Here is a 72089-nt window from a genome sequence, read left to right as displayed (position 1 = left end):
GAACAAGAAGACGTGAGTATTGAAATGAGATTAGTACAAAGTAAATGTTGCAGCATCTGGAACATGCCAATGAATATCGTGAAAATGACAGAAGTCAATCTCTCACCAGGAGGTAGAAGAACTGAGAAATTGTTTCCATAATAAGGCCTAACAAAGGCTGGAGAGGACAAGGCCTTTATTTGGGAACTTTAACATTGTCCAGGTTATCAGGAATGTAAACACATTTAACTCTTAATGTCATTGATGTCCCCAGAAAATATAGTTAAGCTACTTAATGTCATCTGATTTTTGTAAAATATCCTTTTATATGTATAAGCTGTGTTTAGTAGAGATCTCTATATTTCTGTTACTAGCAAACATAAATTAAACCTACCTGTGTCTGTAGACCTTAAACTGACTAAAAACTTCTGACTCTGGCAGTTTTTCTTGATAGTTATCAGGCACATTTGCCTAAGAATCTTTCATTTGTAGCTTCCAGTCTTTATTCTAGTGGGATAACACATGTACATCTTAAGTTATTTTTAACTATTATTTCTTTTAAATGCCCAAGAATGGTTATAGTTTGGTTTTAACAGTTTTGCTAGGTGTCTAAGGTCAAGCTGGTCAAATTGACCTGTTCCTGTCTTGTTAAACAGTCAGCTGAGTCCCCACAGGGGTCACATGTAGAGAACTTAAGAGCAGCTTCTTAGCTCCATTAGTGCTCTTGGTTAGGCAGGGTCTCCTCAATGAGGTGGCTTCCCTTGGAAGCATTAGGGGTGTCTCCCTTTTTTGATGACCCTCCTCTGCAGCAGGTGCACTGATTGACTTTTGATCCTCTAATGGCCTCATCAATCTCCTTGATCAGGAGGTTGTGTGACCCACCCAGAGTTGCAAAGCTCCTTAGAGAATTCCTCTTGTTCCCTGGATTCAGTCTGACTGAGGGCAAAAGAGCCAAAAACTGGTCTATCTTGCCCTCTGTATTTAATCTCAATCTCTAAGTTTGATTTTAACCATCCAGCAAGCCGGTCTCTCCAGTCATAAAGTAAGAGCACTGGGTTTTAACTTTAATGTTTGTAACTTTATAGTTATATACCTCTTTTATCTAACTGGAGTCTTATTAGTATTGGAAGTTACCACTACCTGTTCTATAGGTGATGGCTTATTATCACAAGTTACCTAGGTTGTGTGTTCTGGAAGAGGCTATTTCTGCAAAACAGTAACAGGTAAAAGTTTTACAAAATTAAATTAGCAAGAGTAAAAATATATTTGGCTTTTATAATAGCTATCTTAAATTTTGTCTCAGCTATACATTTTATCCCCTGTTTGAGATCACAGTCTTTTACAACAAGAACCAGTCTTTTGACTATAACTTTAAATAAGCTGAAGTCTTATTTATTTATTTTGGAACTGTTCTACATGCAGTGAGGTGGGAGGCAGAGCCTTATCTCAGGTAAGGCGTGGCTCTTTACAAATCTTAAGTGTTCTAATTCTGATGTTGATTGTTAGGTCTGAATTTAGGTGACTGTAGGGGGCAAAGCTGAGCAGCCAGAACAAAGACCAGCCCACCAAAGGTGACCACAAAGTTCGCAGCATGGTGGATGGAAAGTTCCACCGACCCTTCACACCCACCTGTCACTCAACAGGACCCCCTCCCATCCCAGTCTACAAAAACCCTGGGCAGTCAGGGCCACGGGTGATTTTCTCTGGGTCCCTGTATCCCCGGGGGTCTGGCAATTTCACCCAAGAGCCAAATTCCAATAAAGCTTGCTTTGGTCACTTTCTGTCCCATTTTATTTGGCCGCTAACTGTGCCCACCTGAGCTTACATTTGGTCCCACTGCTGAGACCTGCCAAGCTTACATTGATCTTTGCTTCTTTCTTCAATGTCATTTTAAGAAGTTTAAATATATTGATTCTTGAGTCTATATGAACACTAGTTAACACAATTTAACATTATATCTAAAACATGAATTAAAGAAAGCCTGAGAGAGTTTTTAACCTTCCTTTTGTGTGGCAAAGTGGCAAAATGTTTTCATGTTTCACAATATTAACCTTTAAACAAATCAAGCTCTTACTTTTAGAAATACATTTACATTTAAAATTCTTTATCTCAGTGTAAAAAGTAAAAAATTTTACATATACCCTATTGATAACAGGTCCTATAATAGAACATTAAATGATAGAAATTAATCCCCAATAAAATTACTCTTTATAAGTTTAAAATTACCATTACAGACAAGTTTAATTTAGAGAATAGCAGCTTGATAAATTCCCTGCTTTAAAAACTTGTATACCTGGAAAATATGAATGCATTTAATATACAAAGAGTGACCATTTCACCTTGACACTTTGATATTACCAAATTTAGTTTTTAAGGAAAAATTTAGACTCTGTAAGGTAGTACAATACTCTAACAGTTGTTTAACCATATTTGTATAAACCAATTCTTAAGACTAATTGTTCTAAAGAATAAAACTTAAGACACAAAGTTAAGAGTAAATTAGTGTTTCTAAGAAATCCTTGTCATTTTACCATATAGATTAAACTTTGGTTTATATCAGAACATTAGTATTTCACCTTAGGATCAACCTTAAATAGATGTAAATGTCTCACATATATACAACCAACTCAGTTACATGCAAACTTGTTGAAATTTGCCCTTTACTCACACAGACTTTCTTAGCACTTACTTTAACCCTCATGTATTTCATCACACAAGCACTTTCTTACCCAGAAGCATTTCTTTTTCCCTTTTACTAAATATATTTCCATACCCAGAACCTTTTATTTTCTCTTTCCTATCTGTTGACCCCTTTTTGTTCACGTTCTGAAATAATTCTTATGAAATTTCCAAATTTAGATAAATTACTCTATTTTAATAAGATTAAATATTTTGTTATTTATAGTACTCTAATTGAAACACAGTTGAAACTTTTGGAACCCTTTGTATATAGAATGGTACCTGTTAGGAAATAACTCTTAGTAAACTTGTTTTTAGTTTAGTGATGACACAAAGCAATTTTAAACCCTTTTTTTTTACCAATCTATGAAAACACCAATAATGTTTAAGTAGGTTACCCCATGGAATTTAAGGAGTTAAAAGTACTCGATGTTATTTAACAATTAGCATTTTAACTTTGTAAATTCATCAGCTGTCTCTACAAACACATTTGAGTAATCCCATATATGTCAACTCTAATTCACTTATTTTCTTAAAAAAATCAAGACATTAGACAAGTGTCCTTAACAGTATTTGCCATCTCTTTCTTGTTGAAGAAAAGTCCTAGAAACAATTGATATTAGACATTTTATTTTTTTATTTTTTATTTATTTATTTTTTTGCAGTACTGGGGATCGAACTCAGGGCCTTGTGCTTGCGAGGTGAGCACTCTACCAGCTGAGCTGTCTCCCCAGCCCTAGACATTTTATTAACATCAACATTTTATTAGTTTGACCACCTGGAGACTTGCGAGTTATTTTCAAAGACATTTTGCTTTTATTAGTTTACCCAATTTGAATTGAACCTTTTTAAATCATGTGAATTAAAAGTATCTAGATCCATTTTTAAATTTTAATTTTAGGAGCGCTCAGTTTTGATACAGACAAAACATGACATCAGACAGCATGACATCCAAATAACACAAAATCAAAGGCCTTGTAAATTTATAGGTAAATCTCCATTGCAATTTGACAGATGTTCAAAAACTCTAGTTGAATAAAAAAATAGAACTGATCAAAAAGTTGTGAGCTCAAAAAAAAAAATGTAGAATTCAAAAAAAAAACAAGAGTCCTGGAAGAAAAATGATACAGCCGTTAATTACTTTAGTAAAGCACCATAAAATTTACTTTTGCTGGAGTTTAGGTAAGACTCTTTTTACCTTTTTTTTTTCTTCCTTGGGTTTGAGACTGGTCTCCTACTGAGCATTTAGGCTTCCTCTATTTACATTTCAATGTAAGCCTTGACTGACATCTGGAAGGAGCTAACAGGTTTTAGCAGAAATTTTGTGCCTAGGGCATTTTAGCCATTTCTATGTGAACAGGCTTGAATGTCAAAGAAAATTATGAGACCTTACTTCCCATTACTTTTGAGAATGAAGCTACTATGCTAAGCTCCTCACTGAGATATGCCATTGGTTACTGAGCTGCCTATAACTGCCTATCCGGGATTTATTTTCCTCTCAGTGACAAACAGGTTAAATCTTGCTTCACAGGTAAGCTGAAGACAGGAGCTTGAAGTAAGGCCCCTTTTGATATTCCTGGGGCAGAGTATTGTCCTATGGTGGCTATTTCCTGTAGTATTGAACCTGTTGGTGACATAATTAAGCTTTATTTTTTGAGATCTTATAATTCCTATCAGTTAAGAAGTTTAGGAGTTCTGCAATGGCCTTTTTACATTCCTCCTGGGTGAGGCACATAAAGGATGTCATTTACATACTGGAGAACAATTACAGATGTTTTATCTCTGAATTTTGTTAAGTCCTTAGCTAACCTTTGTTCAAACAGGTGAGGGCCATCTCTAAATCCTGAGGCAACACTGTCTAGGTTAGTTGAGATACAGTATCTGGTTCCTCAAAGGCAAACAGAAATTGCTATTCAGAGTCTAGCATATACAGGAAAAGCCATCTTTTAAATCTAACATAGTAAACAAAGCAGCAGCTGGAATTTCAGATAACAGAATGAGAACTACAGGGTGGGGGGAAATTACTGCTTCATTATTCTAAGGTTTTGGACTAAGCAGTTTGCTTTTTAGCTCCTAAAATGGGTGAATTGCATGGGCTATTGCAAGGCATTAAAAGTTTCTATCAGTTTGAATGATCTTTAATAAGTCCTTTTTCTTGCCTATATGTTCCCTTTTCTTTCTTTTTGACATCTATTAAAAATGGAAGATGCAAGCTGGAGAAGATCATCTGAGGATTGATCAGGGCCACGTGCCAATTTTGTAATTTCCTCTAAATATTTGGGGCTGACTAAATGATAAATTTATACTTTAAAAGTAGGTGGCCCTTTATGGATTCAGGATTCAGAGTGGTATGTTTTCTTATTGCTTTCCTAAGTCTCTCCATGAAAATAGCAGGACTTTCCTGAACGCTGCATAATAGTTTTTTTTAGGCATCCTACTCATTATTCAAATCCCAGTTAGGATGGTTTCTGTGAACTGCCTGTTCTCTAAATGGTTAATAGCATAATTTTCCAGGTGAAGTCAAATACCTGGCATAAGTTTTGAAACATCTCAATATTTATTAGGATCCTCCAAAAGCCTCCTTAAATTTATTTTTGTCTGTCTTAAGTTGGGAGGGTTCCCTTGATTTTCCTCCCTTAGTGGGCAATTCCTCAAGATTTTCTCCTCTCATGGTAGAGATTATTGATGTCAAGCATGGTAACATATGAAAGGCACTTTTCTTGATCATTTGCAATTTAGCAGTATGCAGGCTAGTGATGAACCTGGCGATACTGCTGAGAGAGAAGCTCCCTTCAGAGTTAGAAGTATTAGGGATGTCTCCCTAACTTTGAGCTTCCTTACGGTCCAGAAAAACCCGTCTCTCTCTACCTGGCTTTGCCAAAGTTATTTCTGGCCTTCTTTGGCAAAGTGCTAGGGTCCTAGTTTGCCCTGTGCTAGAGACCCTGGGAGGATTCAGACTTAAGGGCATTACTGCTTTCCTCCTGCCACTATAAACTCCTAATTACAAAAAACGATGACAAAAGTAAAAAGTGGGCCTGGGCTACTGAGGGTTATTGAGGAGAAATGGTTTAGAGAAGTGTCGCGAGCTGGGCGGGAGGACCCTGACCCTCCCTCTCCCTCCGATGTCCCCAGGCTGGATGCACGCCGGGTACCCCATCATGTGCCACCTGGAGTCGGTGCAGGAGCTCATCAACGAGAAGCTCATCAGAACCAAGGGCCTGTGGGGCCCGGTGCACGAGCTGGGCCGCAACCAGCAGCAGCAGGAGTGGGAGTTCCCGCCGCACACCACTGAGGCCACCTGCAACCTCTGGTGCGTTTAGGTGCACGAAACCATCCTGGGCATTCTGCGGGGCCGCGCCAACATCGCCCTGTGGCCCCCAGTTCAGGAGAAGCGAGTCCGGATCTACCTGGGCAAGGGGCCCAATGTGAAAAACTGGAACGCGTGGACTGCGCTGGAGACCTACTTACAGCTCCAGGAAGCCTTTGGCTGGGAGCCATTCATCCGTCTCTTCACAGAGTACAGGAACCAGACCAACTTGCCCACAGACAATGTCGACAAAATGAATCTGTGGGTCAAGATGTTCTCCCACCAAGTGCAGAAGAACCTGGCTCCATTCTTTGAGGCCTGGGCCTGGCCCATCCAGAAGGAAGTGGCTACCAGCCTGGCGTATCTGCCTGAATGGAAGGAAAATATTATGAAATTATACCTCCTCACACAGATGTAAGGAGTGCCCATCGAGGTGGCAGGCCCCACTGAAATTGAAGCCAAGAGACAGGAAGAGAATCGGCACATCTCGGCAAAGACAAAGGCAATTTGGTGATATGTGAAGATGATCTCAACACCTTTCTGGAAGAGGAGAAATGGAAGCAGCTTGGTCAGAGTGAAGGTACCTTTCAGACAGAATAGAAGCTGATCTGAGCAACATGACCCCAAAGAGACTCAGCATCAAAGGAGTCCATCAACTAAAGAACCGTACCTGTTGTGTAATAGCCCCATCCTCCCCGCCCCCTGTGCGCAGAGCACGGCAGCCTGTGCCGGTGCCAGTTAAAGATTCCACGTTGTTGTTGTTGTTGTCATTGTCGTTTGTATAAAGAAATTGAATAAACTGCCTGAGAAGAGGTAAGAGTTGGTGCTCCAAATAAAATTACCCTTTTTGTGGAAAGAAGTGCCCCCCCCATCCTATCAGCTAGTTCTCTTCCGAGAGTTGAGACCCCTACTCAAGAGCCCAGGGCTTCCATGCAGAGAAGAGGCTTGCAGAGCTGTCCACGTGACAGCAGAGGAAACCCACGCCAGTGCCCATCAGAGTCAGTAGTTAACACTGATTGTCAAATGTGAGCTTTGAGCTAGGAATTCCCAGACATAGAGAGCAGGAGGCCAGAGCAGGGAGGAAGCGTAAGAAGAATAACCACGAAGAATTAGGGGTGTTGAACACGCCCGTGGACTCTGGAGGAAACAAAGGCAGGGCGGAAAGAATAACTGAAAATTCTAACAATCCCTTCAGAGAGATTTGAGGTGTACTAGTAAACTGGTAATGGAATACTAGGAAGAAAAGCTCTGAGGATAGCAAGAGCCCCCGCAAAACAAAATCGGACTCAAAAGTACTCAGTGGACAGGCTGGAACATGAGGTTGAGAGTCTCCCCAGATGTAGAGTAAAAAGGAGAAAATATGAAGGAAGGAAGCAGACCTAGACAATCAATAGTAACTACTAGGCAGTCCCAGAAAGGAGAATGTAGAAATAAAAAGAATTGAAGAGCAGAAAGAACAGGTTGAGGAACCCCAGTGCTACCTATACCTAGACAACCTTCTGAAATTTTGGAATATTAAGAAACATGTCCAAGGAGAAAAAAAATTTAGTTCAACTAAAAAAAAAAAAAAAAAAAAAAAAAAAGGATGAGAAATAAGCAGATCTTTCATCAGCAACCCTGAATGTAAGAAATAAAGGGAGCAATGTCTTCACAGAGCTTCTGGAAAACTTTGGTTTTGAGAATTCCAAAGAAGGCAGGCTGTCAAGAGTAACATCAAAACAGAAGACAGGTTCAGGCACTTAAGTTTTCAAAGTCTACCTTCTTTACCCCTGTTGAGGAAGTACCTTGAGGAAGTTTCTGGCCAGAAAAATGATGAAACCCAGAAAAGAGAATGAAATAGGATCCAGAAAACAATGGACCTCCCCCAAGATGTCCCACTCTAGAGTGATGGTCATCTGGAAGGACATCTCTCTAGAGGGATGGTTGTCCAGCAGACCCTTTTTAGAGGAGAGTACAGTGTCTTGGGCTCTAGAAAGGATGTGCATTCAGAGCCATAGATAGTATCGTTAAGAAGCTCGAATGTTTGAGAAGCAACATAGTCTTCAGTCGACAAAAGAGAAAGATGAATAAAAAAAAAAGTCAAAAAATTCAGGTCCACTCATGAAGCAAAATAAAATGGGGCATGATTTTGGTTACTTGGAGTGTAAGAAGACTTGGGTTGACATTGGCAGTAGGTATGCTTCCAGTGATCCATGATGTTAAGGATGTGGGCGAAAAGACAGCCTGGCTCCTCCTTAGCTCTCAGTAAAAAGTATTTTTGAACCCAAATCATGTAGATGCCATTCATTGTTCTTTGGTGTTCTGATCAACTAATTGGCAAAGTAAAAAAGGGTTAAGTTTTATATTCAGAACTAAAGTTAAATATAATGCTGACAAGTTGAGGAAAAAGAAACCAGAAGGAGGTCGAGAATTAGCTGAGGTAAGAGAAGTAGAAGGATGTTTAGGGCTTAGACATGTTCAGAGTGGGGATGAAAAGATAAGGTATTCAGTTAATAGAAGAAGAAGTAGACAATTAGTGCATTGATCACAGCTACAAATTACCAAATTGATTACCAAATCTGCCTGCCTTTATCAAGGACTGCAAGCAAGGAGCTGCTAATTAATGCCCCCTGGGCCCTTGCCTGCCTGAATCACCTTGGCCCTCCCCCTGCCCATGGCTTCTCACTTATGCAAAACTAGGCCTAGTCACGTAGGCAGGAAAGAGAGAGAGATAAGGGGGGAGAAAACTGGAGAACAAAAGAGACTTTAACCTATAAAAGATGTAGGGTGCGCTCACTTCTGGGGACTTTAGAACATCAGCCATGGCCCCCTTCTTCCTGCTGGGAGAAGTCTGTATTATTACCTTTAAATAAAACCTGCTTAATATGCTTGCCTTGGCGTGCTTCTCTAGTGTTCAATCTTCAACATTAGAAGGAGCAGAACTCGTCACCGGCAAACGGCGGTATCATCCACACTGAGGTTATGAGCGTGAGCCCACACATCCTTAAAAAGATCAGTCAAGGGGCTGGGGAGATAGCTCAGTCAGTAGAGTGCTTGCCTTGTAAGCACAAGGCCCTGGGTTCGATCCCCAGCACCCAAAAAAAAAAAAAATATATCAGTCACCAGAGTCAAGGGAGCCATCTGAGTTTGTCCCATGTCATCAGTCACAAATATAGTCACAAACAAAAGACTTAAGAAAACAAACAGACAAAAGAAGAAGAGAAAAATGCCAGAGGTCGACCTAAAACAGAACCAAAAGTAAACTGACAGCCTCATGCTGTAATGCGGGAGCAACCCACGACTGGTTTCAAATCCTACAGGAACTTGACTGACTTCAAGTTCTTCAGGGGGACTTACATTCCCTTCAGGAGGGCCTGGAACGTCTTCCAAGACCCTCCGTTGGTGACCCTCCAGCGCATCCACCTAGGTCCTCTGCCAACTCTAATACAAAGGGTTCCTCTACAGGAACCTGACCAGTTTCAAGTTCTTAGGGGAAAAAGGCGCCACACAGACAAAGACACAGACACACTTACCGAACGGTGATTGACACCCCGGTTTGGGAGTCCCGGGGGTCTTGGGGCATCCCGGACGAGCCCCCACTGTTGTGCCCAGATCACGAATCCCCAAACACCACCAGGGAGCCATCTCTGATATAAAAGCAAAATGGTCTTTATTGCAAGCTCGAGCTCGGACTCACAGCGTTCACTGACACAGCAGGTACTGGCTGAGAGTCCCGGGTCTCGATTCAGTGGGATTTTTATGAGCTTCACAGTACAGTGGGAAATTTGAACAAAGCAGAGTACACAATTGGCTGATCTTTCAGCATGTGTGGTTTGGAATGTTTCTGTTGGCTTAGGGTATCCAGGTCTTAACATTTTGATGTATATGATTTGGAATGCTAGGCATTGGCTTGTTAGCTCCCAATTGGTTGTTTGCCAAAGGCCAGTCCTAATCTAGTAGCCTTCCTGGAATCAGCTATCTAGGTCTGAAATCTTTCATGCCCTAAATGCAGCCTGCCATGGTCCCGGATTAGCTCCCTTTTCAAGTGCTTCCTGGTTCACCACTCATTCCTCACTTAAACAAATTCTGTGAAATTGACTTCATCTAAAATCGTTCTCTTAACACATGTGTAATAGTATTGTCAAAGCTTTCAAGGCTCTGGCTTGGACCAGATCAAGACTGGCTGGAACCATAAACTCTAGGTGGCACTAAAACAGTAGAAGCACAAGCAGTCATAGAATGAAATAGATAAACTGGACTTTGTCAGCACTTGAAAGGTTTATACTTCAAAGGATACTATCAAGGAAATGAAAAGACAAACCAACTTGTCAATTACTCTCTGATAAGAGACTGGTATTCTGAATATACAGAGTACTTTTAAAACTCAGAAATATGACCCAAAGTCTTCATCCTCCAAAGATATACAAATGCCAAAAAGAACAGTAAAATATTCTCAAGTCCTCTGTCATGAGGAAAATATAAATCAATCCTACAATGAGATACCCTTTACACCTGCTAGGACTTCTATACTAAAAAAGATGAACAGTAGCAGAGTGAGCAAGAATGCCAAGAAATAGGAACCCTCACACATGGCTATGAGGAATGCAAATTGGTGTAGCTCCTTTGGAAGGATTTATCAGTTCTTCAAACAACAAAGCATAGAATTACCTTATGAACTGAGCCTGGTGGCAAGTGCCTGTCATTTTAGCAGCTCAGGAGGCTGAGGATGCAGGATCTCCAGTTCAAACCCAGCCTCAGCAACTTAGTGAGGCCCTGAGCAACTTAGCAAGACCTTGTCTCTAATAAAATATGTATATAAAAAAAAAAGGCTAGGGATGTGGTTCTGTGTTCTTAAGTGAACCCGGGTTCAATCCCTGCTAAAACAATAACAAAAAAAAAAGAATTACCTTATAACTCAGCAATTCTCCTAGGTACCAAGAGAAATGAAAGCATGTCAACACAAAAACGTTTCAGAAATGTCTGTAACATCTTTATTCAGTGTAGCTCTAAAGTGGAAATGACTCAAATGTCCAGCAAATGAAAAGGCAATACTATGTGAAAAGGCCAAACAATGAAATATTATTTGGCAATCAAAAGGAATGAAGTGTTGATTCATGCTACAACATGGATGAATCTTAGAAACATGCTAAGTCAAAGAAACCAGACACAAATCAAAGGTTTCATTTCTATGAAATGCTCAGAATCAGCAACTCTATTGAAACAGAAAGAGATTAATGGATGCCAGTAGCTGAGGAAGGGGTGAATGGGGAATGACAGGTCCTGGGCTTTTTTTTTTTTTTTTTTTTGCAGTGCTGGGTATTGAACCCAGGGCCTTTTGCTTGTGAGGCAAGCACTCTACCAACTGAGCCATATCCCCAGCCTGGTGCTGTGCTCCTTTGGTGGGATGATAAAAGTGTTCTGGAAATAGAACCAAGTGCCCTGGCTCATGCCTGTAATCCCAACAACTCAGGATATTGAGCAACTCAGAAGGATCACAAGTCCGAGGTCATTCTGGGCAACTTAGGGAAACCCTGTCTCAAAAAATAAAAAGAAATGGGAATATAACTCAGTTTTAGAGCACTTCTGGGTTCAATCCCTAGTAAGCCCACACAAATTCCAGAATTAGATGCCAATGGTGTTTTCCCAACTTTTTGAATATACCACAAAATCACTGAGTGGTACATTTTAAAAGGGTGATTTCTTTTTTTTTTTTTTTTTTTATTGTAAAAAAATGGGATACATGTTGTTATAAAAGGGTGATTTCTATGGTATAAGAATTATGTCTTGATGATGCTGATTTTTAAATAAATCATGAGCATATATGGGAGGTAGGGTGCCCTCACTCCAGCATTCACACAAGAATCTTCACACAACTGGCAAACAATCCTCAAAGGAAACAAAAATAAAGGTCAACCAGTGCGCCATTCCCCAGCAACACCAGTGAATTACTAGTGAGCAGTGTTAGTCTGCATTCTGGTAAGTGTTCTGAGCAACCTCAGACATACCCATGAGTCTGACACCAACCAGTTGACAGCCCCCTGATGTCAGGAAATCAATGTGTGGGTTAGCGCTAGGAACAGAGATGAGTGATTGATTTTATTATCTACATTGTAAACTCTTGAATATTTTTGACAGGGAATTGCCAAACCCAAACTACCAGAAAAACAAGAAGTACAGAGATATAGAAAAGTATTTGTGATGTGCCAAGCAGAAGAAAGAACAGGTAAGTATGTTCAGAGTATATCTTTGGAAGTGTAAGCCAGGTAGACTGTCCAGCAATAAAGAGCAGAAATATGGTGACTTGAAAAACAGTTGTAAGAAAAATGTAAATGTCAGATGTGGACACAGCTTAGCGGTAAAGCTCATGCTTTACATTCACAGGGACCAGGGTTTACATAGGTACACGCACACACTCAAAACCTCACTTACAATATTCAAATGGCCAGGTACTGTGGTACACTACTCTAAAACCAGCTACTTGGGAGGTTAAGGCAAGAGGATAGCAAGTTTGAAGTCAGTCTTGACAACTTAGTAAAACCCTGTTGAAAATAAAAAAGATGGGATATCTTTCAGTGGGAGAGCCCCCTGTGGGTTCAATCACTAGTACCACAACAAAAATTTTATTTCTAAATTGTGAATGTTGTCATTTACAACCTGACAATGTCTGAGTCCCATGCTCATGGAAAAGGGCAATAAGGAAGATGTTCACCATCCTTCTGTCTTCTGACCAACTTTTCTGTCCTGGGAAAAGAGCTAACCTTCATTATAAAATAAAAACAAAACAAAACAAAACAAAAAAACTCCTTCTGTGTGACTTAGATGAGACTTGCTGCCCAGTTTTTTCCCTGATGCTGTGGGCCTTGTGATTGGCTCTCTGGCCTACCCACTTCAATCGACAAAGTCCTCTTCCTTTACCTTGAGGAACCCCTCATTCGTGAATGCTCTTTCTCTTGCAACACTTTGAATAATGGCTCCTTAATTTTCCAGTGCATTTTTGTCTTTCAGAGGCACATAATAAATCCTTTATTTTTAATGTACAGAAAGAGGTGTACATATTTATTAGCAGACAATCTGTTCTTTCTACCCCAACTAAGAAAATGCTGAAAAAATATTTAAAGAATGATGGTTTCAGGGGTGTCAAATGATTTGCCATTGATGGGGGCTCAAAATTAGTGTTGTCTTGACCAAGTGCCTGAGAAAAGGACTGTGGAGCTGACATTTATTTATTTATTATTTATTTATTTATTTTTGGTACCAGGGATTGAACCTGGGGCACTTAACAACTCAGCCACATCCCCAGCCCCTTTTTTTTATCTTTTATTTAGAAACAGGGTGTTGCTGAGTTGCTTAGGGCCTTGCTAAGTTGCTGAGGTTATCTTTGAACTCTTGATCCTCCTACCTCAGCCTCCTGAGTTGCTGGGGTTAGAGGTGTGCACTACTGTACCCAGCTGGATTTGACATTTTTGAAGAAAAATTCACCTTAGTATGCTGACAAATCAAGGAGTGTCTAATTTTGGGGGACAAAACCTCTTCAAATGAGGAATAAATTTAATTTCTAGAGTTATGGTTCATATTCCAATGTCTAGGATCATTTCTCCATTCCCAGAGATCTCCAAATGCCAGGTATCTAGCTTTGTCTAGATATATCTCTTATTTCTAACTTCATTTTATGACCTGATCAATATATCCACATTATCATGCTTCCATCTTATAAATCACTGTGGCGGGCAAGACCCGGGGCCCAGGGTTACGCCACATGCATCTAAGATGGCGACTGGCAGAGAGCCCAAGGGCGTGCTGAATGCGTCTTGAGAAAAACAGGAAGCGTTTACCATTGGCTGTATGATAATTAGTTCAGTCGCCTAGCGCGTGGACAGATATATCTTACATGTATGCTTGAGCTCGTGATCGCTTGACTTTTAATAGGATTGGATGGACGTACCTGATTACAATTGCTTATGCATGAGACTGCTTATATATTGACGGTGTTATCTGAATAAAGCGGAAGCTGCTTCATGAACTTCTGAAGAGTATGTGTCATTTGTCCCACGGGTGGACAGCAAGCTGCAAATCACAGATGGCAAATAAAATGAAAATACTCTACAATGTCATGATTTAACAGCTCATTGAGCTTACTCAGCAGTGACATTGTGAATAGACACCTTCTTACCTGTTAACGTGGTATATCATTGAATCATCTGGATCCTTCCATCAGTTCCTGGAAACCTCTAGTCATCTAGTGGGAAACTCAGGGGCTGAACTATCAGCATTTGCTGGAATCATCTTTATTTCCCCTATATTGAACCATGGGGGTTTCAGGAGTACAAAATTGGGCAATACTACACATATATGGTAATGACTTCTATGACAAAGTGGTCTTGGCCTGGGGCAAAGTGATTGGGAGGTGTGTTGCTTTATCGAAGAATCTGGAAAGTCAGGGTTGAGGAAAGGGTGTGATCTATCTTGGACATTGCCTGGGATTCCCCATCTCAGCAGGTACACAATACAATTTCAGGCCTGTTCTTCTGGCCGGAGTAAAAAGAACACTGCTTGCCACAGTCTGTCAGTGGGTGTTCCTGTTTTGCTGGTGCTTTGGTGGCAGGAAAGCCAAATCCTCACATGCTTGTCCTGGTGTATGTGTGTCATCTGTAGCAGGAAAAAAGAGAATGAGAAACCCCCACCAATGACTCTCCTATAAGTATTAGGACTAAGGGATTAGGTGGCTAGATGAGAAGATATCTGAGCTGGGAGACCTTAGCTGGAGTCTGCAACTGTCACTTGTGGGCTGGGAGATGCTTGACAAGTCATTTCCCTGCTTTGAGCCTGTTTTTCTTCATTTATAAAATAAAGGGACCAGCCAGGTGTGATGGTGCACACCTGTAATCCAAAGCAATGGGAAAGCCTGAGGCAAGAAGATCATAAGTTCAAGGCCAGCCTCAGCAACTTGCAAGAACCTGTCTCAAAATAAAAAAAAGAAAAAGACTTGGGATGTAACCCAGTGGTAAAGTGGCTCTGAGTTCAATCTCCAGTACCAAATATTTAAAGGGATCTGGTCAAATGAATCCCTTTTAAAATCTTTGGTTTCTCAATTCCATTGAAAGTGATATAAAAGGTTTGATATTGACCTAACTGGGTTCTTTTGAATACCGTAGTCCCCCCTTATTTGGGGGGGACACGTTACAAGACACACCCCCCATAATGCCTGAAACTGCAGGTAGAGCCACCCTGATCTATACACACTGTCATTTTCTATATGTGTATACATACCTATGATAAAGTTTTCATTTGTGAAGTAGCTACAGTGAAGAGACTAACTACAATGATTAATAAGAAAATGAAATCATTATAACAATATACTCTAATTTACTTTAAATTTATGAGTTGTTTACCTCTGGAATTTTCCATTTAATATATTTGGACCATGGGTAACTGAAACCATGGAAAGTAAAGCTATAGATAATGGAGCACTGCTAGAATGAGCTTCATAACAGTGGGTTTGGGTGTTTCAGGCAAGACTGCTCATCATTCTCCTAAGACACATTAGCAAAGCACCTACAAGGCACTTGGTAAGGCAGTGAAAAAGCACAGATCCCCACCCTGCCTGGAACGCACATCCTAGCCAAAAGATGCAGACCCTCGATGATAAACAGAGCAAAAGCAAACATATAATGAGCAATGAATAATTTATTTGGATAATTCCAAAGAAGTACTTATCCAGATACCACAAACCAACCTACTACTGAGGTTGGTTTGAATGCTTTGAATATTTTGATGCTGATTTTAGCCAACTAACAGATGAACCAGTTGTAGAAAGAGGAGCGGGGTGACCAAGAAACCTGGATCCTTCCCAAGAGTTTTGTTTACAAGTAACGTGGCTCCTTGGTAACTTCCCTAACTAGTTCTCCCAGGCACCTGTAACAAGCTCACAAACATTGTGGACAATTTCTCAGATTCTCATTTTTTGTAGATGCAAAATTGCTAAGAAGAAAACACAAGATTTGAATTCCCCCTCCCTTCTCCTGGTGCCTGTTTCTTCAGGGAGGATAGCCTGGTCCATGTGGAGCTGTACAGGCTCAGAGAAGGGAATTTCTTTCTTTTGTTTTTTTCTCCTCTCCTTTTGCAATACTTGGAACAGAACCAAAGGGTGCTCTACCACTGAACTACATTCCCAATCACCCAACCTTTTGTTTTCTTTTGTTTTGAGGCCCTCTTGCTAAGTTTCTGAGGCTGGCTTGAACTAGTGATCCTCCTGGTTCAGCCTTCCAAGTCACTAGAATTAGAGGTGTGTGCTTGGGAGGGGGATTTCTGAGGAGTTGAATATCAGCTGTATTTTTGTTGGATACTTGGAAATCATTAACCTTTTGATGTAAGTCCAGAGATAAGAAAATGCAGACAGAGGTCAGATAAATTGCCTTAGCTCATAGAGGATCAGAAGAGCATCCCTCCAAGAGAGGATGCCAGGGGACCTGCCTGCTATATCCACCCCTGGTGATGGTACTTTTAAGGACTGAGTTAACTAAGCCACAGACATAGAGGGCCCCAGTGCCTTATGTAAGGAAGAAAACGCTTGCTGTGTTGACTGTAATTTGCCTTCAAATTCTTTACCTGCAGGATATAAGGTGACATATGTATCTGATAGCTTGTTTTAAACATAGAGACAGATGTTTAAACATAGGGCCAGATTCTGTAATCCTAATCATGAATACACACTCTAGGGCTGGCTAGGGCACATAAAATCACCTGTTCTCCAGTTGCCTTTCTTTTTGCCTACAAAAAAATTTTGTTAGTAAGACTAATGGATATTTGAAGAGCAAATTGTGTGTGTATGTGTGTGTGTGTGTGTGATACTGGTGATCAAACCCAGGGCCTTGTGCATGTTAGGCGAAGGCTCTACTATGGAGTCACCATTGCAAACCCTAGAAGAGTGATTCTATTGGTGAAAATCATTACTTTCTAGAAGGTGGGCTGGCTAACACTGATCTGGATGGCATCTAAGGCCTGACTGCAGTGGTAGAGGTCCATTTTTCTTCTCAGGATTCTGATTGCCTGATTAGTTGACTTCTAGGATGTAATTACATTTTTGATTTGAGATAACATTTAATGCAAGGTCTGGTCTGAGCCCTGAGCCCTCAGGAGTTGAATACAGGACCCCATCTGGGCTTTCTTCCCATTCAATGTTGAATACATGCTTGAATGTGTAAAAAACAGTCTGTGATGCTTCCATTTGAACAAATGACCTCTCTCTATGGAGTTTGAGGAGATGGGGAGGGGAGACCTACCGTCTTCATCTATGTTAAATCAGTGGTGGCCAAATGGGCTAAGGTCTATTTGCAACAGTGGTTCAATGTGGACAGGTGTGATAGTTAGCTTTGCATTGCTGGATCAAACTATCTGGCCAGAACTACTTGGAGGAGGTAAAGATTACTTTGGCTCATGGCTTCAGAGTTTCAGTCCATGGTGGGCTGACTCCATTGCTCTGGACTTAAGGTGAAGTAGAACATGGCAGAAAGGTGTGATGGAGGAGTCATGCTCTGTTCATGGTGGCCAGGAAGCAGAGGGTGGGAGAGAGAGAGAGAGAGAGAGAGAGAGAAAGAGAGAGAAGCTGGGAGGCAGACAGGTGGAAAGGGGCTGCAAGAAAGATGAAGCCTCAGGGCTCTCCCCCCATGACCCACATCCCCCAGCCAAGCTCCCCCTCCCTACAGCTATCATCCAGTCAGTCCATTCAAACTAGGATGGACCCATTAGGTGACAGCTCTCATGACCTAATTGTGTCACCTCCAGCTTTAACACAGGAGCTTTTCATACATACCTCACATCCAAAGCACAGTAGGTCATCATTTATGACTCACCATCCTCCTTTCCTGGGTGCTTCTCTCTTCCTGGGCTTGGGAGGATGCCAGGGCAAGTCCTTCAGTCCTCATGATGCCAAAGTTATTTCAGAATTGCCAGCCAGAGGGAGACATGTCACAGGCATGACCAGGTTTACCACTGGTATTCCCCAGAGGTGAGTATAACAGCTACTGTGTACTAGATGTACACAGGACAAGTCACTAGCACATGTGGGGCCTAGGTTACCTCTGAAAGCCTCCTATGTCTCAGTGAGACACACATATCAGTGAGGAAACTGAAATGATTGGAGGTTCAGAGACTTGCTTGTGGTTGCACAAGTGGGGACCAGGGAAAGCAGAATGTTAAATTCAGTCTTTTTTAAGTCCATGTTGTTTGACTTCAGATAATGTTGGTGGTGGTGTTGGTGGTGGTGGTGGTGGTGGTGACCCTCAACTTTATTGGAAGTAATGCTAAGAGAAGCAACTGTGATTCCAGTCTGTTTCCATGAATAGACTGAAATCAACTTAAAGCATGTGTCCATGGAAAGTTTGGTTTGGGACTTAGAAAAGCTCAGCAGCAAATGCTGTTCTGCTGCCCCATGTGAGTTATTGGCTAGTTAACTCAACAGTTCTAAGGTTCCTGAGTTTCTCATTTATAAAATGGGACCAATTTTGATTTCCTTCCAAGTTTATCACCAAGAAAATAAGATGCCTTTTGAAAATACAACAAGCACTGTGCTTGGTGCATAGTTCTTCTGCCTTTGGGGAATATTCCCCTAGTAACATGGGATGCCAGGAACCAGGATTGATTCTTTTCTCAGTCCTAGAAATGTCTCACAGTGCCAGCCTGTTCAATGCACTCAGTGAATGATTCTTGGCTTTAGCAATCCTGAAAAACTTGTCAGCCTGGGCTGCTTGTGACTGATTTGGTGCCCATGGGATGGGAGGCACAGTGGCAGAATGTGAGAATACAGGGGCTACTTCATGGTGAAGTGCCTTCCCTGGGGCACATGACTGGAGAGACAGGGACAGGAAGAGAACCCAGAGACCCTGGGACCTGGGCTTCCCTTCAGAGCACTTAGGTCATAAGGGGAAACACAAAGTGAGGATTTGAAGAAATAATAAAACTGGAAATGTGAGCAAAAGTCAAGCCAACAGGAGACTTTGAAAGTTGTTTTGTAAAGAAAATCAGTCTTTTCTAAAGCATACATTACTGTAAAGTTTAAAAAAGTTAAATCAAGCTGGGTCCAGTGGCGCACACATGTAATCCCAGTAACTTGGGATACTGAGGCAGGAGGATCCCAAGTCCAAAGCCAACCTCAGACTTAGTGAGGCCCTGTCTCAAAACAAAGCTAAAGAAAACAAAACAAAACAACAAAGTTAAATCAATGGAAAACTGAAAACAACTTCACTTAGTAACTCATTTGAAATGAATGGAAGATGAAAGTCTGCAGATAAGACAAGTGGCAGTTTTAGTAAGAACTGAAGAGCTTTATTTAGGAACAGAAATTGGAAGTGTCTTACAATTTCCTTCTTGCCTTCGGTCTACCATTCTCAGAATACTCAGTTTTTCTCACCCATTTCTAGCTCCTTTTCATTTTTCCTGCTTTGTCGATGTGAAGAAGGGCAAGGGGCAGGAGATGATGTGCAGAGGGGACTGAAATCGGCAGGCCTGGCTGATGGCGGGAACCTGAGCCAGGGCTGAGGGTCTAGGAGAGGTGTCCCAACCCAGTGCTACTCTTGAATACAAGCAACATCACACAGATAGCATTGTAGGGCACTGTACTCCTTTCTATAAGAAACACAGTTTTTTCCCTTTGTTTTCATAATTAGTTTTTCTTATTTATTTGAAAACTTATTTTCATTGTACAAATGTGTAGGATAGAGTATTATAATTTGATGTACATACACAGTATGTAATGATCAAATCTCTGTAAACATTTTAAATCAGTTTAATCAACTAGTAATAATTGTACATATTGATGGGATATGATATTTTAATACAGGTGTACAGAAAGAATGGATCAAATCGAGTTAATGAATGCTTCCTTTTTTTTTTTTTTTTTTTTTTTTTAGTACAAGGATTGAACCCAGAGATACTTAACTGCTGAGGCACATCTCAACCCTCTTTTATTGCAGAGCTGGGAATTGAACCCAGTACCTTGACCTTGGGAGGCAAGCACTCTTTCAACTGAGCTATATCCCCAACCCCAACCCTTTTTATTCTTTTTTTGAGACAGGGTCTCACTATGTTGCTAAGGATAGCCTCAAACTTGTGATCCTCCTGCCTGAACTTCCTGAGTTGCTGTAATTACAGGCAGGAGCCACCCTGACCAGCATGTTTCCATCTCTTTATCATTACTTTGTGTTTGGAGCCTTTGAGATCCTCTGAAAAGAGATTTTTGAGTTTTCTCACCAAACCCATGGTCATTTCAGCTTGTCCTCCCCAGCCCCGTTCATGGTCTCAGAAACCCATGGTGGTTATAAAGTTCTGGTTTTGTTTTGTTTTCTTCTGTGGTGCTGAGGATTGAGACCAGGCCCTTGCACACGTTAGACCAGTTCTTTACCACTGGGCTAATTCCCCAACACTTTTTAATTTTTATTTTGAGATAGGGTCTCACTGAGTTGCTGAGGCTGGCCTTGAATGTATGATACTCCAGCTTCCGCCTCCCGAATAGATGTGATTGCAAACATGTGCCATGGTTGTGAAGTTTTCAACGGTGGTGTGCTTTCATCTCTGATTGTTCATCACCCTAAATTCAGCTTGCTGTGTCCCTTGCCCCTGTGATGGTTCTCAAATTGCCAAAGGGACAGATGTGTCCTAACCATGCCTGCTTCTCCAGATGTACTTTACCAAGAGCTCCAGGCTGAGGGACTATCATCTTTTCTTGCCACAGAGTATGAGTTCAGTGGAGCATCGGTGTTCAGGGTAGGAGGGGGAAAGTATCTTTGAAGGTTCTTTCCTTTAGATTTCTCTCTGCTTTTTTCATCTGCCAACTGCAATGAAATAATTTCAGCATCCTGCTAACCCTGTGCCCCTTTTAACTGCTTAGGTGTGATTTTCAAAAGGTTGAAAGCGTGGCTGTCATTAAATACAAAACGAACATGGATCAGAGATTTTTTTCAACTCCTTCGTTGATAAGGAAACCAGTCAGATGTTAAGATGAATTCAAAGGAGAATATAAAGAACGGATATATAGGCATGAATATGGATTTTAGAATAAATTTATAATAATCATTTCATTTATGTAACATTGTTTTGTACATAAATTTTACTATATAATTATAGTAATTTAAGAATATTAATCTTCTAATAATATCAGGGGTATCTATATGGACCCAAGGTTACATGCACTGCTATGGACAAGAATCATTTCCAAAACCATCTGCTTTTTCCAAGTAGCTTTTAAAGGGTTCAGTGTGTGGCTGGGGTCATGGCTCACTGGCAGAGTGCTCTACTAGTATGTGTGAAGCACTGGGTTCGAGTCCCAGCACCACATGTAAATAAATGAAAAAAAAAATAAAGGTCTATCAACAACTGAAAAAAAAATTAAAGGGTTCACTGGTTTTCAGTGTATTCACAGTATATTCATACCACATTTTCCAAAATATTTTTACCACTCCAATATGTAATATATTAAATCATGGATCCCAGGTGAGTGTATGCATGTTTGTAAATATCACTAAATCCAATGTTACACTTCACCCTTCTTGGTGGAACACTCTAGAATTCACTCCTCTACCTGATCCTCAGCTGCTTCCCAATACACATATGTGGGCAAGATCCAAGTGGCTCAGGATATGATCTATTTCTCCTTCCCCATCCCCTGGCTGCCTTCAATTCTGCTGCTGGGCTCTGCTGGGAGTTCTCTTATGCTGCTCCTGGAGTCAGTGAGGTGCTTTGGGGGAAGGTCTGGAGAACAGGCATTCACTGGAAGTCCATGGTGAAGCCGCATGAGAGTTTTCTGAAAGCGAAGGGAAATTTCCTCCATCGGCAAGGAGAAGCTACCTTGTAGGCAAAGGAAGCTTAGGATTTCGCAGTCCACCTTCGTCTGCATCTGGCCAAATGTTCTCTTCACAAGTCTAGGGTCCTACTTCTTCCCCATCAGTGTTCTCATTTTTGCAAAGAAATTGCTGAGGTTCAGTATGTCACCTTTGCAACAATTCTGTCGGAGATCTGAAGAAGTTGTTGGGCCCTAGAATCTGAAGAAGACCTTGTCTGTCCCACGGTTATTCAGACAAGGAATTCTTTGAATTTTTCCATATGGATACCTTGAGATGGGAATTAATAGTTCATGCTCACTTGTTTCTCTGTAATTCTTCCATGGCACAGAGGAACAGCCATCTAACTCCACAATCTTATGTGATGTTCACTGTTGCCACAGAGATCTCGCTGAACAGCAGCAGGGACCCTGAGGCCTCGTCCTCCATCCACCGCTCCTTCTGCCATCAGTGCTAACAGGGTCCTCCTGCTGCTGCGAAATGGCATGGGCTACTAGCATTCCTTCTGTTCCCTACACGGGTACAGACACGTGCAAAACTCAGCCAGAATGCCACATTGAGGAACTGTGGTCCCTCTTGCTATCAGCCAGTGCCGGACAGCAAACAGAATCTTTCTCTGAATGTTGGAACCGATGTGCTGCTGAGCAGCTGTCAGCAGGATTCAGGAAGCATCTGTCTTCTTTTGCTAGGACAGCCCTGTCAATGTCCCACAAACCGGGAGGTTTCAACACAGAAGCAGCATTGCAACAGGCTGGACGTCTGAGATCCAGGTTGGTTCCTTGTGAGGGTGCTAGGCAAGAACTGCTCCAGGCCTTTCTCTTAGCTTCTGGCACCTCTTGGTCATATCTCCAATCTGCACATGGTATTCTCCCCGTAGGTCTGGCTGTTCAAATGTCCCCTTCTTGTAAGGACCCCTGTCATATGGAACTAAAACCCACCCTGATAAAATGATAACCTCATTTTCAACTAATTATGTCTGTAATGACTGTTTGTCCATTAGGTCACATTCTGAGGAACTGGGGGTTAGGACTTCCACACATGGATTTTGGGGGACAAAATGCAATTATACCATCAAGGGGTGGTGAGCACTCACAAAGGAGTGAGAACAGGAAGTTGTCAGCACCTGTGCTGGATGCTCTCCATCCCCTGCTCCAGCTACCCTCTCCAACACTCTCCACCTTGCTCTGTGCTGGAAGGCTGACCTCTGAAAACTGCATCTCATGGTTCAGTAAAACTCCATTGTGTATATATAACATATTTTCATTATCCATTCATTTGTTGATGGGCACCTGGGCTGGTTCCATGACTTGGCTATTGTGTGTGCTGCTATAAATATTGACATCACTTTAGAATACTAATTTTACTTCTTTTGGATAAATACCAAGGAGTGGGGTAGCTGGGTCCTATGGTGGTTCCATTCCCAGTCTTTTGATTATTCTCCATAGTTCCTTCCAAAGGGGTTGTACAAATTTGCAGTCCCACCAACAATGCATGAATGAATGTACCTTTCCCACTCAACTCCTTGCCAGCATTTACTATTATGTGTATTCTTGATGATTTCTATTCTGACTGGAGTGAGATGGAATCTCACTTTGAATTTCTATGCTTGCTGGAGATGTTGAACATTTTTTCACATATTTGTTGGCCCTTTGTATTTCTTCTTTGAGAAATGTCTATTTAGATCTTTTACTCATTTATTAAAAGCATTTATGCTTTTTGGTGTTTTTTTAGTTCTTTATGTATTTTTGTATATAAATTTCCTGTGAGAAGAGTAGGTGGCAAAGATTTCTTTTGCCATTATGTAAGCTATCTCTTTCTGCTCTTGTTTCCTTTGCTGTGCAGAAGCTTTTCATTTGAGGTTATCCCACTTATCCCACTTAATGATTCTTGGTCTTCTTTCTTGAGTTTAGGAGTCTTATTAAGGAAGTCAGAGCCTGAGCAGATATGTTGGGTGTTGACACTATTTCTCCTAGCAGTTGCGGTGGCTCTGATCTAATTCCTAGGTCTTTGATCCACTTTGAGCTGACTGGTGCGGTGTGAATGATAGGGATCTACTTTCACTCTTCTACATGTGGACATCTAGTTTTCCTGACACCATTATTTTAAAAGGTTGTTTTTTCTTCAATGTTTTCGGCAACTTTGTGAAGGAACAGATGACTGTATATACTTGAATTGGTTTCTGTATTTTCTATTCTGCTCCATTGGTCTTCATGTTTTGAAGCCAGTACCATGCTCTTTTTGTTCCTGTAGCTCTGAAGGGTATATTGTGATGCCTCCAGCATCACTTTTATTACTCAGTATTGCTTTGGATATTCTGAATCTTTTATTCTTTCCTATGAAGTTTAGGACTGTTTCTCCTACTTCTATGAAGAATGCCATTGGTATTTTGATGGGGATTTCTTTGAATCTGTAGATTGCTTTTGGTAATGGGACCATTTTAATAATATTAATTCTCTCTATCCACGAACATGGGAGAGGTCTTTCCATCTTCTGAGGTCCTCTTCAATTCCTCTTTTCAGTGTTCTATAATTTTCATTGTAGAGGTCTTTCACCTCCTTGATTAGATTACTCTCAAGATTTTTTGGGGGGTACTATTGGTAGGAAATCTATTGGTTTTTATATGTTAATTGTGGAAATACTCAGTTTTAAACCTACCTCCACATGCCTTGCAGCTTTTCACTATTATCACCTAACGCCATAATTCCACTCTCTCACATTCTCTAAGACAAATGACCATTTCAGAATATGGGACCCCTAACGGTGGCTCTAATATCCTACCTTAGGATGTCTGGTGTTGAGTTTGGTCTGACACGTACATCAGGTTCCCCAACCTCTGCCTTTCCTGCAGCTCAGTCAGTTCACTTGTGAGAGCTTCCCAAATGTGCCTTCAAAGAAATGATGTTTGAGGTGATGGATATGCCAGTTATCCTGATAGGCTCATTACCCAGTGTATAAATGAAGTGGAATGTCATTCAGTTCCCCATAAATATGGACAAGACTTAAAAAAATCTTTAAGAAAGTGTGCTAACAAGTCCGAACATAACTTTTTATTTTTCATGCTATTTTTGGGAGATCTCCAAAATGTTCTTTAAAACCCAAACACACTTGCTTTACTGGTTTGCATTAGTGCATTCTGTCCTTCCCGAGATAAAGGACTCTGGTCTGGTCAACCCGCAGCTTAGAGAGCAAGAAGTCTCTTCCCCAGGTCCTTCCTCCACCTCTTGGAATGAGGCGTGTGGGGGCGGCTCCCGCCACCCTAAGCTCTTTCCCAGGAGCCGACTCCCAGGGGTTGGAGCCTCGGCGCTGCCACGGCGCTCCCCGCGATCTGGGCGGGGACTGAAGGGAGGGGACCTGGCAGCGGGATCGGACTTCCACCGTCCACTCGGGAATCGGGAACCGTGAGTCTGGCGACTGGGACGCAGAAACCCGGGAGGTACCGCGGGAGCCGGAGGGACTTGGGTGATGGGGGGCGGGGCCGGGGCGGGGCCGGGTAGGCCGGGGGCGGGGCGGCGCGCCGGTTGCGCGGGGTGCGCGGGGCGAGCTCCTCCCACTGCGCTCCCAGAACTGCGAGCGCTGGGCACCTGCGGGTCTGCGGTTCCCGTGAGCAACCGCTGCCGCCGCCGCCGCCTCCTCCCGAACGAACTGGGCCGATGCGGCCGGTGGCCTGGCGATGTGAAGCGGGGACCGCCCCCTCATCGGGGCCCAATCTCTGGGATGTGGCTCAAGCCTGAGGAGGTGCGACTGAAGAACGCCCTGAAGCTCTGGGTGCCCCAGAAGAGCAGCGGCTACTTCATCCTAGGGCAGCGTGGCGGACACGGCAGGGGATCGGTCACCTTACCGGTAAGGGGGTAGCGGGGGTGGGCCGGGACTGGGGTCTCGCTCCCAGCAGCACCTGCCGCTCCCAGCCGGGATTGGGACCCGGAAACCCGGGAGGCGCCTCAGGAGCCGGTGGGGGTGGGGGGTGGGGGTGAGGGCCGGGGCCGGAGCGCAGCTTTGGAAGTGCGAGCGCTGGGCACCCGCCGGTCTGCGTTTCCGCGCAGCCGCTGCCACCGCCTCCTCCCTACGAGCTGGGCCACGTGCGGCCTTGGCCCCGGCGGCGACGTGAAGCGCCCCCCCCCCCCAGAAGAAAGGGAAACAAGCCCGACGAGGTGCTGCTGAAGAACGTCCTGAAGCAGCGGCTCCTTCATCCTAGGGCGGCGTGGCGGGCTCGGTGAGGGGGGCGGTGGCCTCAGCGGTAAGGGGCTCGCGGGGGTGACCGCCCCTCAGCTCCCAGCCCAGCAGGTGGCGATTTCTTGGGAGACACGGGGTGAGGATGGCCTTGCCTCGGGTTTTCCTTTCTTCTGCATTTCTTGGGCAAGTCTGGTAAAGTCTGTGTCTAGGTTCATTGTTTGGGTTTTGCGTGTTGGTGTTTAATTGTTCAGCACCATTTCTTGAGTGTTATCCTTCCCCATTGATGCGCCTTTGTTCCTGCGTTAAAGACTGACTGTCTGCTCTCTCAGTCTGCCTCTGGGCTCTGCGCTGGTCCACTGACCTGTGTTGATTCTACTGCTGGCAGCACACTATCTTGATGACTGTGGGCATACTAGGCAAGCACTCTGCCACTGAGCTACATCCCGAGCCCCCCCCCCCCCTTTTTTTTTTTTTACTGTGTGTGACTATGACATGGGTTTCTTGTGGGCCTTGGTTTTCTTTTCTTCTTCTTTTTTTTTTTAATTCATTCTGAAAATACTGGGAGTTTTTGGTTGGTGTATTGAGACCATTCACATGTGAAGTGATCGTTGGCACTGTTAGGTGAATCTCTACCATATTTGTAACTGTTTTCTATTTGTTGCTCTGTTCTTTTTCTTTTGAACCACTTTTCCTGACTTCTTTACCAATTGAATACTTTGTGATTCCATTGGTTTATCTATTATCTTGTCAAAAATAACTTGAAAACAATTTGTAGTATATATTTCTTGTTTGGAAAATAATTTCCAAATTAGTCTACGTCTACCTTAAAATATTATGCTGTTACACATGAAATGTAGATTTTTTTTTCTTGTACTGGGGATTGAACCCAGGGGTCCTTAAGCACTGAATCATATTCGCAGTCCATTTTTAGTTTTGTTTTGAGACAAGGTCTGAGAGTTGCTGAGGCTGGCCTTAAACTTGTGATCCTCCTGCCTCAGCCTCCTGAGCCACTGGGATTGTAGGTGTGCACCACAATGCGTGGCTGAGATGCAGAGATATAGTATTCCCAGATCCTCTCTCATCTTTTATGATATTGTTGTCATTCATTTCACTTATTTACATGCAGTAATCAGTCAGTAAATTTTTTGTTAACCCTTTAAACATTTCTTTTAGATTACTTAGGAATAGGAAAAATAAGAAATTTGATTTATCCTCATTTATTTATTTTCAGACACATTTCACTTCTTTATATACCTCAGAGCTACTGACCTATGTGTTTTCTTTCTCTCTGAAGAATTTGATGGTTAGGTCAGCTGGAATTGAATTTCCTGTCTTGTTCAAGAAAATCTATTTTTCAATTATGAAGGATAATTTCACTGGACCTAGCCCTGGCCCGTGGTCCATGCTGGTAATCGTATCAATTTGGGTGACTGAGGCAGGAGGATCATAAGTTTGAGGCCAGCCTCTGCAATTTTTTGAATCCCTGTCTCAAAACGAACAATAAAGAAACTGGGGATGTGACTCAGTGGTAGAGCACCCCTGGTTTCAATACCAAGTATCCAATTTAAAAAAAAAAAAAGGCCTCACTGCACATAGACTTATCGGTTGGTGATTCCTTTCTTTCAACACTTTATTTCAATTCCCTTGAGCACATGCTTGGAGAAGTCTGCTATAATTATTGTGTTCTTCCTAGGCTGCTTCACACCCCAGCTTCCTTAAAGATTTTTTGTTTTCTGCAATTCGAATATGATATACCTCAGTGTAGAGTTTTACATTATTTTTCTTTGTTTTTTTTAACAATGATCTGTGTGGTTTTCTCTGTACTTCTTGGATCTGTGATCTGGGGTGTGTCATTAATTTGGAAAATTCTTGTTCATTATTTCTTTACATGATTGCTTTCCTCTTCTCTTGTTTTTCCAGTTTGGGGTTCTTTGTTTTTTTTTTTTTTTTTTTTTTTTTTTCCGGTGCTGGGGATCGAACCCAGGGCCTTGTGCTTACAAGGTAAGCACTCTACCGTCTGAGCTATCTCCCCAGCCCCTAGTTTGGGGTTCTTATTCTTTTGGGAGTTATCCACAGCACTCAGATATTCTGTACTTCCTGTATCTCTCTCTCTGTCTCTTGACTTTTCAGTAGGAGTTTCTGTTTATCTGTCTTCAAGTTTCCTGATTCTTTTCTTGATTGCCCCATCTACTGATGAGGTATCAAGGGCAATCTTCGTTTTTGTTTATTTCAGTTTATTGTTTTTCATTTCTTAGAGTTTCCATCTCTCTGCTTTTATTTACTTAGTCTTCCATACTCTGTACCTTTTCTTTAGAGCCCTTCACCTATAAATCACACTTATTTTAAAAGTTCTCTCAAAGTACCAAGATCTGTCATATCTATATCTCATTCCTATGCATGCTTTATCTTTTAATAATCTGTTTTTTCTTTCCTACTAACATGTTTTATATATATAAATAATAAAAAACGTATTATGTATACGTATATATAAATAATAATGACTGAGGACATCATCTTCAGCGTGGGTTTTGCTACTCTGCTGGGACTTGGCTCTTTGCAGTTTACTGTAGCTGAAGATACCAGAGGCCTCACATTCCTCCATGTCCCTGGGTTAAAAACTTCCCAGTCTCCCTGCTCTTTGAGCTGTCATCTGCTCTCATTTATCCTGGAACTTTTGCTTTCGGCAAGGGGGAGGGTCCTAGAATCATCAGTAAATCTCAGTCATCAGTGGACCTGTGACCCTGACCTGTGACCTTCCCATGTGATTCCTAGTCACTTCCTCCCACCCCTCTGGGGATAGGAAAGCCAGAGGGGACACAGGAGCCAGAGAAGGCCTTTCCCCAGCTGGGGTGAGGCCCTGAGGATGCCGCATGGCCTTATTCTTCCCTTGTCCAGAGAGCTGGGCAGATGTCCCTGGGATCTTTCAGTGGGAACTGGTGGGGTTCTGGTGAGAACACCTGTGCTGCCTTGGGGTCCCTTCAGATCGCAGCACCAGGGCTTTCTTATTCTCTTTCAGTCAGGCCCCCACACAGTCAGAGTCACGGCTCAAGTGTCCTCCAGTTCATGACCTCAGCACTGGGGGAGCAGGTCCCAGCTGTGTCACTCGGATTACCTGTGCCGCTTTAGCTTTGGGGATTATGTTTTGACCCGTGACCTCAGTTCTTCGATGAGTCCAAGAAAAGCCTGTGATTTGCAGTCTGCTTGGCCTCTGCTGGTATTTATGGGAGGGGTGCTTCCCAAGCTCTTTGCATGCTGGAACTGAAGCTGGAAGTCCCCCTGTAGCTTTCTGATTGCTGCCCTGCCCACCTGCCCACCAGTGGAAGGGCCTGGGTTGACCCAGACCTCCTGACCTTTCCAGAAGCACGTGAAAGAAATCACCACTCTGCATCAGAACTCGGTACCCCTCTGTGGCTGTCCAGGTGCTGCACACCCTCCCCGTTCTCTTTTTTCCATGTCACTTAGAGTCCCCCAGGCTGCTGTTACAAAGTCTGCATGGGTTCTGTCAGAGATGTCTGAGAAGTGCCTCCTGGGATGGGCTCCTTTCTGGGCTTCTTCAGTGTCTCCATCAGTATCCCTATGTGTTTGCAAGACAAACATGGCGTTTCACCGGCCTTTTGAAAACAGAGCTTGAAACTCCCCTTCCCCAGCCTATTTCTTACCAAAGAGCCTCCTTGAGCTGCCTGTGGGTTCTGTATTAAGTGTCAGCTCTCCATCTAGCCTTCCTGCCCCCCATTCACCTGACATCCAGTAACATAACCAGAAGGGGACAGGGGACTTGCCAAAGGAATAATTGCTATAAAAACCCACGTGTCCTTCCTTCCTTCTGCTGGGGAAAGTCATCACATGACTTTCACGTGATGGGGGTATAACTGCTAGGCATCTGGGCACATGGAGCACAGGGTGAGGAGGGTGTCTCTTGAGCGTGGAGGTTGGCAACAAGAGAGGGTTGATCTACAAGTAAATATATCAAGGGTGGTGGAGGCTGGGCTTCTCTGTTGCAGAACAGAGCTGTGAAAATGTAAAGAAGAAAGAATGAACACAGTGGGTTGCAGGAGGCATCAGTGTGAATGCAGTTTTTCTATATGTAGACTATGTATACATACACATAATCGATGTCATTGCATTAGAAATGTGTATGCCTGTGGGCTGGGGATATAGCTCAGTTGTGTTGCAAGCACAAGGCCCTTGGTTAAAATCCCCAGCACCACAAAAAAAAAAAAGAAAAGAAAGAAAGAAATGTGTATGCCTATGTGTAAATACATGAGTCATACATACACACACAGACCTAGCTCTTTCCACACATGCCCTGGGGGTATCCTGTTTGCAATGAGCTCCCAGATACCAGCTCTTTATTTTTATTTTGTAGCAGGGATTGAACCTATGGTCATATACCCACTGATCCACATCTCCAGCTCTTTTTATTTTTTTATTTTGAGCCACTGTTGTGCTAAGTTGCATGGGGCCTCGCTAAGTTACTGAGGCTGGCATTGAACTCACAATCCTCTAGCCTCAGCCTCCTGAGCCCCTGGAATGACAGGTGGCTGTTGTGTAGGTGTCCTCATGATAGGAAATAGAATTCCTGGTGAAAATGTCCATTTTCAGGGCTGGAGCAGGGAAAGTACAAGACAATGTTGGAATATTTTATTGTGCCAGAAAATATGAAAAACCATGAGTACATGTCCAGAGGACACAGAACCCAACTTGAAGGGATTCCTACCTGCCAAACCTGGGACAATTAGAGCATCCAAGTAAATAATAGTAATGAATTATACCCACTGAATAAAAGCAGGAAAGATGAGACCATGCTGATAAAATTGAATAAAATGAAACTTTGAGGAATGGGAAATTTACATAACTTCATGGTTTCTGTGTATTGAGACTTTTCAGTTACAAGGGAAAAAGGAATAACTTTATGGTGCAGAGGCCCAGTAGCCACTAACTTTTTGAGAGACTGAGTGAACATCACCAGGAGTGGAACAAGTTGAAATTGTGTCCACTTGAGAGGATGTGACGAATAGTCTCTTCTGTGAGTCTGACCAGAGGCTTAAATCTGAATCTAATCAGCATCAGACAAGCCAAAACTGGGATTTGCTGCTGAAGAACTGGCCAGTAATCTTTGAAACTGTCAAGCTCAAGGATGTCAAAGGTGTGTTGAGAGTTGTGACAGTTCAAGGCAGTGGGTGATTCTGAACAGGTCCAATGGTAGAGTCATAAGACAGGCAGTTCTCAACTCCTGTGGGCTGGGTTAGAGTCTTTGATTCTACAGTGGTAGAAAAGCAATCTGTGTTCAGTAGAAACCGTACAGTTTTTATTTTTAATAATTTTTTAGGTGTTAATAGAACTTTATTTTTTATTTTTATGAATGCTGAGATTGGAATCCAGTGCCTTCCACATGCCAGGCAAGCACTCTGCCACTGAGCCCCAGCCCCAGGCCCGGTACATGCAGTTTTGAATTTGAATCTTTTCCTGGGGATGTGCCCTGGTCCTCTCTGATGTGGGGCAGCTGCAGAGAGCTGCAGGCCCCAGCCAGCCTGTGATCATGAGGGCCATCCAGTGACAGAGTGTGCCCTGTGGCCAAGGCAGGAGGAACCCCTGGATGCATCCCATGCATTTCCGAGTCGCAGTGTGTTCCCCTTAGGACGGGTTTGTGAGGCACTTGGAAACTCCCGGGATCTGAGGAACAAAGGGTAGGAATGTCTCAGTGTTAACTTTCTGAATTTGTAGGGTGCGCTGTTCTGTCGGTACACGTCCCTGCTGGTGTGAAACATGTTGCACACTCTGGGGTGATGGGGTGGCAGGACAGTGACATACTCCTTAATGATTCAACTTCTTTTAACATTGGGGTTCTTAAACAAAAATAAACTCCCTTGGGGCCTAGTAGTGAAGGAACGTGGGCAAAGGAAGGTGGAGGGCTTCAGCTCCTTCAGGGAGGAAGGATTGGGTTTGCTCACCTGCCATTGGTTCAGGATGCCATTCATCACAGCAGAATGCCAGTCATTCACCTGCTCCCTGTGCCTTCTGTCCTGCGGGGTCTTGGATGTGTTGTCATATTTCTCAGGGTACCTTTCTGGAGTAGAAAGGGATTATTCTTCCATGTGAGATGTGGATATGATGAGGATCCTAACAGGCAACACTTACCTGGTGCTTGAAGGGCCTGGAAATAGTCTAGGTACTTTGAATGATGATTTAATTTCCATAATTACCCTTGGAGGCATATCGTGGTTGCTTTATCTTCCAAAGAGACCAGGGCACAGAGAAATCGGGTGACTTGCCTAAGGCCACACAGCTTGAAAGCGGTGGAGCTGGGGTTCCACTTGGGCAGTCTGACTCCAACAGCAGGTGCTGGGGAAATGGGTGTGAGGAAGCTAGAGCTCTGGGCCCCATGGAGCTCTCACTGTGCGGGGTGTTGGAGCTGTGCCTAGGCTCTCACCAGTGACCATGCTGCCTCTGCATGGTGGGTGTGGCAGCTGCACACTGTGGGTCTGCCCATCCTTGAGCTCACAGGTGTGTTTGCTTCTCTTTTGCCTTTCAGGTGATCCAGTGGGTGCTCTGAAGGCAGTGCTGGATTCCAACACCAATGTCTCTCCCTTTGGAATTCTGCTTCAAGTTCCCAGCTCACAGGTGTACTCTCCTATAGCATGTGGAGAATTCCTGGATGGATCCGATGTTCACTGGGCCATAGCCACTGGTGAGTCTTGTTCCCGTTGGAATGTTCCAGACCCTGAGGTCTGAGCATGCAGAGCATCTGCTTGTTGGTAAGCCTGCAGGCAACTCCCGGAGAGCCTCACCTGCTTTCAGGAGCTCTGGCTCTCCTCCACATGTCTGTCTCTTTCTTAGTGATCAGAAGCACACTGAGCTGTGAGCGTGAGTGAGCCAGGCTTCTGAGGGGTGTGTTTCAGTGCACTAACATGTCTTTGGGTATGAAGTGGCCGTTTCCTTTACGGTCTTGGTGTCTGATTAACAGGGTTTTCCCAGGTGTGTGCATGTGTGGTAATAGCCGGGGACAAAGTGCAAGAGCTGTGTCCGACTTGGGCAGTCTCCACCCCATGTTGCACGTCTGTACCAAGAGACTGCACCCCTGGGCTGCAAGGTTCTGGGGAAGTTTAGAAATCCCCTCCTCCTACTCCAACGGTCCTGTTCCTTACAGGCATTAGCTGGTAGCTAGTCATGTTCCTGGAATTGTCACAGCCCAAGAAACCCCTTCTATTATAAATAAACCTAAAACCATGTCTTTATTTTGCCTACACTTGTAAGAAGTGTTCATCTTCCGGAGAGTAATAAATAGGGAAAAAAAATTATCTGTAATCCTTTATCCAGTTTATAATGTTTGCCCATCTGTATAGAGTTAAAAAAGGTTTTATTGATTTATTTATTAATTTATTAGGTACCATAAACTTCCAATATCACCTCCTATGTATAACAAACTTTCCCCTGGAAAAATACCGAGCATAGGAAGGAGAGATTTTTCATTTTCATCCCCCATCCAGTCCTAACCATTGTTCACCTCTCCCTGTTTCTTTTCCAGTCTGTTTATTTTTTTTTCATTCATGTTCCATTTTAACTGTTCCATTTTACCCAAGATTCATTGTGACATATTCATAAGTGCACATAATGTAATGTGGTCAATTTCATTTCCCATTACCTCCCTGTTTTTAATTAGGACAAATCATCTTATTTTTATCTAAAGTGATGGAAAAAATATGAATGCTCAATATAAACAAATCAACATTGAAAAGTAGAAAGAAGAAAATATCCAGCCGTGTTGGTGGGACATATGTGTAATCCCAATGGCTTGGGAGGCTGAGACAGGAGGATCCCGAGTTCAGTGCCAGCCCCAGCAAAGGTAAGGTGTTAAGCAACCTGGTGAGACCCTGTCTCTTAATAAAATATAAATTAGAGCTGGGGATGCGGCTAAGTGATTGAGCGCCCCTGAGTTGAATCCCTGGGACCCCACCCCTGCCCACTCCAAATAAAAGAAAATATCTGTTGCCACAAATCCTAACCATCCAAAGTAGCCTCAAGGGTAGTTACAAAGACGGGTATAAATGCTTTTATATAATGTAACTTGTCTACCAGTTCGGGTTTATAATAAAAGTATTAGGTTTAGTTAATTTTCAATAAATGGAAAGAAATGGAAGTAAAACAAAATTAAACTTCAAATAAATGTTTAAAAGAAGAAAGATTCTTTTTCTAAAAAGTTCAGGTGAGGTCAAGGGAAGAGATTTTTGAAAACATTATAAGGTTGACATTGTGGTAGTTGAGAAACAGTGCTTTAGGTTTGACTGTGTTCTTGGACATCCCCATTCTACAGTACCTGGGTACAGCATTCTTATTCTCCTGCTTCGCCAGCCTCTCACCTTACAAAATTATTTTACATTGTAATTCTCATTCTGTCCTGTAATTATGTTTTCTGTTACTGTCTCAGCTCTGCATTTACATGTCTTTCATGCTTCTACTCGGGTATTGCTCTCCCAATGCAGAACCTTTTATTTTGGTTCATCTCCTAACTGGCTGGATTCCTGTGTCTTTTTTTTTTTTTCTCTTAGTGGTCTCACGAGTGTCCTATTCTCTGAATGTTTTCACCTGCGCCAATGTCTGCCCCTTGCTTTTGGACTTTAGTGATGCCTTGGCTGGGCGTGGTCGTGGTGGGCTACGCTCTAGAGCTCAGTGGCTTTTGCTCTGGGGTCTTCCAGGATGTGAGGCAGCTACATGGGGATCATCAGGCTGCTCTCATGGCCCTCCCCCACCCCTCCAACTTGTGGTGATGTGTTTTGACTGCATAAGCCACCTGTGTCACTGCCCTTTGGTACCTTGATCAGAATCTATTACAGCTACAAGCATGTGTTAACATTTTCTGTGACTGTGCTGTGGCATGCTGCAGATTGACTTCTTTAATCATTTTCTTATGGGAAATTTCTTATGTCTTTCTGCATGTGTATTATATTTTACATTCTATTTGTTGGATTCTCCATTTAAAGACATTTTATTTTGGCTAGCTATTCTTTGTCTTTGCTTTTCATCTGTACTATCCATTCTGTACATAAATTTATTGAATTAATAATACAGCTTTCAACATTATTTTCTGTTCCTCAGTATTAGTTACTAGTTTTGTCAGATTGTTTTGACCCTTAGTTCATTGCTCTATACCTTTACTTCCTTTTTTATCTTTTATTTTCTCATTTCATTTGTGAGTTCTTGTTTGGTTGCATTTATGTTCTTAGTTGATTGCTTTAGAGCACAAAGCATTTGTGAGAATTTCCTTTTCTTCTTGGAGTATTGACTTCCTTCTAGGTTGTGTCTCATCTTCAAGACATTTTGTTCTCATGATTCTGTTCTCTTGGTGTTCATTGTATGCTTCCTGTGCTGCTTCTCCTCCTCTCGGCATTGTTATTTCAGACGTTACAGAAGCAGGAATGTGGTGGGACTTTTTAACTTGGGGGCAGAGCAGAGGGGACTGGTCTACTGCTGGTGTAGGAATGGGGTATGGTAAGGAAGTGGGATGCTCTCCTTGTGTTTTTCCCGGGCCCACTCTTACGTAAGCAAAAGAGTTGATCTTGCTCTGGATTTGGAGCTCTTGATACAAATATTTGAATTTTTGTCTCCTTGCTAGTTTGGCTTCTAGGGAGTTGACCGGGTGGGGAGTTAGTGCTATTTCGGCTGTGTTCCTAAATCCACCCCTTCAAATCTACAGCCATGCAATGTAGTTCTTAACAGCTGCATAGCAGTCAGTCCTGTGTCTGTAGGTCAATTGACTCATCTGGTCCTTTAGTAGATACTTAATTGGTTCTGATTTTTCAGTACTTTCAAAACAACCAAGCGTCTGTTCACATCAAATTTCCAGGACACTTGCCATCCCCAAAGACGATTCATTTGAAAGGTTTTATGCCTGCTGAGCACCAGACACTTGCTTGGTGTTGGGGGTTCGACCTTCTTCCTCTCTCCAGCATTACAGGGTCGTGAAATAACACGACCATGTTGAAAAGGGCTGGGGAATCCAGAGAACACAGGACTGAAGACAGAGCACAGAATGAGTTGTGACTGTGTGGAAGGGCTGTGCACCTGTTGCCAAAGGGACGGAAAGCGACTTGACAGATTGCCTGCTGAGAAGTTTGCTCCAGCTTCCCCAGTGGTCCTGCCCCAGGGACAGTAGTTCTGGGCAGGTTTAGTCCCCAGAATCTTTCTTCTGAGCCAGGCTCTGCTTCCTGCAGTTTTCACTTGGCTAGATTTTGGCCTTGGGCTGACCGAGCCAGGCTTCCTAGTGGCTTGCTTTCTACCATCATTGTGCCCTGAGTAATGAATTGTTCTTTTTAGAGTTTTCTGGCTTTGAGAATGGGAGTCATGGGTGCATTCTTTTCTGGGGCTTGTGGTGTTGACTGAGATGCTTTGGCTTGTGCAGGCATTACTTGGATTACTTGGGCGTCTTGCATGTCCTTGACTCGCCCTCATTCTTCATTGTGTGCTGAGTTTTTTGTTGTTGTTGTTGGTTGATATTTTTATTTACTTAAAGGAAATAAAAATGAAGCAGCAAGGGCATATGTTGGAACTTCACTCATTCACTCATTGATCAGTGACATAAGCACTTTGTTCACTCAAATAATAATTTTTGAATATTGGAAGAATATTTCCTCAATTTTCTACACAACTCTTAACTTTAATCCATTACAATATTACAGAAATTTTTAACTTTAATCCGTATTGTTAATATTTTCGGGGGGGGTAAGAGAAGAATGGAGGAACTTTGGATTATGTAGAGGGAAATGAGGGGAGGAGAGGAATGGGGGCAGGGAAAGGAAAGATGGTGGATTGAGACAGACTTCATTACCCTGTGTACACGTACAATTACGTGAATGGTGTGAATCTACATTGTGCACAACCATAGAAATGAAATGATGTACCCCATGTGTGTACAATGATTCAAAATGTAGTCTGTAAAAATAAAAATAAATAAATTTTTTAAAAAATAAAAATAATAAATACAATTTTTAAATTAAAAAATATTTATTTTTTTCATGACTCTCTTAAGTCTAGACCAGTGGTCAGCAAATTTCTCTTGTAAAGGGCTAGAGAAAAGATAGAATAGGCTTAGTGGGCCAAATAAGGTCTCTGTTACATATTCTCTGTGTGTGTGTGTGTTGCATTTTGTTTTGATTTTACAATAATCTTTTGAAGATGCAAAACACGAAACCATCCTTAGCTTCTGAGCCATAAAAATTCAGCCTTGGACCAGATTTGGCTCATAGAACTATAGCTCGCTGATACTCAATATAGATAGTTCATGAAATAATAAATCAAATAGTGATTTGTACCATTTGCTGGTTTCTGTGTTGTAAATATTCCCCCATGGCCAATTTTAAGACCCTGTGTAATGCCCCTGAACACTAACTGAGAAGGGAGTGTGGTAGCACACAGCGTATGCTGTTTCCACCTTGCAGACACCATGGATGTCAGTCACATCAAAGGCACAAATAATAGTAAAGTGCAGTAACATAAGGAACAATGAGTTTTGAGTATTTACTGTCTGCTTTTATACAATTTTATTTAACTCCATATTTATATAATTTAACTTTCAGTGATGACTGTGTTGACAAAATTTCTGAAATTTTAATGACATAGGGGTAGCTACAGCATGTATCCATGTATCCCATGTGAGGGTGGATATGGGCATGCTCTGCCTTCCTCCACCTCCATTTGTGCTGCTTCTAAAATCTGCACTATCCCACCACATAGTCTTAGAGGTGACATCATATGTGAATTTTGTACTCTGAACTTTGTGATCAGTCTGAGACCTTACTGATTCTTGATTCAATGTTTAAAAAAAAAATTTTAATCTACTAAGGAAAGTTTTTTTTTTTTTAAATAAAAATCTAAGGTAAAGGAAAAAAAATGACTTCTGCGTGACCTGGGATTTGAGGATTTTTTATGCTTCCAGTACCTCTATTAGTGCACACTGTTTAGACTATCTCATCCCAAAGCTGTAGAAATCAAGACTGGGATATACTGTGGTAGAGCTCTTGCCTAACATCCTCAAGGCCCTGGGTTTGATCTCCAGCACTACAAAATCAAACAAACAGAACCCCAAACTACAAAAACCAGTCAAAGAAGTTTTATTTGCAGCTACCCCTGGTTAAGTGTCCAGAGAAGTACAGGAGAGTTGGAACTCCATGAATCTCACTGGAGACCTTAGGTTCCTGCAGCTGGGTTTCTGGAAGACTGGTGTTCATTTAGCAAAAATTTCATGCCAGGCATGGAAATAGAGAACTATTAGTATAGTAAGAATAATAAAAATAATAACACCTTTCATTTAGAAATCCAAGGGGATCAAGAAAAAGAATAATTTTAAGTAAGAACCATAATATAATAATTATTGGGAGGGAGATTAAGAAGCAAAATAGTTCAGTCTAGAGCAGACCCTCCTTTGTGGTCTTTTGTGACCTTTTTTTCAAAAGTCTGAACTCTTAGACATCTCTGATCCCTGACTGTATCTGTGTGTAGCTCTCACAGGACAAGCCAAGCCAAGACAGTATGTAATAGATGTAAATAGGATCAATTCATTTTTGTGGATGGCAGAATTTGGCAATCAATAAGTACATATTGCCTTCCAATTTCAACTTTGCTTTTAATCTCCTAGAAGTGGTAGGTGCAAGAAGGTTTTCCTATGTCAAAAAAAAAGCCTTTGGCCCTTCATTTAAATCATTGTTTTTCTAGAGAAATTTAATTTGGGAGAAAAAATGTTTTTCTAATTAACTGGATGGCTGTGTGCTATGCAAACAATAAAGATTCTTGTTTGAAAGTAACGCATGCCCCTGCTCCTAGGACTACGAAGGGAATTTAAAATAAAAAATGCAAGTAGCTCCAGCCTCGTATTTTGCCAGAGCTAAACAGAATTCCCAGCTCCAGAGTTTTCACGTCAGTTCCTAATTTAAAACCCACAAGTGTTGAGTGGGTTCATGTTGCAGTGAGACACCTCTTCTCATCTCTAGAATTGACTGCATTTGATCTCTGTCTGGTTTTCTGGGCACGTCCTTCCTTTCCTCTCTCTTCCTCTTGTGCTATGCTTGGCACACAACTTCCCAGAGAGAGCATGCCAAGTTGCCTTCTTAAAATTCCCAGTTCCTCTCAAAGGGAGTCCTGCTAACTCTGTGTTCCTCCTTATTCTTTTGTCTCCATATGGCTTTGTGCTGAAAGGAGTCCACTACCCAAGTACCTACAATGGGCTAAGCTCTGTGGAAAATTCAAAGGATTTTGGACAGTTCTTGCTATACAGAAATGTAAAACCTTTCGTCCCATGACATCGCCCAGCAGGCCCTCAGCAGCCTCAGCGGCAGCGCCCCCAACATCCTACAGGTGCACGACATGAAGACGCCAGCGGGGGCCCTGCTAGGACCCCCAGAGCAGGGCGCAAAGCCTCGACCCCGACCACTCGTGCGTCGAGTTCCTCCACGACCTGTTACTCACCAGCCTGTGTGCTGAGCTTTGAGAAGGGATTCCATGCCCAGGAATTTGGGTCTCCAATAAAGTACAAATAAAAAGTGTATGAAGGGCCCTGGGTGGAAGCAGCACAAGGGTAAGAACGGAAAGAGCGGCCTATGAGGATGATCCCTGTGTTTACTAGGCTCCTGTGTGGCAGAACAGGGAAGCATAAGAGGGTCTTTAAGAGTAGTTATTTTTTAAAGTAGATGGAAGAGAGAGTTAAAGTATTTCATGGGTGAACTGTGTTATTTGGCAAAAGATCTGTGGATAACAGGTTGGTAGGGAGACAAGTTGTTATTACTATTTTAATTTCACATGGATCAGAGTCTCTCCAGGCTTCTTAAAAGTGCCTCTTTTAAAAATGCTCTTGTGAGCATTGAGTGAGTGGCTGGGGTTGTAGACAGAGGAGCACGCCCCGTCCTTCAGGCTGGAGCTCAGACACGCGTTGTGCTGACTCCCTGCTGGCGCTCAGGTCACTTTTTTCTTTCCTGCCTCCCTCATGGAAATAAAAGTGTTCCAGTGTTTCTCTGGCTGCTATCCCTCCTGTGCCCAGGACAGCATTGGGCATGTAGTCAGTGCCCAGTAAAGCATGGTGGGTAGATAGCGGGGAAGCATGCAAAGAAGGTGACCGAGGCCCCTTGTTGAAGATTTGTAAGGCAAAGGAAAGTGACGTCTCCAGATGGCCCCCTGACTTTGCGTGGTCAGACTTCATGAATTTTTGACTTCTCGGTCATGTGGAAGCATAGTCGTACAAACCTTGGACTTTTCACTTCGGCATAGTATGCAATAAATTACGTGAGCTCTTCAACACTTTATAATACATAGGCTTTGTATTGGATGGTTTTGCCCAACTGCAGGGTAATGGATGTGTTCTGAAGGTGTTGATGGGAGGTTAGGCTAAACTGTGATACTTGGTGGATTAGGTATTAAATACACTTTTTATTGATAGTAATCTCAATCTTACGATGAGTTTATTAGGATGCAACCCGGTTGTCAGTTGAGGAGCATGTGTAGTTACAATTAAGATTTCTTGGGTCCTTTGTGAAAAGGCAGGGCACAGGCCTGCTCATGAACATTGAGCAGTCAGACAACTTCAAGATAGAGGTTGTTTTTTTCTTTAAACAAAAATTTTTCTTATCAACTGTACATAAGAAAATTGACTATCCTAATTATTTTTAGTTAGTTGCATGAAGTACTTTCACAATGACATGTAGGCATCACCACCATCCATCGCCAGGACACTTCTCAGGTTCCCCAGCTGAATCTCTGCACCCATTAAAGTCTCTGCTCCCCTCTCCCCTGGCAGCTGCCATTGCACTTCCTGCCTCTGCATTTGGCGAGGAACCTCATATGGCGGACTCATACTGCCTTATCCTGTGACTGGATTAGTTCACTTGGCACAGTCTTCAAGTTTCATCCATGTTGCTGTATGTGTCAGAATTTCCTTCCATGTTAAGACTGGACGAGACTCCATTGTACATCTGCCTGCATTTTAGAATCACATATAATGGTTGTCCCATGAGTAGAGTTCAGGACACTGTACAAGGAAGCAGGAGGGCCGAATACCAGGCCACTCAGGTTGGGGCTGGGGGGAGAAGAAGGTGGAGAGGAACAGGAGTGATGAGAGGACCCGAACCCTGCTGAATTGACCCTAAGCCGTGATAAGTTCTCTGGGGGCCCTGGGAGGACAATGAGGCTTTGCTGCTGGTTCTCTGTGCCTGGTGGTCTTGGTTAGTTGTGGTCCTATTCTGCTTTTGAGAAATCCAGGCCATGGCAGGCTGAACCTCAGCTCTTCTTACAAGTTCCCATGTGAGACATAGCTGGTTCTCTATTGCTGTGTTGTTAAAACACACACTGTATTTTTCACCATGACCCGGAGCACTAAGCCCCTTGTTGTTTCTGCCTGTTTTCCAGGAAGCAGAAATAACATTGGCAGGAACTGCAGGAGTTTGAGTTATCCACTTAGAATTATGCCAAGAATTGATTTGCTCATGTGATAATTTGATTCCTGTTGCTGTAGATTGAAGGCTTAGGTAGACTATCTTTTCTGATTCCCAAAAAGAGGACTTAAAGGCACAGCCGGGAGAGCAGTTCTCCCTGAAACATGACTGAAGGAGCAGAGGCTCTGAGAAACTCTCCAGACCTTTTGTAAATATAATAACACTGTTTTGCTTTATAATTCTTAAATGCACACAATTCATACCCATATCCTCCACCTTTCTTTCCCCAAGGTCCTTGATACTTTCTTCTGTTTTTTGCCTTTTTCATCTACCAGTGTATCCATGAAATCATCCCTCACCAGAGTGGAGAGAAGGTGTTTGTCTTTCTCTCACTCTGTAGGATGTACCATGGTTTATATAGACCTGTGTTTGGATTGTTTTCCACCTTTGTCATGAGAAATAATGACCAGTAAATATTTTTGTACCTCAGTCATTGTGTACTTTTTTGTTGAAGACTCTTGGAAGTGGGATTGTAGGGTCTAGGGTAAATGAGCATGACATATTGTTCAATATTGTTAAATTTCTTCTCCTTCACTGGGGTTGTACCATTTAGAAAAAATCCCAACAGCAACATATGAGAAAGTAGCTTTCTCACCAAATTGTCAGAAAATAAATTGTTAAACTTTCTGGTTTTTGCCAGGCATGGTGGCGCACACCTATAATCCCAGTGGCTTGGGAGGCTGAGGCAGGAGATTGAGAGTCCAGAGCCCACCTCAGCAATTTAGCAAGGTGCTAAGTAACTGGGTGAGACCCTGTCTCTAAACAAAATACAAACTAGGGCCGGGGCTGGACTCAGTGGTCATGTGCCCCTGAGTTCAATCTCTGGTACCAAAAACAACAACAAAAAAAACTCTCGTTTTTGCCAACTTGATAGGTAAGATGCTGCTTTGGCAATGTTCCCTCCCCCCCCCTTTTTTGTTCTTTTTAGAGATACATGACAATAGAGTGTATTTTGACATATTATACATACATGGAGTATAATTTCCCATTCTGTGGTTGTACATGATATGAAGTCTCACTGGTCTTGTATCCATATATGAACATAGGAAGGTTCTGTCCAATTCATTACTGTCTTTCCCATTCCCATCTGCCCTCTATTCCCCGTTCCCCTTTGACTAATCCACTGAACTTCTATTCTTCCCCCCCACACACACACACCCCATGTATTGGCAAGGTTTTAATTCAGTCCTTTTAAAATTTTTTCATGTATAAAGGTTATTTTGAGAAATTCTTTGTTCCTGTTAATTGCCTGGTGTTTTAGTTGGGTGGTTTTTTCTGTGCCCCTCAATTTCTAGGTACTGTGTTAGGAATATTAGCCATTTATCTGAGATAGAAGATTAAAAATGCTTTTCCAGCTTATTTTAATTTGGGTGTGTTTTATCATGCACCTTTTTTTTTTCCTTCTTAATGTCGGATTTATAACTCATTTGTTTCACAGTTTTTGATTTTCAGCAATGATTAGGAAGATTTTCCCATCCCACATTATAGGAATTCACCTGTATTTCCTTCAAGTACTTGTGAGTTTTTTTTTTTTTTTTGGGTGCTGGGGATCGAACCCAGGGCCTTGTGCTTACAAGGCAAGCACTCTACCGACTGAGCTATCTCCCCAGCCCCTCCTTCAAGTACTTGTGAGTTGATTGTTTTTTTTGAAGCTGTTGCTTGATATATTCTGGCCTGTGTTTCTGATGAGAAATTCTCTCCTTTTTTCCTACAGACCTGTGTTGTGCTGATGTTCTGATTATCAGAGTTTTATTCCACGTTTATTCCACATTCATTGTGATGTTCAGTGTGATTTTCTTTTTTCCATGCTTTTTCTGCTTGGGTCTTATTGAGATCCTTGGAATTGTGTTTCTTGTTTTCATCATACTTGAAAATAGCCAGCGTACTTCAAATATGTAATTGTTTCTGTTCTCTGTCCCTGCCTATTTTTTTCCGGGAACTGCAGTTTCATGTATTATAGTCTGCTGCTTACTCCTCAGTGCATCTGGTCGTTTTGAGTTGCTATTAATCCTTTTCTATTTTTCCTTTTAAAGTTTCTGTCAGGTTCCTTAATCTTTTAACTACCATTTCTAGTCTGCTTTTAATCCCACAAAGTAAGTTCTCATTTCAGATAGTGTAGTTTTCAACTTTCAGGGTTTGATTTGCATGTGTCTATCAGTCTCTGCCCATAACCTGGAGAAAAATACATTTACTTATATGTATATATTCACTAATAAATTACTAGCAAATAATTCACAATTCAGTAGCTACCCTCACAAGGAGGAATGCATCCTAGGTCCCATTCAATGTTATTTTTTTTTACACTATTTTCAGTGGGACTACTTCATGGAATTTTGCAAAACGCTGCTGTAGTGTCGGTTCACAGCTATGGTGTGTGACATATGGAATGACTTTTTTAGTCCTTTGAGGTCACAAACATGCAGTTGGCTTGCCTTGATTAATGGTATTTGGGAAGCCCATCCTAAGACTTCCCTGCAGAGGAAATGATAGTTTGGAAAGTTTCCCTGCCATTTTGCATTTGTGTAGGAAATCAACGTAGAGTGGAAGAGTTTGATTATGTTGATGTCTTTGCTGGCAGAGGCGCACACCGAGGCTTATATTCAGGAGCAGGGTAGGTCGTAATAAAATCTCCCTGTAGCTCAACCATGATAGAGTTTATGTATTTATTTTCTCTTTCAAGGTGTGGGTTTGGTTTTGGTTTGGGATTGTCTTTCCTTATCATAAGCTCCTCTGCAATAGATAGAAAAATTATTTAAAAGTCTGGTTTTCTGATATCTTTTGTCTGAGGTCTTGATTCCATGGTGACATGTTGCATTAGAGCTTGGATATAATTTTATTTATGTTATCAAATGTTATCAGTTGACGCCACACACAGCTGTTAATAGTTAACTACATTGGCCCTTGTGAGCTGATGTAGCAGGATAATGAAAACTTATTGTGTCTCCCCGAAAGATGTGGTCAGGAAGGTGGCCTTGCAGGGGACTCTGAGCTCCCTCCAAGTGCAAACAGAGCGGCTCTTTTATGTCCAGCCACGGCGCATACTGACCTAAGTGAAAGCTACTGAAAAATTCAAAGGTAGCTTATCTTATGGGAGGACCCGAGGGCGTTGCAAGTTGCCAAGCATGAGATCATTCCTGGGCTTGCTCTTTGTTTGCTATATGACCTTGGAAAAGTGAGCCTCCCCTTTCCTCCTCCAGTCTTCATTACAAATCAATGAGATCATTCCTGGAGAGACTAGAGCCACAGAGGCAAGACCTCTCCCCTCTGCTCTTCCCCATTCCTCCAACTTTTGAAAATTTTGATAAATGAGGAGTACATGAAAACAAGCAAGATTCGAGACTGGTAAAGCTTTTCCCTTTTTAGTTTCTTCTTCCCTTGTTTGTTCAGGATCCTGACTAGCTGGCTTTAGTGTGAGAGGTAGTAAAGGGTAAAGACAGAAGAAGGTCTCATAATACGGGGGGGTGGAGCCCTGACCACCCCCAGGTTCCTGTGTGCTTCAGTGGAACCCCACTTTGTGAGTGACAAGCTGTCCTCATGATTCCAAGACGCCATTGCTGACCCACCAGGTTTAGGGGTGCTCTTGTGACCTGCCCCTACCCAGCTCTCACCTAGGGTGCTGAGCAGGAAGGGAGACTGCAGCCAGAGGCAGGTACAGCAGATGTCCAGCTGAGCCAGGCAAGCATGCAAACAAGTCTTGGTGCCTGAAGAGTCAAGGGCTCATTTCAGGTCAGATAGGAAAAGGTTCGGAGCCTCAGGAGAGTCACACTGTGGAGGCTGGAATTCCTTGGTGTGATTTTGTTTTAAAATGAGCTTTCCCAATCCTAAAACACTGGGAGCAGGATGGGCCAAGGCTTTCAGGATGCTAGAGGAGCCCCCAAGAGCGAGGGAACTGAAAACAAGAAGATCCTGACCACTCACCCAACAGGTAGCTCCTTCTAAGTTTCAAGTGGGTTGCCGCTTAGGCTTCTGGATCCTGAAAGAGCAAGACAGGAGGTGAGAAGGTCTCTGGTCACGTCCTCTTATTGCCTTACCTGGGAATAGAGATGTGGATGGAGAGAGGCATGGGACAGCCTCTCAGTGCTGCAGACTGGTTTTGGTGATGACCCAAGGATGTCACCTTAGACCATCCTGTGCCTCAGCGTTGGGAGATCACAAGGGAACGAAGTTCTGTTGTCTTGAGCTTTTCTTTTTCCTTACGAGGTACTTCTGGGTACTTGTTTTAATTCCATTCCAAGTGCCCACTCAGAAGAGCAGTCCTAATACAGACATTCTTCATTCTCACAGACCCCAATTTGCAAGTTCAGAGTGAGCCCTCTGGGCCCTTTCCTTGCAAGGTACAGGTTGCACATCCCTTATTCAAAATTCTGGGGACCAGAAGAGTTTTGGATTCTCTAGGATGATGAGATATTTGCATGTACATAATACCATGCTGCCCAACTGAAACATGAAATTCATATGTTTCATACGCACCTTGTCCAGATAGCTGGAAGGTACTTTTTTTTATATAGTATTTTCAGTCTTGTACATGAAGTAGTTTGTGTCCTTTGAACCAGAAATCAGGTATGGGGTTTTCCACCTGTGACATGATGTTGGAGCTACAAAGTTGCAGACTTCGGAGCATTTCAGAATTTGGATTTCCAAATTGGGTTGCTCAACCTGTGTTACATGATATTCACATGAATCTGTAGTGTAGGAGAGGAAGGTTGCAGGTGGGATAGAGTGGGAAAGGAAGTTCAGTTTTCAAAACACACTTCTGGCATTTGGATATTGTGACTCTAGTGGCCCTTGTGTCTTACAGTGGCTCAGTTATTCTGTACTATTGTCTGGTAGTCTTTAATTTTTCTGAGTTTAGAATATACCCCATTTTCCATTTGGAAATCCAGCTGACCCAGACTGCCTGGTCCACACATGCCTTTTCTTGTCCAGGATTGTGCTTGCTTTACTGAGCACTTCACTGAGCATCTGCTATGTGCGGAACACTGCACTGGGAGCTGGGCACATGTGCCCCTATGCTGGAGTAGCCATCATGCAATAGTGATGACTAGGAACCTGATGAATAATGAAGAAAGCAGTTCACTTCACTGGTGCTCAGGTATATTTGAAAAGTAATTTATGATTAGATTATTTTAACGTGAGTGCCCAGGTTTCATTTGTAAAAAGACTTACACAGTGAGGATTTGGTAACACCCCCGAGAAAACAGCCTCATCTTAAGAAACATTGGCTCTCATAAGACAGTCCTATCAAACACAAATGAAAATGTTAATAAAAAGAAAAGGACAGGTAATGACAGACTGTCACCCTTGAGAAATGGACCACAGCCTTTATTCTAGACTCTTCTGTCACCACCGCAGATCACAAAGGTCCCTTCTTGGTGGTGGTGGTTGGCAAAAGAGTTACAGTGTCAGATTGTGCCCTCTTCTGTCTCCCGCACTCCCCAGGAGTTTAGGAGTACTTCCGACCTCTGGAAGCTTGGCCAGGGTCCTCCCTTCCATCTTCAACAAGTACAGAATGTACGGTGGTGGTGCACGGCATTAGTCTTCTCCAAATCCTGCAGTTGACTTTATACTGACCTTTTTGAACCTAAAGAAGACATTTGTTCGTGTTTTAAAGAGACTCTTAGGTCCTAGTTGGGTCATTCTTCGGGGCTGTTGTGAGTTCCCACATGAGAGTCAGTCACTGAGTCCTTGTATCTCTTGTGTTGGTTCGCTTTTCATCGCTGTCACAAACACCTGAGATGACTGACTTAGGGAAGGTTGGTTTGGCTCCCAGTTCTGGAGGCTCCGGTCCATGACTGGTCGGCCCCCTTGCTCATGAGCCTGTGATGGGACAGCACATCTTGGCAGCAGCTTATGGCAGAGGAAAAGTGTTCACCTCATGGTGAGCCAGGGAGCAGAGAGGAAGGGGCTGGGGTCCCAGTGTGGGCTTCAAGGGCACGCCCCCAGTGACCCAAGGACCTCCCGTCAGACCCCACCTTGTGCAGTTCCATCACCTCCCAATACACTAACTGGGAATCAGGCCTTTAACACATGGACCTTGGGGAGGCATTGAAGATCCAAACTGTAGCATCAGTGTAGGGAGGATTTGGAAAATAATTGTGAATTAAAATTCTCAAAACCTTAGAAGTGAGCTGATTCAGCCAAAGCTTCATGGTTAGTAAGTGACTGAGAGACTTGTCCTTGAGTTTTGCAACCTTGTGATGGTTAATCAATCCCTGCTCATATTTTTTTTCTTCTAACTGTGGCTATTTCTGGTTTTCTCTACCTACTAGACACTACCACTTTGATCACCCTTGACTGGCAACTGCCATTGTGCTGTCTCTGGAATCACCTGAATCCCTCCCTTAATTAGACCACACTCAATGTTTTACCCTGGGCTTATTTCACTTAATAGAATGTTCTCAGGGCTCATCTCTTTCATAGCGTGTGTCAGAATGTCCTTCCTTTTCAGGGTTGAATCATAATCCATCGTATGTACATACCCTACTGTGTTTATCCACTCGTCTGTCCATGCACACTTACTTTACTTTCACCTCTGGCTATTGTGAACAATGCTGTCTAATTTCTCTGACACTAATTTCCAAGATGCTCAATTTACCACAAGGGAGCCAGATGCTACAGATCTTCCACCTTCCTCTTTTCTTCTCACTTTGCCCCAAACCAAAAATGCCACATCTGAAGTGGAGCTGGCCAGGATATCACCTGAAATCCTGATTTCACACTAATTTCTCTGACACCTGCTTTCGATTCTATTGAGTATTTTTACCCAGAAGTGGAATAGCCAAATCATATAATTCTATGTTTAATTTTTTAAAATCAGCTTGAGTCTTTTACATTAAAATTGTTTATGTCTTTTAACATTCCTGTATTTTGTTCTTTTTTCAATTGACGTTTCTTAAAAATATCCAAGGAGATGAGTAAACCATAGCTATAATGCCTTTGCTCATGAGGCAGTTTAGTACTACAGTATCTGAAACTCTTGTTTTATAATCCAATTTTGGAGCAGTTTTTATTTAGATTTTTTGAATTAGGGATGCTCAACTGCTAAAGTTTACATAGATCTTGTAAAATCTGAAAAACTCTGAAATTTGTAACTCTTCTGGTCCCAAGCATTTTGAATAAGGCTGACTCAACCTGCAGTGAATTCATTCAAAGCCATGAGGTCTAGTGTTCAGTGCTAATACAAAGAAAGTCATTTTGCATACAACAGATCTCTTCCTCCTTAACACATGCACTTTTTTCTGACTGCTGGTGGGGGTGCATCTTTCTAAGTGGTGGTCCGCAAACAGCAGCGTGTTTGGGGTTTTCATGTATTCAGAATGATTTCAGGTCCCTTCCAACTGTGTGCATGTAGTTCAAACTGGTCATGTTTGGCCACAAAAGGCACAAAAAGAAAACAAAATGAAATGCTCTTGGAGGGTTTCTTTTTTCTTTTGTCCCAAATTGGTTAAATTCCAATGAACTCCACATGGTGTTGGGTCACCTGTGATATGTGACAGTTGATTTGGAAGAAGGATGGTGCTTGTCTCCTCCTTAGGAAAGAGACTCTTGGGGCTCCGATCATTTTTTTTGTTTCCTGGTCCCAAGTGCTCATGTGCCTCTTGACTGCAGGACCCCCAGTATGGCCCCGTCTTTGGGTCATGTGTTTTTAAAAAAGACAACCCAGTGTTGTCAGAGCCAGGCTGTTGTGTTTTTCCCCAGTGTTACTGAGCTAGTTGGTATCCAAGTCCTTGTACTCCAGCTGAAAAAGATCTGTAAAGGCACAGTTAGCAGCCCTGAGGGAATGAATTTGTGGTGCATGCATAATTAGAGGGCTCATTAAACTGCCAGCTGAAGGTTTGATCCTCTCCCTGTGCATAGTCTCAGGCACAGGAGACCAGCTAGTGTGTGCTGGTGGCCCTGTGGGCATCAGGATTTCAGGTGATATCCTGGCCAGCTCCACTTCAGATGTGGCATTTTTGGTTTGGGGCAAAGTGAGGAGAAAAGAGGAAGGTGGAAGATCTATAGCATCTGGCTCCCTTGTGGTAAATTGAGCATCTTGGAAGAAAAGGCATACCTATATTCCAGAAGGTTCTGCATAGGTCCTGGGGGGTTACACCTATTAACTTCAGCTTCACCAACAAGCCTGCAGTGTGTTGCTTCACGTTCTGTCAGCACATTTCTTTCCTCCTCCTTACAGGCTCATCCAGGGGTGTGTGCTAATTCAGGGTGGTTGGTGGCATCTGCTGCTGCTGTTTCAGCTGAAACTCTCTGGCCGTGACTGCTTTGCCCTGTGCACACAGGAACTCTGCAGGCACTGGGCTTCTGGGCAGGTCTCTGTCCTGGGGTGCTTATGCCTGGCTCAGACCCGTCAGCTCCCATCTTCTCAGTGTTGGGGCCTGACCTTGTCTGTAAGGGGAAGCAGAGACATTGAGTATGGCAAGGTCTAGGAGGCAAGTCGTGGCTAGCTGACTTGGTTTCTGATGGTGTTTAGAAAAAGGAAGTGATATGTTTAGCATCAAAACTGCCATCTGTCTGGAACCCTAAAGGGGATTGTCACTCCTGTCTTCACGAAGAGCTGGTTTCTCACCAGGTCACTGTTTGACTTGAGTTGTGCTAGTAATTGAAACATGTCTCACACACTTCAAAGTGAAATTGGACGCCTTTCCAAGAGGAAGGGAAGAACGTAGGCCTTTAAACCCTTCTGGGACTTTCGTTCTTGTAATTTGAGGTTTCTGGTCTCTGGTTACCAAATGTGCCCAGAGGGAGCATGGACACTGGGTGTGGAGCATACCCAGCTGCTCTGAGGCACCGAGAAGCCTCAGCTGGTGGCAAAGGTAGCAGGTGAACTGAGAGGACACTGTTGTTCTGAGTTGGCCTCAGACATGTGAACACCATATGATAATTTCAGGACTTGGGTCCAAAATAGATTGAAGTCCTCCTACCCTTAGAGCCCAGGGCGAGCTGCTGGGATTTGTGCTAATTACTATCTTTGTGTGCCTGGGCCTCCACCCTCTCCTGAGGGGGTGGGAAATGTCCCTCTAGGGAGGAAGATGTGGATTTTACATATGACCTACATATTTTCAAGTTCCTTTTTTTTTTTTTTTTTTTTTTTGCGGTGCTGGGGATCGAACCCAGGGCCTTGTGCATGCAAGGCAAGCACTCTGCCGACTGAGCTATCTCCCCAGCCCATGACCTACATATTTAAAAAATTTATTTTGGTAACATGCATACCATAAAATTTACCTTGTAACCATTTTGTTATTTCCAGAAACCCAGAGTGCTGGGGACTCGAACCTGGGCCTCCAGCATGAGAGGCTGGCACTCTAGGAGATGTGCTATATGGCCTGCACTCTTGTAACCATTTTGTAAGTGGAATCTTACAGCATTGTCCTTTTGTGACTTGTTTATTCCACTGCACAATGTCCTTAATGTTCATCCACCTCTTATCTGTTAGAACTCCCTTCCTTTTGAAGGCTGAATAATAATAGTCCATGGTAGCCTAAACCACAGTTCACTTTATCTATTCATCTGTCCATGGAAGCTTCAGTTACTTCTACCTTTTGGGGATTGTGATTGATGCTCCCTTGCACACTTTTCAACCTTTACACCAGGTTCTTATTGCCATTATTCTATCTTAGATTAACTTCTGAGCATGTACGTGGAGGCCTGCCTTTCTTCTTTTTTTGCAGTCCTTACTGTGATTCCAATCTTTTTATTAGTGCCTTGCAATTATACATAACAGTGGGATTCATTGTTCCGTATTGGAACATGCACAGAACGTAATTGGTCAGTTCCGTTCTCCAGCACCTCCCCTTCACGTGTCGTCTTTTGCATCAGATAGTGAGCATGGAGAAGATGGAGGACACCAGTCTGCTGCCCAGCCCCATCCTCATCAGCATCAGGAGCAAGATGTCCTTCCAGTTCATCAAGCTCAAGGATAGAGAGACCTTGGTGGAGACCCTGCTTGAGAGACTGAAGCAGGTCCACGCCAACCATTCTGTGCACTATGACCGACCTCAACCAATGACAAGGACATGGTAGGAGCCTGCAGCAGGGTGGCTTTCTGTGACGTGACAGTCCCCCTCTCACCACCTCTGTGTCAGTGGCTCCAGAGGGCATGTGTAGGAAGGTGACCCCCTTAGGTGTGAGCACACAATGTGCTAGAGATGATTGGGCCTCCAGTAGTCGGGGGTGTGAGTCTGGTGTCACCTCTGATGGGCTGGGTGTCCCGAGTGGGCATTGAACGGGATAGAGAGGCTGGTCGGGAATCACCCCGCTGCTTCGAGGGGTTGAGCGGGTGCCCCCCAGGTTTGCAGAGCTGGTGGTATGCTCCCTGGGTGGGTGTGGACCAGACACACCCCTCCACGTCCAGAGGGATTGTCGGGCACCCCCACCTTCCTCACAGGCTAGGGTGCTGTCACACCCCAAGGTTGCAGGGGTTGAAGCCCTTTGGAACAGACAAAACCTGCTGAGAGAGATGCTTCCTCATTCTTAGGGTTGGATGACTGCAGAAAAGGAGCTGGGTCTGCCAGAGCCTCACCTTCTAGAACTTTCTTTAAATATTCTTTTAAGAACACGTTTTAAACTAATACTTAATAATGGTGCATATTTTCTTCTATTTTTTTTTAGGCTGGGCACAGAGCACCTGTTTTTTACTGGACAAGCATGTGCAGTGACCACAAGTTTGGGGATCTTGAAATGGTGTCCTGTCACAGCAGCAAGGAGCGTGAAGACAAGAGCCCACCTCTGCACCCCGGACCCCTGACCACCGTCTTCCAGCCTTTGGGCAGCCAGAACCCACCTGGTTGGTGAGGCCACTCCTTCCCTGCTGTGCCATGGGCACTGGAGGCTCGGCAGTGACTGTGGAGGGTGTGGCACCTGAGCACCAGCTCCTGAGGACCCAGGTAGAGAGGTGGCCACTGACCTTGGGCAGCAAGGGCTCCCTTGAGGACTCAGAGAACAGAGGGGGAGCCGGCCCTCCCTATGTTCGTTAGTGGCTCTCATGTCATTCCTTCTGAGTGGCTTGAGCAGCAAGTGCTGCTGGCCCTGCGGGTTTCTAGGTATAGAACAAGTCTTCCTCCCACTGGCAGGTAGCATCTGTGAGCATCTCATTGTCGGGTTCCAGCGTTTGTCCCCTGGGAGAAACGGCAGCCTGTCCTGTAGTTTTATGAACTAAAATTATTTTTGCTGCATTCATAGGTTTTTTCTTTATATGGAAAATTTGAGGTAAACAGTCTCAAATTTGGTGAATAGAATGTAAATGGCACTGAAGGGACTAGTTTTGGCCAAGTCACAACCATGGGGACAAAACGTGGCTGCAGGCATTATTACCTCACTCCCATTGGAAATTGACTCAGAAAATGCAATCTGCTGTAGTCCCAATACCAAAATGTCATTTTGATCAGATGAAACATTCTTTCATCTGGGGTTGAATATTTCCTCTAGGAATTGCTGCTAAATCATGAAAGTCAATTAGATTACAAAACATTTGTATTTTAAAATGTACAAATAGTTTAAACAACGAATGTATAATATAGTGAGAAACATGTTACTAAAACTATAAATAACAAAGACCTAAGGACAAATAATATATTATATTGATGACTTCAAAATGTCAAGAAAATATTTAGAAATAAATCTCAATGATCAACGATCTTGAGATGCTTCAGCACTGCCCAGAGAGATGACAGCAAATTGTACTCCAAAGGTTCCAGTGGTGACCTTGAGCCTCCGTTGCCTCGTAAGTGGGAGGTTTAGGATGGATCCAGCCATTGTTCTCGTCATGAGGGTAGGTCCTCTTCCTCAGGACAAAGTCTCTCCGGACATGGGGATTCATTGCATAGAAGATATTCACGTTCAGGAATTGTCATTCCTGGGGAGAGAGGGGTACAGGTGTGGTAGGTGGCACTGGAGATGTGCACAACAGGACACCCCAACATCTGACAGCCTCTGCCAGGAAAGGCCTGAGCCACAGACTTGAGAACTCTCCAGAACAGCTCCAGTACCACCAAAGACATCCTCAACCGTCCTTCCTGAGGAAAAACAAGGTCTAGGACTTCACCAGACCTAATGTCTATTGCCTCCAAAGGCTTTGGGCTCCAGAAGATCACAGTTCCTCTTGAATGTGCCAAAGGATACCCCTAGGGATTGCATCTGAAATCTCCCACAGACAAATCATATGCTCGAGGTTTGGCCCCCAATTCAGCAATGTTCACTGGTGGGTTTTGGGGGAAGCATTCCATGATGAGTGCTCTGATGTTAGAATGAAATACTCAGTCAAGATGAAGACACTACTAAGCAGTGGGAGAAAATGGAAGATGGTTGGGCATGGATGGAGGAAGACCTGAAGAGGGGGATCCCCTCAGCACACATATATTTTTGCTGGGGGCTCCTCTTAATCCTCATTCTCCTAGTAGTAGTCCTCCTCTTGTTCCCGTCTTTCTCTCCTTCCCTCTCTCAGTCTCCTTATCTCCCATTCTATCACCTGCTTGACAAGTGCTCCTTAGCTTGCAGGTGCTACACGCTCTGCCACTATGGACAGCCTCAGTTCAGAACCAAATAGAAAGTTATGAAACCCAGAGCCAAAACAGGACTCCCCTGCTAAGTTATTTTCCCCAAGTATTTGACAGGGAGGAAAGTATGACCAACTCTCACACCTCGTTTTAGCCATGTTCTGCCATTGTTGCTAGCCAGCTCCACGTGGACCAGGCATCCTACAAGGGAGGCTACATCCCAAATGCTGCCCTGCTGAGATCAATCATTCCAAAGTCCAGGAAAGGGACTGCTTCACTCCCACGTTTTGCTATGGTCCAGGGATGCAACAACCCCCAGTGGGTTTCAGATGGCCAGCGAGTCCCTGGTCTGAACACCCGTCTCCTGGTGCCCTCCTCTAAAAAGGACCTGTTCTCTATTTGGGTTTGGATGGGTGTACCTGTGCTATGAATTTCCGAGCCTACCAAGGCTTTAGCCTTCTACTTCCATGAACTCTACTCACTTAACAGAATTAGTGGATTAGGATATGAGAATGTTTCATAGGCTGGTTTTGGATGCGGTTTTCAGTGTGGACAGAAAGGGGATCATGGCTGCTGCAGGGTTTTGGCTCACAGAAAAGAAAACAGCAATGGCATTAATTACAGGTCAGTTTTGTGGCATATGTGCCTAGGAAGCCCCCATCTGATTTTAGTGAGGGAAAATAACCTGGCTTTACTGATTCCATCTAGGCAAGTGGACTCAGGCACAGAAGGCTTGGTCATTTGTGCAGTGTCAGACTGTTGAGGCTGTCTCGCAGTCTTCTTTTTTCAGATTTAGTCCTGTTCCTGCTTGCTAGAATACTGACAATGCTCTGCACAGGGAGTGGGTTTCTGGTCATGGAGAAGGCTTTCAATAGTACTGCTTCAGTCCACAAATGCATCAAGTGCATCCTTAGCCCCTGTGTTCCCATCTTCCTCTGCAAACACTCCTCTCAGTGAGCCCTGCGGCCACATGACCCCTGCAAGAATGCTTTCTTTTTCTCTCCTCACTGATGTCAGCATTGAATGCCTGTTGCTGTCTAGGATTGGACACCTGGTGGGGAGGTGCACTAGCCCCTGGAGCTGATCAGAGAACCTAGAGACCTTTGCAGCAGTGCCAGTGTGGTTTTCTTTGTGCACCAGGCCCACCAGTCCCTGTTGGAGTGTTCTTCTGGGTCAGATTCTACTCTTTTGGGCTACGAGTTGACCTGAGTGCACTTCCTCAACATGGCTCCCCACCATCTGATTGTCCCACTTACTGTGCTGTTGGGAGATGATTTGTCCCAGCTCATAGTCTTCTGACTCCTCCATCAGCAAATGATGTTCCAGGGCCCTGCGATTGATGGCAGGAGTCCTGTCGTTGCATGTCACCTGTATCAACGTGGGAGATAGGCCTTGAGGAAATGGGCCTTGGGGCGGCTACCCAAGAACAGTGTCAGGGACATTCAGGGGGAAGCTCACCTCTAAATACAGGGGCACCATCACTTCTCACTACTCCACTACCTGAGGGTGGCCTCCTGGTAATTGCCTGGGGCCTTCCTCAGGGCTATGACACCAATCCTCCTACAAAGGTCTGCCTGGTCCTGCCATTGCCCTTTGTGGAGCCACATTTCACTCAGGGTCAAAGGATGCCACAGCCTGGGTAGAGAAACACTCTCATGCCACCACGACGGAAGGAATGGACCAGTGACCTCCTCTCTCCCAGGGCTGTTGCGGAATGCAGGGTGAATTTGGGGGTGGCCCAGGCAGAAACCCAAGAGAGTTTGGTTGTGACTGCCAGGGCACAGAACACACTCAGGCAGAAGACCAATGATAGCCGTGAGAGCTCCTGGCCTCCAGAGGCTCAGTACTGCCTGGGATGGAGGAGGACACCTCACTCAGCCAGAGGGGCATGGGAACGGGCCCCTGTACAGCGCCTCCCTGGGGACGGAGTGTGCTTCATCCACATGAATATCGCTTCTACAGCGAGACCCTCGGCGCCCTGTTCAAGGGGTAGGAAGAATCTGGTGTTGCTCTCCTCCTCCATGTGCACCAGCATTCTCCATCCCACAGTGCAGCCTGCATCCTGCATCCTGCATGCTGTCCTTTTCTCACCTCCCACCAAGACCTGCCCCTGCACTTCTGGTCTGCACACTGCCATCCAACACACACTCCCTCACAAATGGGGGTGGAAATGGTCGCACTCTCCCTCAACTCAGGTCAAGCCCTTAACAGTGACCTCTCTCTTCTTTATTCCCATCTATCTTTCCTGACCATCGAAAAACTCCAAGAGGCCAAGAGTAGCCCAGGGTATGGGATTTGTGTTTGCTCCCTGCCCTGGGATAGCACCAGGGGACACCTCTTCCGCCAGGCTTACCAGGACAGTCTTGCCATCTTTGGCACTCTGCTGCTCTAGCCTGATGTGTATGAGGCAGCTGTCTCCCACCTGTTGGTTGGACCTGGGCCGTGAGGATCTGCACATTATGCCTCCGATGTCCCTCAATTTCCTCATCTGTCTTGTTGCCATGGGCTTGGGCCTAGCCTTTTGAGTAGAAATGCCACTTAAGGCTGGGCTGATGTTACACACCATGGCAGAGGCCTTGGAAGTTGATTCTGACAACCGTGAGGGATGGAATATCAGCAAAGGCCAGAAACTGACGGCCACCCCCACCTGTCAGGGTGCTCTATTGGCATTCTAGAACGTGTGTTCAGGAGCTGAGGTTTTTTGTCACCCTGGTGAATGTAAAGGAGCACTAGGGGTAAGGAGTGAGTAAGGTGAGTGTTTACCTCCTTTCTCTTGCTATTGGTCCACTTCCTGGTGAGTCTTTTCCTGTTAGGTTGTTCTATTGGCATTCTAGAACATATGTCCAGAGCCTGAGGCTTCTTGCCTCTTTGTGTGTATTTAGAAGGGCACCTGGATGAAAGAGCAAATAAGGTGGGTGTTTACTTCTCTTCCCTTGACCTTGACTCTCTTCTCGATGGACCTTTTTCTCAGGATGAAATGATACTTGATTTGAGGGTTCATGGAGAACAAGATGGCTGCATGGTCAGGGACTTTCATTTCTAGAGAGAGAGGTGGAGACATTGGTAGGTGACAGTCAAGCATTCTACCACAAGGCACCCCCCACACCTGAGAGTTTCTGAAAGGTGAGGCCTGAGCCACTTTCTTGAGAACCCTCCACTCCAGCCACACTTCCACCAAATTCTTCCTCAATGAGTCTTCCCTGAAGAAAGCTTATGCACCGGATCTAAACCAAACTAACACCTTTCAATGAAAAAGCACCTTGGACCAAGGAACTTCTCAGATCAGGTTGGACCTGCCCAAGAGACAGTGCTAGGGTTTGCAGCAGGATTTCCCCCAAAACCTCATGTGCTTCATCATTTCTCCCCAACGCAGCAATGTTCTCAAAAGCATTTGATATTGGGTGCTTTGACCTTGCCAGTGGATTAATCCATTCATAGGTGAATACACTAGTGACAGGTGTTATCAATTAGCAGGATGTTGGGAATGAAGACAATTCAATGTATGCCAGTTCATCTCCTCATCCTCTTCCCACTCAGGCTCATGCATTTCCTCCTCCTTCTCCTCTAAGTATAGTTGGCCATGCTCTTTGTAGCACAAATCTACCAGACACTTCTGCCCAGATGCAGTCTCTGTTTAAGACCCCAATATGGAATCAGTTCTCAATAAACAGCAAGTTGTGAAACCAGGAGCCAAAGTATAATTTCTTCATACCTTCAGAAGTGTCAGTCATGAAAACCTGCCTAAAATGACCCCCATTTTGTGCATGCTTGTACCTGTGGAAGTGAACACAGACAACCAGGCTTTCTACCATTGAGGCCACATCCCCAATATTTTTTAATGTAAACAAGGTTTCCAAAGTCTAGGGGAGGGCCACAATCACTGCAACCCTCCTGCCATAATCCGTACACGCCATAATACCTAATGGGTTCCAGGCAACCAGCTCTTCCTTCCTTTGGACATTAATTACACACAATCCACTAGAGAATTAGCCTCTGTACTCCACTTCCATATAATTCCCTCCTACCAATGCTAGGTTGGATGTTTCTCTTTCTGATATCACTTTAAGAGGCTGTCATTTTTTAATTCTTTATTTTTTCATTAATCTGTGCCAGGGATTAAACCTGGAGGCATTTAACCACACAGACACGTTTGTCTCCCCTTTTAATTTTGATCCAATGTCTCACTACATTTCTGAGGCTGATTTTGGACTCCATTTGGTAGCTGCCCAAGCCACTGAGTTTCCTGGCCACTGCCACCTTGCCCAGCTCCTTGGAATATCTGGACCTCAGTCTTCCTCGTGCGTAAGACATGGCCAACCAAATCAGCTTGGTGTGGGAAAGTGTGAGAGCACTGACCACGTGTGCCCTGGAGATGGAGGGGTCTACTGTGGACAGATTGGGATCCTGGGTGCTATGAGAGTCTGTCTAACAAAAAAGGAAATGGCACTTCCATTATTTCCCAATCAGCATTGTGACCTTTGTTCTCAGGATGCCCTTATATGATGCTGGAAGAGATATACCAGTGAGGATATTCTGATCTCTTTTGGAGATGGGCATCCAGGCACAGAGGTCTTGCAAATTTTTCAAAAATAAAGAAAAATCCAAACAGGCTTTTGCCTGGTGACTGAGTCCTGTCAGGAGAGGCTACAATACTGACATTTTTCTCAATAGGCAGGACTTCTCATGTCCCACACATGGATTTGAACAGGTGCTGCTTCAGTCCACATCAGTGCTGATCCCACACATAGCCTCTGATGTCCTCAACTTACTGGGAAGGAACTACTTTCAGTGAGCCATGACTCAAACTGCAGCTTCAAGAACCTTCTATAGTTTGTGCCTCAGGGATTGTAGCTTTGCAATGCCCGATCAGGTCCAGGAGAGACACATTTTTGGGAGGCTGAGTAGCCCCTGGGGCAGCAGGGACAACCTGCTGACATTATGTCCCCCATCCTTAGTTTTGTGCAAAAGCCACACTGGCTGTTTTGTCCATCCAAGACATACTTCCTGTGACCTGGGAATTATCCTGAGCCCACTGTGGTTCATGTCTCCCCACTATCTGTTGGTCCCACTTACTCTCATGTGCTGACACAATTGGCAGCATTTCAAAGTCTTGTGAATCCTGGTCCTTGAGCGAGTGTTGCTCTAAGGCCCAGCGTATGATGTACAGGACCATCTCCCAGCAGGTCACCTGGATCACGGTGGGAGAAATGTCATCGGACAATGGGTTTTGGAGTACCACTTCAGAAGAGAGTGGTCAAGGATATTCAGAGACTCCTCAGCTCCATGGAAAGTGTGCAACTTCTTATCCTGCTGACAGTGGCCTCCTTGTATTCTCATGGGGTCTTGTGATAGGCCATTAGGCCAATCCTGGTACAGATGTCTGCGTGTACCTGCCATGCCTGTGTGGAGACACATTCCACTCAGGGAAAAATGACCAATCTACCTGTGTGCAGACACATTTGCATCCCACCAAGATGGAGGAATGGATCCGTGGCCTCTATGCCAGGTGAGCTCCGGGAAGCAGGCTACAATTTTCTTTGGATGAGGCAGATAGCCTAGAAAATTTGCAACTGACTGCCAGTATACAAAACAGACTCCGATACAAGCGCGTGCCCTTGACTGCTTAATGATAGCCATGAGAGCCCCTGGCCTCTGGGCCTCAGTGATGGCCTGTTTGGAATGAGGTACCTGACTCATCACTGGCAGTCATTGAACATGTCTCCTCTGCAGCTGGACACCTGCAGAATTCGCCTGTGTACTCCACTTCCATACAAATTCTGTAAAGAATCCCTTTAGCTCCCTATTCACCAACACGCAAATGCTGACTTTCCTGGGATTTGGCATGAGCTTCATGTGACCCCAGCCCGGAAATATCACACCTCTTGCTAAGGAGGGTCCATTTCCTTCTACCACTGCCGGGGCCTCTCCTATACAGATGAGAATCACTGCCACTTCCTCTGCTTCAACCTCCATTGTACAGAATTCATTCATCAACAATATCAAGGCATAGATAGTGCAGCCTGCACCCTAGATATTTCTCTGATCGCAACTGTCCCCAGAACTTGCTTTTGCACTTCTAGCCAGCAAACCCCACAACACATAGTCCCACTCACACCTGGAGCTGGGCAAGCTTGTGCCCTCCCTCCTTTCAGGGGAGCCCTTAATGCTGACCTCTCTCTTCTTTTTGGATCATACAGCCCATGGGGTTTATTCACAGCGTGGGCCCACAGGAGACAGACCTGCTATCAGACTTACCAGGATACGCTTTGAATCCCTCCTGCTGTGCTCCTCGAGGTGAACATGTACAAAGCGGGTGTCTTCTACGTGCTCACTGTAGTCAGGCAACGAGGAACTCCATTTGGTGACACTCTTGATACTGAACTTCTTGCTTTCGGTGACCTTGTGCAGCGCCCCAGCTGCAACTGAAGAGCTGCTTCTCATGGCTCATGGGATCCTGGGAGTCACTGCAGAAGGCAACTCCAAGAACTGTGGGGGATGGAAACATCAGCAGAGTCCAGAAACTGTAAGCCACTCCAGCCTGTCAGTTTGCTCTGTGGGCATTCTAGAACATATGTCCAGGAGCTGAGGCTTTTTGTCACCCTGGTGGATGTGAAGGAGCACCAGGGGGGTAAAGAGTGAGTAAGGTGGGTGTTTACCTCCTTTGTCTTGCTGTTGGCCCACTTCCTGGTGAGTCTTTTCCTGAGGACAAAATCAAAGTCCACGCGGGGATTGATGGCATAGAACACGTTGCTGTCAGCAGGGATCCTCAGCACTGGAGAGGGCGGGGCAGAGGTGTGGAAGGTTGAGAGACACTCAAGGAGTACACAACAGAACACCCCCCACAACTGACAACCTCTGCCAGGTCAGGCTTGAACTCTAGACCTGAGGGCCTTCAATCTAGATAATGTTCCACTGAAGGCATCCTCAGGGACATTCCCTGAAGAAAGAGTATGCATGGGATCTAAACCAATCTACCAGCTTCCAACAGAAAGCACCCTGAACCCCAGGACCTCACTGTTCAGGTAGAACCTACCATGGAGACCATGCTGGAGTTTGCATCATGATTTGCGATCAGTGGCTCCTGTGTTGGAGCTTGTCTCCCCAGTGCAGCCGTGTTCACACATGGGGTTCAGGAAAACATGTGATGGATGCTTTGACCTTGCAGTGAAGTAATCCAGTCATAGATGAAGGCACTAATGGGAGGTGGTATAAATTGGAGGTATGTTGGGCATGGATGGAGGATGTCCACAGTAAAGTGTGCCTTCAAAAACCATGTTTTTTTAGTTTTTATTTTTTGAGTCACCTGATTCTACATTTCCTCTTCATTATCCTTCTTATTCATAGTATTTTTTTAATCCAAACTCAATTTGACTTTATTGGACCACAGTCTCAGGCAGTTAGGCAAATATTTGTAAAACAGCAGATGAGGAAAAGGAACATGGAGCCCAATAATGCAAAACAATGTTTGTAAGAGAAATCATGAAGTGGGAAGAATAACACAATTATTCTGTCAGCACCTCTTGCTCTTATAAACATTACTTAACACAAATGAAGAGGACTCCTCCGACAAACAACCAAAATAGCTCCTTGCTAGCTTCCCCTACCCCCAAATAGTTAATTTGACCATTAAAAAGAAAGAAAACACTTGAGAAATTTTCAATTTTGATGAACTAGAGCAAGTTCTCATGGAATTACCAATTATTTGGGGGCAACTGATAACAGCAAGGTAAAAGGGAAATAAAATTGTCTTTACAGTTCCTATTTGCTAATGCACATGAGTGATAGACACAAAGGTCAAACCATCAACACAGGCCCATTTGGAGAAGTGAACGATCTATATATTTATTGTTATATTCTTGTTCTCTGCTGGGGTCCAGCCCTAGCAGCGGTCGGGTCCGAGATGGATGGGAGGCGTCAGTGCGGTGGAGAAACAGCACACACGGACAGCAAGTGTTCTGAGACTGAGTCTGAATCTTTATTGTTCACAGTCTTTTTGTTTGTTTTTTCTTTGGTATTGATTACATCATTTCATGGTTAATACAAGGAAATGTTAAGTAAAAAATTGTCAAGAGTATAATTAATGATCTTATTCAAAAAACATGTTTTTACTGTATGATAGCTTAAATAAAAACAGTTCCCAGCAAGGTAAAGGGCACCATGCTCTGCTTAGTTTTAATTTCCCTGAAAGAATACATGATTAAGTTTCTATAGAAGTTACCCCTTTCAAGAATGCTAATGTTAGTTTTAACAGTGGAATGTTTTTGTTATTATTAACAGAGGAATCAGGTTATAATTAATATTTATTCTATTTCATGTACTCAGTGATGGACTAAAACTCTAACTAGACATAGGAAGAACACAAATTGTACTTATGATTAACCTATTTATTAAGTGGGAAAAAATATCCTTAAACTTAATCATAAACACTAAGAAAGCAATAAATACCAAAGACCACATCAAAGCTCAGAGGAATACTCTCACATACTTATATATAACTTTAAGAGAATTTATATACTAAAAGAAGTCACAGACTCCTTACAAATTTGAGCAAATCATATTTGCTTATTAATGATTTCATCTAAGTATTAATATTAAATTTTATTGTATGTTGTGTCCCAGCACCATGAAATCTCCCCAGTATTCTCTATAATCTGAATCTAAGGATAATATTGATTATTAGTATTAAAGGCAACTGCACATGGAGACATGCCATGCCTGTTGCCCCCAAGAGGGAGGATGATCTTTCAACAGAATGGTGTCAAGTGTTGATCCTCTACTCCAACAGAACCATGTCAAGTGTCTGAGTGGTAGGAAATAGATGTGGCATTTCCCCCTTTTTTATTTTATTTTTTATTTTTTAATTTGATGGTTACAATTTGAGTACATAGATTATGGACACTTTTCCAAATTAGACGGAGGATGACTGGAAAGATAAACAACAACATCAGAACACAAAATATTTCTATACCAATTTGGATGATAAATGTCAGAAATGTAGTACTTCCAATTGTACTTTTGATATTTTTATAAACCTTTAATGTAAGATTGCCAGTTGGAGACATTTGTAAATGGGTCTGAGATAAATTCTTAATTTTGTTTTGTAGGGTTTCAATATCAGGTGCTATATTTGAATTATTTCAAACCCTTTTTGAGTTTGTACTTGTTGCCATGAGGTTTCTTCATCATGTTTTTTTTGTTTTGTTTTGTTTTTGGGGGGGTGCTGGGGATCAAACCCAGGGTCTTGTGTTTACAAGGCAAGCACTCTACCGACTGAGCTATCTCCCCAGCCCCTCCTCATCATGTTTTAAAGGAGTAACACAAATCTACTTATAATTAGCATGACATTTAGCAGTCATTTGAGTTTTAATATTTTGAATTTGATTTCCAATATAGAGAACAACTTCTTCTAAAGCATTGATGTGGGTCTCCAACTTTTTATCTATCTTTTCCTGAGCTGCCAAAGCTAAAGACACATTATGAGATAAATTGTTTATATGAGAAACTGAATGTGTTTCTTGAACTAAAGCAGTAGTAGATATAGCTAAAGAAGTAATTATACTTATTAATGTAGTTATTCCCAAAATTAAAGCAGTTACAAAATGTTTAGGTCTCATAAGTTCATTAAGTTGTTTAAAGTGAAGATCAATGTTAGCAAGTTTTTGTTCAAAAAGCTGATCATCTTGGGTCAAACCGATTTGTGGGTATGGTTGGGGAGGAGTCCTTCTTTTGTGAGGGTGGCTCATGGCGTCAGATCAGTAAATCAGGAATCCACAATGGAGAGTCGGCATCCATTATAGTTTACTTTGGAGAACAATTGATAAAAACATTATTTTAGATTTTTTTGTTTAAAAGACTTGTATATCTGGAAAATATGAACACATTTAATAAAGGAGAGTAACAGTACCAAAATTACATTAATGTTTTATATTAATTAAATTTAGTTTCTAAAAGAAAACTCAGACTCCAAAATAGTATAATAATTTAACATTTGTTGTTTAACCATAATTGTATAAGTCCCAATTTCTTAAGATTAATTGCTCTAAAGAACAAAATTTAATAGACACAATGTTAAAGCAAATTAGTGTTCCAAAGAAATCCTTGTCAGTTTAACATATAGATTAAACCTTAGTTTTAATTCAGTACAATAGTATTTGACCTTAGGAAAAAACCTTAAATGGCTTTAACTGATGGTCTCACATACATATAACCAACTTAGTTACACACAAACTTGTTGAAATTTGTCTTTTACTTACACAGACTTTTAGCATTTACTTAGACCCTCATGTATATACATAAGCACTTTTTTACCCAGAAACATTTTTCCCTAAATATATTTCCATATTTAGAACCTTTTATTTTATTTTATATTTTACCTATCTGTTGACCCCTTGTTTGCATCCTGAAACAACTCTTAATGAAATTTCTGAATTTAGCTAAATCACTACATTTTAACAAGATTAAACACTTTGTTGTTTATAGTACTCTAATTGAAACAGTTGAGACTTTTGGAGTCCTTTGTATATAGAATTGTTCTTGTTAGGAATTAACTCTTGGTTACATTGCTTTTAGTTATATAACACAAATCAATTTTTTTTTTTTGCGGTGCTGGGGATTGAACCCAGGGCCTCGTGCCTACGAGGCAAGCACTCTACCAACTGAGCTATATCCCCAGCCCACACAAAGCAATTTTAAACCCTTTTTATTCACCAATCTATGAAAACACCAATAACATTTAAGTATGTTACCCCATGGAATTTAAGGAGTTAAGAGTATTCCATGTTATTTAATAATTAGCATGTTAACTTTGGAAATTAAGCAGATGTCTCTAACAAACACATTTGAGTAATCTTATATATGTTAAGTCTAATTTATCTATTTTACTGTAAAACCAAGATATCAGACAAGAGTAGTGAACAGTATATGCTGACTCTTTCCTGTTGAAGAAAAGTCCTAGAAATAATTTATATTAGACATTTATAAACATCAACATTTTATTAGTTTGACCACCTAAAAACATGTTTTTTTAAAGACACTTTACTTTTATTAGTTTACCCAATTTAAATTGAACCTTTTTAAATTACATGAATTAAAAGTATTTGGATCCATTTTTTAAATTTTAATTTTGTGCACTTAATTTAAGTATCATGTACATGACATTTAATTGAACATAGACAGACATGACATTAGACAACACATAACACAAAAGCAAAGGCCTTGCAGTTTTTATCTCCATTGCAATGTAACATTTGTTTAAAATAATTCTAGAGTTGAATAAAAATAGAATGGATCAAAAAATCATAAACCTAGGTATGTAGGATCAAAATTGTGAGCTCAAAAAATATAGCATTTGGGCTAGGGAGATAGCTCAGTCGGTAGAGTTGCTTGCCTTGCAAGCACAAAGCCCTGGGTTCGATCCCTAGCACCGCAAAAAAAAAAAAAAAAAAAAAAAAAAAAAAAAAAAAAAAAAAAAAAATATAGCATTTAAGAAAAACAAAACAAGAGTCCAGGAAGAAAAAATGATAATGGCCATTAATTACAACATGAGAGTGAGAAAGAGAAAGACAGAGAGAAGGGATGAGAGAGAGAGAGTTTTGTGTTGCAATCCAGAAGTTTAAAACAGACAATTTTTTTCTTCAGTCTTAGGTTGGTCCCTCGCTGAGCCTGTTGTAGTCTACATTCTCAGGAAAACAGGAGCAGAAACTGAACGGGGCCTATAACAGTACTTAATGATACATAAAAGTTCCCAATAAAATTTGTTATTTTTACAAGTTTAAATTTACCATTACAGACAAGTTTAGTTTGGAGAATAGCAGACCGATAAATTTTTGCTTTAAAGGCTTGTATACCTGGAACAAAAAGGAGTATCACCTTGGGCACTAGTCTCAGTAATAGCTCCCAAAAATCCTACTTAATTGGAGTTCGGCGCCTTTTCCTGGGCTTTGGTAGAGGTGGTGCAGAGGCTGCTATTTTAACAGCAAGTGGCCAATCCTTATGATATTTAGCAGCCATCACCTCTAAATCTAGTTTATTTTGTGGAGAAAGTGACTCCCTATCTTCCTTCTCCAAGTTCAGATGAACTCCCAGAGGAGGAGGTAGCCTGGTAATTTTGTATCTTAGAAGAGGATTTTAACAAAGGTGTTTTCTCAAGAGAAGACTCTTCTGGAGAGGAGGCATGCTTACCAAGATACACAACTTCATGTTCTGGATCTAGTGCATCTCTAAGGAGATTCCAAAGGGCAAAGCATCAGCAGGAACTCTTTCAGCTCTATGATGTTGATAATATAATCTCATTTCATCCCCCAATTTTTTCCATATAGTCAAATTTAAAGTACCTTCCTCAGGAAACCATGGAGAACATTCTTGTACAAAATGAAAGAAAAGTCTCAACTGAGAAGATAAGACAGAAATTCCTCTTTTAATAAGCATACTTTTAGCAATGTCTATGAATAAGCTTCTTCCCTTAGATTCTGAATGAACCATGTTTTCGTACTAACCTTGTTTAATGTTTTGTGATTACTTGTCCTTTTCCACTCGGCCTTTTCTCTACCGAGGGTCCTCCTAACTTCTCAAAGTTCTGTGATTACCTGTCCTTCCTCACTTGGCCTTTTCTCTACCGAGGGGTCTGCAGCACCCTAGACAGGATCCTAGCCTCCCCAACACGCAACTTTACTTACCACTCTTCGGGCCCCATGTTGGGCACCAATCTGCCGGGGTCCAGCCCTAGCAGCAGTCGGGGTCCAAGGTGAATGAGAGGCGTCGGTGCGGTGGAGAAACAGCACACACAGACACCAGGTGTTCTGAGGCTGAGTCTGAATCTTTATTGTTCACAGAGTCTTTTTGTACATTTTTTCTTTGGTATTGATTACATCATTTCATGGTTAATACAAGGAAATGTTAAGTAAAAAATCTTCAAGAGTACAATTAATGATCTTATTCAAGAAACATGTTTTGGGGCTGGGGAGATAGCTCAGCTGGTAGAGTGCTTGCCTCACAAGCACAAGGCCCTGAGTTCGATCCCCAGTACCGCAAAAAAAAAAAAAAAAAAGAAACATGTTTTTACTGTATGATAGCTTAAATAAAAAGAAAAACAGTTCCCAACAAGGTAGAGGGCACCATGTTCCATTTAGTTTTAATTTCCCTGGGGACTTCAAGTGTTTATGTGGGATCTTCCTATGTGCTGCTGGCCCCATCCTGGTACAACAGTCACCTTGTACCTGCTATGCCCTGCTATGTACCTGTTGAAGGGTACAAAGACCTAACAGCCTTTGTCCAGACATACTCTTGACCCAACAAGATGGGAGGAATGGTCCAGTTTGTTCCTGTATCCCATCTCTGCTCTGGGAAACAGGCTCCCTTTGTGGGTGGCTCAGGCAGGAACCCTAGACACCTTAGTCCTGACAGACAGGGCATAAAACAGACCCAGGAAGAACAGCATGCTTGTGACTCTTTAATGATAGCCAAGAGAGCTGCTGGGATCCAGGGTCTCAGTACTTCATGGGGTGTAATGTAATGGGGTGTAAATCCAGCAGGGGCAATGTTGGAACAGTGCCCCTCTGCCACTGGACACATGAAGAGTTAGCCCTTAAACCCCACACCCATGGTATGTGCACACTATTGACACTCATGGTTTCTTGGAAAGCCTCCAGTTGTCTGTGACCTGCAATAACCTAACCTCATCATGCTAAGGAGGATCCCTTCCACTCCACATGTCTTCCAGCACACAGGAGTTATGACTGCTGCATCCTCTGCACAAACCTCCAAGGGTCCAACTCACTCTAGACACCTGGCTTCAGAGAGCAGCCTGCATCCTATGCGTTCCTCTGACCTCATCTGAGCACAGCCCGTAGCCCTGCACTTCCAGGCTGCAAACCCCACACCCTGCAGGCCCACTCACACCTGGAGCTGGGGCACGCTGCTGCTCTCCTCATCTCAGGTCAGCTTCTTAACACTGACCTCTGTCTTCTTCATCCTCTTCAATCTTATTTGACCTTCCAGAAGCTCTAATTCACGAAGGCAGGCCTAGTGCAAGCTATGTTCTCTGCCTTCCCCAGTGAGGGCACCCACGGGATCCCCTGCTGAATGGCTCACCATGATGCTCTTATACTGCATTTGCCTTTGATTTTCTAGATGGACATGAATGGAGCAGCTGTCTCCCACTCGCTGGTTGTACAGAGGTACCGTGGAGCTCAGAGCAGAGACCCCAGAGGAACTGGACTTGAGCTCTGCCTCTGGGGATGATATTGCTCCTTCACTGGCCACCAGAGCAGCTCCTTGATGATGCTCTAGCCCTGGGGTGGGCATTGGAAGTGAGCCTGTAGCTAGAGGAGAAAAGATTCCAACATCACAGCCTGGCTGTGAGCTTTGCAAAAACAGACAATCCACACTGTCTGCCATAAAGATCTCAGCACCTTAGCCCACACTGGACCTCTTCCCAGACAGGGGCATGGCCTGAGTGGACAATGGCTTCTCCTTGTTCCCAGCCCAACACCAGCCATACAGATTCCACCCTATGAGACCAAACTCTGACCTCTCTAGACCCTTATGTACACACCCCGGGCCTCCTGGCACTCAGGCTCTGCCTGGCTGGACTTGCCATCCTCCAGCTGGGCCAGCAGGTGGTGTGCTTGGCACTCCAGATTCAAGCCACCCATGTACAGTTGCAGGTAATGCAGCAGCTGGAGAATCATGAGGCCTGGAGGCTGATGGAAAGCCTCGCTGTACTGCTCCATCCAGGCACCCGGGTTGATGGGCACGGCACTGTGAGCAGGCAGGTGTGCAGTCAGCAGAAGCCTGGACGCTCTTACCCCACAGCCCCCACCACCAAAACTGGCCTTGGCAGCCTCTGCCTTTCCTGTCTCTGCACAGGCCAGTCCACCACAGCCAAGACACGGTGGCTGTACACAGTGACAGGACAACTCTCTGGACAAAAAGCTGACACCCAAAGACGTTTAGAACCATGGCGTGACCAACTCTCCCATTCTCAGGGGAGGCCACACCCTCTTCATGGTTTGCTACATGCTCTCCAACCTGACAGGCAACACCCAGAAGGGTCTGTGCTCAGGTCCATTACTAGCAGGCCTCCAGGGACACCTCATTCCCTGGCTTGGACTGCTTTGCTTCCTCATTCTCTGTGAGTTCTCATTGAATTCCCCTGAGAATCAAGGGATCTGTCCTTTTCAAAGAGTGAAGACTATATCCTTGTGGCCCTGGGAGAAGATAGGGAGGGAAAATCACACTGTGATAAGCTATGGTGGGATCTATTGTCCCAGGTGATTTCTCTGAGGCTAGAGTTTCCTCTCAGTTCCTCAGATGACCATGAGTCCACCTAGAGCCCTCTGCCTTCCTCCTCCTACAGTTGAGGCCCCACACCTTTGACTGCATGCACCCAACAAAATTGCAGGAATCAGGGTTTGCTCAGCCTTCCCAAGTTTAATAACATGGCAGCTTCCTACTCTGGGAACAGCAGCCCTCCCTTTTGATCAAAAACCCGCCCCATGTTGACATTGGTCCAGTAGTCTACCATGTTCACTGGAGTAGGACAAGATGGTCATGTCTCATAGAGGCAGGGATGCTGACATATGTAGAATATCTATTTATGACACCTGTGGTTTGGGGCTGACCACCATGGAAAGAGACAAGATAGCAGACACTTTGACCACATTTTTCACTGAATTGTGCAACATGCCTTTCAACATGTCTTCCCAGAGTGGGTGCTTTGTCTATGTTCATCAATGCAAAAGCCCAAACAGCTTCACACATATCTTACTGGGCATGAGAGCTGCCAGCCCCCAACTCCTGTCTGGCTACACTGAAGAAGGAGAGTTCTGCCCCACTATGGAATCTGGAGCATCCTTTCTAATGCAAAAGTGCTCTCCCCAAGGCCTAAAGAAAGTCAGGCCCCTAGCACAGAGCTGCTCCATGCAGGAAGGGAACAAGCAACCAGAAAGAAACCCCAGGCCTCACTGAACCCACCTGGAATTGAGCTGAGTACACACCCTCAAACAGCAGAGCCCAATGTGTGTAGGCTGCTCCACACGCCTCTGTGGATCAGGTGGTGAGAGAGGGTGCTTTCGTCTGCCTGAGAAGGCGAGGTCACTCCCCACCGCCACCCACTTGGTGCTGACAGTATACTATGAGCTTGGTCCTCTGATCCCCCTAGGTCTCACAAAGCATTTGGTTCTCTGAGAGAAACATGGCTTCCTCAAGACCCAAGCATGAGGCGACAGTACACTTGGTCTCGAAGGGACGGTCTTACCTTGGGAAGAGCAGCTCCAGCACCTGCTGGCTGGTGATGAAACCTGAGTAAATAGACCTGAAAGTGCTGCCCCAGTCGGGGTTCCTACCAAAAAAGACAGGTACCAGCTGGTTCATGAGCTCTGCCTCTCTGTTACCTTCAAGGGTCTCTATCCCTCAGGGCTCATCCGTGTTCGGAAAAAGATCATTTTCACCCTGGTTTGGGACCAAGAATGGTGGGATCAAAAATGGAAATGGTTGCAAACACAAAAATGCTTTATTTCAATATAATGAAGTAACAGCAGAATGGGACAGTTCTCATGGGCGCACACACACACACACACACACACACACACACACACACAGAGCCAGAGTGTGAGTGGTGGGCCATTCATGAGGGATCCTAAATGAGGGCCTGCTCTGCTCACCTGTCCTGTGCTGCTCAGTGTTGCTGTTGAGCTTCTCTGGGAAAGTGTCCCGAGACTCTGGCGTGTAGGACGAAACCTCACCCCTTCTTCCCACACAAGAGTATGGCGGCCCTCCTGAGATTCCTGGGGGCCTGAGGCTCGATGTTTTTTGAAACAACAGAACATCCGTCTCACTCTTGTGTCTTTAACCAAATATGCTGGGATCGTCTGCTCAGTGAACTGGGCACCTGTTTACCAGGGTTCCATGTTCCATTTGATCCATCCTCAAGGCACTGAGGTCACTTCCTGTGGTGCCTCTACCTGAGCCTCTTATTCACACAAGACTACTCCCAAAATCGCATGGGCTGCTGATTGCTCCCACCTCAACCCACATCGAGTGCACAACTGAACACATGTTCACCAACAACTACACCCACCAGACCCTGCCCACCTTGGTTCTCAATACACTTCCAGCGTGAGGATTCAAACCTGAATTCACAAGCAGACCCTCCTTCTCACCAGCTTTGTGACCCTCCACCAAACTTTGTGCCCCTCTTGGGCTCCCCAGAGTCCCCACTCATTTCAGGGTATCAATGTAGCCTATGATTTCTAGGATGTTACTGGATATATTTGCCCATATATGCCTGTATTATCTCTGAAAACATAGAAGGGACTCATAAGTTGTGAAGACACAAATTTAAAAATGGTCCAATCACAAGAAGTGGAGACAAAAAATGCACCCCAACTCAGTCATGCTTTTGTCCCCACATAGCATCCTGGACAAGATCAGTCCCTTTTAGCTGCTGTTCCCACTCTGCACCATGACAAGATTGAGGCAATTGAGATTCAAAGGCGGACCTCTAGTGCTTGCCTTGCAAGCACAAGGCCCTGAGTTCGATCCCCAGTACCGCAAAAAAAAAAAAAAAAAAAAAAAGGCGGACCTCTCTGGCACAGATGTTTCAAGGCTTCTCATGAGATTTCAAATTGGCACAAGTGCCTTTTCTCAGGCGAGGAGGTGGGAGTTTCACAAATACTCTGAGGTACCACAGCATCCTTCTGCCAAAGTCAGTATGACCATCTCCTGGAGGTGGATCGGACTCTGTCTCTGGATTGGTGGGACTAGATGCAGGTAATGGTGATGGCATATCATCTCCAGGATGGAGTTCTGGGAAGTCTACAACTTCTGTCTGGTTCCCTATCTCCACTATTGCTTCCCTGGCTCACTTCCATTCTTTATGCAAGCAATCAAATTGATTCATCATGAGATGTCCTCTGGACACAACCCTGTGATAAAGGCATGACACCACCCATCCTCCCACCAGAGATGCACTGAGGTTCAGCCAACCTGGATCCTCCCAAGAACACAGGCACGAGCCCAGAGGCAGATCCTCCCAGATGAGCCTTAAAAGAGCCTACAGTCCCAGCCTCCTGAGACATGAAAACAGAGGTGTCCAGCTGAGCCACCTTGGATGCAGGTGTACAGAAACTAACCTCATCAATGCCCGACATTGTCAGTCATGACGTAGAGGGGTGATGTTTCACAA

The 72089-nt window shown here is 43.5% G+C and overlaps 1 long non-coding RNA gene across 1 annotated transcript; it reads left to right on the top strand.

The window, feature by feature from the left end:
* Positions 1 to 25337: 25337 nt before the first annotated feature.
* On the top strand, positions 25338 to 61986 carry LOC124963080 (uncharacterized). The gene is made up of 5 exons (XR_007104650.1): positions 25338 to 25614; positions 32477 to 32632; positions 33605 to 33787; positions 51231 to 51430; positions 52023 to 61986. It is a non-coding gene; the product is annotated as an uncharacterized LOC124963080 (long non-coding RNA).
* Positions 61987 to 72089: the final 10103 nt, after the last annotated feature.

Source organism: Sciurus carolinensis, chromosome 13 (assembly GCF_902686445.1).
Source record: "Sciurus carolinensis chromosome 13, mSciCar1.2, whole genome shotgun sequence".
NCBI lineage: Eukaryota > Metazoa > Chordata > Mammalia > Rodentia > Sciuridae > Sciurus > Sciurus carolinensis.
This window is presented reverse-complemented; position numbering and strand designations above follow the sequence as displayed.